This window comes from Lygodium microphyllum, chromosome 23, assembly GCF_053477565.2.
Source record: "Lygodium microphyllum isolate KBCC chromosome 23, Lygodium_microphyllum_v1.1.10, whole genome shotgun sequence".
NCBI classification, from domain to species: domain Eukaryota; kingdom Viridiplantae; phylum Streptophyta; class Polypodiopsida; order Schizaeales; family Lygodiaceae; genus Lygodium; species Lygodium microphyllum.
Genome location: NC_141157.1, coordinates 889441 through 961529, shown reverse-complemented (window position 1 = coordinate 961529; position 72089 = coordinate 889441). Strand labels below are relative to the sequence as shown.

General features: G+C 39.6%; 1 protein-coding gene and 1 pseudogene across 1 annotated transcript; both read left to right on the top strand.

Annotated features, from left to right (window-relative positions):
* Positions 1 to 21786: 21786 nt before the first annotated feature.
* On the top strand, positions 21787 to 66041 carry LOC148015795 (ABC transporter A family member 2-like). Its single transcript, XM_087664669.1, has 16 exons — positions 21787 to 22412; positions 22503 to 22734; positions 24644 to 24813; positions 24897 to 25082; positions 55767 to 55862; positions 55928 to 56128; positions 56383 to 56542; positions 56769 to 56986; positions 63233 to 63350; positions 63587 to 63663; positions 63750 to 63839; positions 63946 to 64089; positions 64196 to 64489; positions 64579 to 64659; positions 64795 to 64971; positions 65316 to 66041. The coding sequence occupies exons 1-16, from the start codon at positions 21951 to 21953 to the stop codon at positions 65589 to 65591; spliced, it is 2982 nt and encodes a 993-aa protein (XP_087520795.1). The 5' UTR covers positions 21787 to 21950; the 3' UTR covers positions 65592 to 66041.
* Positions 54621 to 55309, top strand: LOC148015796 (large ribosomal subunit protein uL24y pseudogene; annotated as a pseudogene).
* Positions 66042 to 72089: the final 6048 nt, after the last annotated feature.

The window sequence follows — 72089 nt, the reverse complement described above, 5'->3', positions numbered from 1 at the left end:
ATTTCCTATAGCTCCTCGTCGCTCATCCCTCGACTCATCGTGCTGATCTAAATATCCACAAAGGTCACCTGCACAGAATTGATATTAGCATAATCAATATAAATCATACAAAGCATGGTAATATAAATCTTTAAAAAATGATCTTACTTAAAATGCATATCTTATGTACCCTTATAATTGATTCGTCAACGAATTGAGTAGGTGGATGCTTCAAGTATGAAGTACCATATGGTCCCATGCCAATCTCCTAACACAACTTCGCATACACTAGAAGGTGGATAGACATGTCACCACAAAAGAATGAGTCCACCTTGTTCTCAAATAATTCTTGGACTTCTATATTTCCATCATTGTTACCCGATGCTGGCTCCTCTACATGCTCCAAGCTTTTAGTGGCCTCCACCCCTTGCAATATCGACCCCTTTATTTGCATACTGTCCTCATCTACGCTCGGAACATTGTTTTGATCATATACTCTCGCACTTCGAGGAGCTGAAGGTATAACATACCACAATCGAGGTTGTCGGGGATTTGGATAGAAAATTACATGTTCAAAATCACATACAAGAGAGATTTAACTTTTGTGATAGGTACCATGTCATAATACAATTAAAAAAAACATGAGTTCATGCACATGTTTACAATGGGCCGGCAACACAAACGTGTAGTGTAAATCTGTCCATTTTTTTTTCAGAATGTATTTCGTGAAATCTAGATGGACATCGTTGAACTGTTGCTCCAGCTCCTTCAAGTACCACTTTGAACCACTGCACATCAAATAGGATCATGGAGAAGCTACAGTAATCCACCGTGACAATACTTTGCAAGTTTCCAAAATACTCCATCTTATCTATAACTGTGTTTGAATCTGTTGCTCGTCGTCGGCTCTCTTCCTCGAACTTTGCCATGATACCATAATCTGTTGTGGAGCGCATTTTGTCAATACGCTCCACATGGAAATGCTGCTCGCGCGACCACGTGGCACTATATATTTTGTACTGTACATTGAAACACTCAATTAGTTATCGCATATAAAATATAGATACAACAAACCCTAAACACGTCACCACCTTTGGACTACATCTCCTTGAGAATTCCCACTCCTCGGTTGAGACCTCCACCCCTTCACGAGATGCTACGGTCAAAGCTCCATGCAACCATCGAGTTGACATAAACCACGGCATCTCCTCCATGCCCTCGGGATATTGAATCGGTCGATGGCGCGCACTACGTCGAAATTTAGATCACACTTTCTTCCGATCTTTCTTAGCTTGCTGGTACCTAGCGAGCCACGTCTCCATGGAGGCATGGTGCCACATACAAAAGCTATTCACTTTCTCCTCCATTGCAGCATCCATTCTTTTTTCTACCCCATTTTCAACCATCACATCTTCGATCAGTCTATCATCGTCCTTCAACAACCATAACATACTGTTGTCTGAATCCACCGTTGGTAGCCATTGTGAAATATGCATTAATGCCTCAGACACCAACCAACCTTCAGCCATGTCACCTTCTGGCCGAGCTTATTATCGCACAAAGCCTTTCAGGGTTTTCATGAAGCACTCCAAGAAGAACATCCATCGTGTATGGACAGGTCTAGCAATCTCAACTTCATCTACAAGTTGCACAAGAAGATGGATTTGTATCGTGAGCATGCTGGTAGGCAAGTATTTCTTAAAGAGACAGTCCGTCTCCACTACTCCTCGCCTTGCAGATTCAATAGAGGATGTCTTAATCTCCTTATATGAGATTCATTGTACTAAAGTTGACAACCTGTAAATTGCCCCGCGTATTTCTGGAGTAAGGCATCATGAGATCGCGATCGGTAGTATAAACTGCCACAAACGAGGTAGCATTATGAACAACGACTACACTCCAAATAGCATAATACACAAGACACTTACAATCCATTCGTAGTACAAACCTGAGATATGTTATGCTAATCATGGGATTTTAGCCCTGATAATTGGTTATCTTTAGAAAACGTGGACGTGAGAGAATGCATCATACCCATCGGACTGCGGATAGACTTGACTATTTGCTTCACAATGCACTCTTCTTTAGTGGACAAAACCCAAGGAGTACGATATAGCTGCAAGCAACCATCAGTACGCGATTGCAGCCAAAGCACCTCCATCTTGCCTATCTCCTTCAAATCCATTCGTGAACCTATAGTGTCTCTCTTTCCTGTGATGTGGTCCCATAGTAAGCTGCCCGTGTTCTTGAAAATATGCATGGGATCCAACAAGTGGTTGATCTATAAGTGGGTCCAATACGGCAACTCATAGAAAACTGAGAACCGTCACATTCCGTTTAGATGTGACTCTGTGTGGACCGTTTTCAGCTCATACCAGCTTTGGGCATCCATATGTGCTAGAGGTCGTCCAAGAAAACCTTCCCTAAGTTCATGACCCTTTGGCAAGAAAGCGGCGTGTCCTTGATATACCATCTTCTTCATGGTTCTTAACCTTCGAGAGTCTAACTGTGGCCCACACAATGGACATGCATGATAACCTAAGATAATCAGATATGTCCCAACACCTCTATCCAGTGAATACAAACTTGAACGAGCTATGATAGATATTACCAACGAGAACAAAAGCCTACTTACCTAAGCACTCTCCGAATCCAAGAAAGTCATGCATGGTCCACATGAGAATGGCTAGAATATTGGCGAACCGTCGACAATCGCACTTGCTCATATCTTGCACGGTAATCCCCTCCTCCCACAAAATCTTAAGCTCATCTACTAATGGACGAAGATACACGTCCATATTTTTGACTTTGTAGCGGTCGGGAATGAGCAAGCTAAGGATGAGATGTCCTTTCTTTGTAGTAAGCCATGGAGGGATATTGTAGTTGACAAGGACTATAGGCCACACACTGTAAGAAGTTGAGTGCAGACAGAATGGGTTCACGCTATCCATAGCAAGACCGAGTCGAAGATTCCTTGGCTCTCGGGCAAAGCCTAGAAAGGTAGAGTCAATGTGGCTCCATGTGCGTGAATCCGTTGATATTTGCCATCCTTTCGTTCTCTCTTTCATTCATTCGTGCAAAATGACACGCTCGGGTTTTGGCCTGCGTTTTTTCGCATGAGTACCGTCGCAAAATAGCGACGCAAATAGCAATGTCGCTAATTTACGTCGGAAACCGCCATCGCTATGTGCCTCTATCCTTGTAGTGGAGGCCATGCATAAAGGTGATAGTCACTCTTGGGAGAGGGCCATGCAGCCTAAGTTTGATTCACTATAGAAAAATCATATATGGGATTTGGTTCCATTACCCAGTGGAAAACATGCATTGCCATGCAAGTGGGTATATAAGTTGAAAAGTATCACTAGATGCCCCAAGCTAGCATATAAGGCTAGATTGGTTGTTAAGGGTTTTAAGTAGGAGCATGGTGTTGACTTTGATGAAGTCTTTTCTCCAGTGGTCAAGATGACTACCCTATGCTTAGTCTTGGCCTTCGTTGTGTAGTTAGATTTGGAACTTTATCAGATGGATGTAAAAATGGCTTTTCTGCATGGAAACTTGCATGAAGATATCTATATGTAGCAGTCTAAGGGATTGTAAGAAGTTGGATTGAAATATATGTTTTAGTGAGAGATTATTAATAATACCTTGTCATAGTGACATATGTATAAACGGTGTGAGATATGTAAATTTTGACATCTTTTGCAATAATACAATTATTGTCTCTCATCTCACCTCCTTATTCACATTTTTCAATGCTTCTGTATCTTCTTTTTTATCTTTCTAGTCTTTCTCTCTCCTCGTCACTCATTCTCTCTCATATTTTCTCTCTCTTCTACTCTCCTTTATCTCATCTCTTAGCCCTCTTCTTGACAATTATATGTGACCATGCTCCCCTATTATTTTTAATGTGTATCATACATATAATATTATGTGTATTATACTAGTATTATTTATTCTTATTATATATATTATTACTTATATATTTTTTGATATAAAATATATATGTTCTTTTAGAGCTCTCTTCCTAAATTTTTATGGCTAATAGTTTTTTATTTATGCTCAAGTAACCTATCTTTTTCAGTTATTATGTATATATATATATATATATATATATATATATATATATATATATATATATATATATATATAATAATGATATGATATTTATTTTTATTTTTATTTTGTAATATTATTATTTATATTTTTATTATAAAATATTGCAAATCTCATATTCTTTTTTTATATTTATTAATGATAATGTTTATATTGATGTTCTCTCTCTCTCTCTCTCATTCCACCATGCTCTCTCTATTATTTTTAATGTATATTATAATCTTTTCTATATATTACTAAGAGATTTATATGTTATTGGTACCCTATCCTTCAATAATATTATTTTTATTAGTATATGTAAGTTATTTTTATTAATTTGTAAGCTCTTTGTTTGTGTTTAAAATCAATCTTGAATTTTGAATTTAATTAGGTCCTCGAGCTATACTTATAATGATATTAGTACTATTTGTTATTGTTATTGTTATTATTTTGTGTTATTCTAAAACTAATATTTTATTTAAAAATAGTTTTTAATACTTATTTTTAAAGATTAGTCAATGTTATTATTTATTTTTTGAAAATGTACTTATTTTTGTTTTAAAAAATATTTTTATACTCTCCAACCTTATATTGGCAATTTTAAAAAAATGCAGTTACTACTCTTTTGCCTTTGCATCCATTTGTTAGCTCGATCTTTGTAGTGGGTACGTGCTTTTCCATCTCTCTTTTGATATAAATTATGTGTGATTTTAGAACTTATTTTTCATTTATTACTTCGTAAGTTATTCATCGGTATTTAATATCATTCTTGAATGTTGAATTCAAGAAATATAAATTGTTGAGTTAATTTTTAATATTATCGTTGGGCTATGGACTTGACTTGACTTGATTAGTTTGGTTATTGTTAATGCTAATGTTTTAGTTGATTTTTATGTTTATTATTTTTATACATTTTATTTTTTGAAGGTTGGTTTAATAGTTTACTTATATATGTTCTATTTTTCTCTCTCTTTCTCTCATGTATTTTGAATTACATTTCTAATGATCTATTTTTATTATTGTCGTTTGAATTTCTTCAATTGTAATTGTTGTCTTTCCATTGCATTAAAATTTCACTATATATACCTATATTTTCTTCAACCTTTTATTTTTTATATGTTATTATTATCTTTTATTTATGTCTTGTTGTTGTATGTTTACTTGTCATTTAATGTCTTATTGATGTGGGGATAACATATATATGTTCTTTAAGCTCTCTCTCTCTCTCTCTCTCTCTCTCTCTCTCTCTCTCCCCCCACATTGCAATATGTGATTAGCAATTATTTTCTTGATTTCTACACACACACACACACACACAAGTTAAATAAGTCACGTGTGCATATGAAATCACTATATAATTATGTATAAATTGCCATAATAATATGTAATAACCAAAAAACTATAACAATATGAAATAATATAATATATAAGATTGTGTATTATATGTTACTACTTATGATTATATATTGTGTTGATTGTATTTTTTAAGAGCGCGTGCGCACACACACACACACACGCACGCACGCACGCACGCATTCCCGTGCATGCATAGAATGACTTTTGATTAGATAGTTTTTTAGGCATTAATATTTCAACTCATTACTTTAGTCTTCTTCTTTTGCTTGCAAATACACATGCTATGTCTCTCTGTTTGCATTTAGTGAGTTGTATCACTACCATGTTTTAGTGGTTCTGCTTATCTCTTTGCTTTGTTTAGTAGAGCATTTAGTTTTTTTAGTCAACCTTCTAAAAAAATTAGATGGCTTGATTGTGTAGCATGTGCACATATATCTTTGACATATATTCTTCATCACATCGCTCTTTCTAGATTTGCTCTCAACTTATTTATTTATTAATAACTATATAAATAATTATCTCCATATACCTTGAAAGTTCTTTTGTGTTGGATAATAGTTTGCGAATAAGTGCATAGGGCATTACAAGTGAATTCTTTTGAGTAGTTAAATAGGCTCATGTTGCAAGTGCTACATGGTTGGCCTCACCTACCCCCACCCCCCAACGTATATAAAATGAATTTGATTGGCATATATTGGATAAATAGAGCATTATAAGAAAAAAAATTAAATGTACTTAAAGAGGCTTATATTACAAGGGGTGCATGGTTGGCCTCACTTATCCCGCACCCCTAACCTATACACAATGTTAATCATCGCCATATTTTGGATAAATATATTTTCAATTAGTGCTTTCATTTTTTAATCACATTCTAAAAATTATAAAAAATCTAAACATAGCTTTTCATTGTTTTTTTTCATATTGTCATGATATTAATTGAGTTTAGTTAAATTCTCTTCATAATACTAAATGGTTCAAAAGGTTGTTCCCTTTAAGCATAAAATTAACAAGTTTAAAAGGCTCTTCCTTCTATGGTTATAGGGCCTTCGTTCCAACTAGTACCTAAAGTGTGTAGACACGTGTTACACACACACACACACACACACACACACACACACACACACACACACACACACACACACACACACACACACACACACACACACACACACACACACACACACACACACACACACACACACACACACACACACACACACACACACACACACACACACACACACACACACACACACACACACACACACACACACACACACACACAAATTCAAGGTGGTTGAGCAATGATTAGAAGGACTTTTGATTGGATAGATCTTTGAAGCATTAATATTTCAAATCATTATTTTCTTTTTCTTGCAAATACACATGCTACATCTCTCTACATAAGCATTTAATATGCTATAAATCTACCACGTTTCTATGGTTGTGCTAATATATTTACTTTGTTTAGTAGAGCATTTAGTTTTTTTAAGTTGACCATAGAAATCAGTAATGTAAATCATACTATAAATCATTGTAACTTCTTTGACTAATATTGACCACATTTATTAGCACAATGGGATGTAAGCATTATTTCGACAATGCATGTGATAAATTATCTATCATTTTTTGAATTGTACAATATGGAGTGTGGTGAGTCATTCGATGTGAGAGACCACGTGTTTAACCCTGATATTGTACTCTACACTCCTAATGCTTGAATGAATGTGTGCAAAATGAAGGATATGGCAAGGAAGACATCAAGTAGTCATACCCTCAAATGTGTTAGAGGATATCACAATAATGTTGGATCCTTAAGGATCTTATGCTGCTTAGATGCCATTGAGAAAAGAGTAAAGACTTTGTCCAAAAATCAAAGTGACTAAATCTCTTTCTCCAAAAACTTTGATGATCGTTTGCGATGAGTTGAACAAACATTACAAGAGAAGGATGATGGCAAGTTAGCTGATGTAGCATGTTTACAAAGTGAGATGGAAGAAATGTTGGGATACATAGGAGAAATATGTGAGCACATTCAAAAATTGTGGCCAACAGAAACCTCTAGAGATCATGAGGAGAAGCTATTTTAGCTAGCCAGAAGCAGTAGTCATATCGAGAGTGGAGTACATGAGTTGCTTACTTGCACATATGTCAACTTGCATGGATTAGAGAGTGTTTCCCTTGATGGACAAGTTGCCTTATTTAAAGTTTATCTCAATAAATTTTAAGCCATGTTAACCCTGATGAATCGTAACATGGCTTCATCCTCAAAGCCATAGTTCAACTATCATTCTTAATTATCCTCGTCATTTTGATGAACTATCAAGTAGAAGGATTTAAAACTCTAATTGAATTTCCAACTTTACTAATATGTTCAACTTCTTTTATCTTCTGTAATATTTTCATATAGTGTGAGATTAATAATATCAAATTACAATATATGTTTTCTTCGTGTTTTCTCTTCGATTTGTTGTAATGAAAGATGCTCCTAGTATGTTACGTTTTGCTGGATGTATTTCCTTAGGCCTCCATTCATAAACACTTTGAATATTCCAATCATGTTTTTTGTTTATACTTTCTCTGGTTTTTTATTAAGGTAAAGTAATAAGTGATCACATTAATTTGATTTCATTATATTTTCTATTAGGTTTCCTTCCACGATAGTGCTCTCAATACATGCTTTACATAGGGATCGTGCCTTAAATGTGTGTATACATATTCTTAAGGTTACTAGATGTAAACAAAGGTAGAATGCAAGAGTTAGAATAGAATTGCACCAGCTACATGTAGCTGATTCTTACATAAGAATATGCATATATCTATATTTGCAAGCAATATACATAAATACAATGCCATTCTTAAGAGAATGTCATTTTGTGTCTTTATTACCTTTAATATGATCATGGCCTTGGGTGATGTGATCAAGGACATGTTGGTTGCATAAGCAATATTAGCTTGCAAGTTGTGATTGGGACTATGGATCAAACTTAGGAGTATGATACAAATTATCATAGATATTCAACTATCAATGGTGAAATGCTAGCTTTAGAAGTGTTGAGACTCAAGCTCATTTTGTTTACCTTAGTGAATAAGGTTAAGTCACACTGACTTAACCATGATTAGATTTAGGTCAGTTTATCTTTGAGTGTGGATGGTACATACAGTTGACTTGTGTGTGACTGTGAATGTATAATGGAGAATGAACTGAAGGGAGTTGTCTGCTACCCTTGGGCCTGAGTCTTTTGTCTCTATCTCTTTTTTTCCTTCTGAACTCTAATATGGTATCAGAGCCTCCATCCTCTGTGAGACCTGCTTAAATGAAGAAGAGGAGTCTGTGGATGAATGACAGTCCGGGGGCAGGATCTCGAGATGGTCTCTCAGTTCTGGTGCTGACTTCATGTGATGCTCCCTTAGGCCATGGTTAGAGTCATCCACATCGCAGCGCTTGTTCAGTTTGTCCCTGACTGAGGCAATCCTGTCCTCTCTCTCCATCGCTGCAATGCTGTCGGCATGGTTGTCTCCTTTGACAAAGCTGACAAAGGCGAGGTTTTGGGAGCCCTTGGAAGGAGCTGCGTCTGGTGATGAGCCGGCACCATAGCCGAGACCTTGCTTGAACCTGGCAGCAGCGCCCCCCTTTCTCACAATATCTTCAAGGCAATCCAGGAGTGCATCATAGAGTCCACGTATTTCAGCCCAGCACTGTAAGTCATGACGGGAGCCTAACACAGGCGAATTTCAATCAGCAGACCAGAAGTACAAAGGTAGCGAGGGTAAAGGACCTGAAAGAGCGAAACCTTTGTCTAAAGAGAAGCCCAAATTAAAGACAACTGCAACTTGTGACTATTCCAAACTCTGCACCAGGGCTGAAGCTTAGATCAAGGTTTTTAACAATACATATACCACAATAGCCTCTCGAGATCAAAGAAATCACAAAGATTGCTATTGAAGATATGGTATTTATCTGAATAGAAGACAGGTGTGTTGCCAAAATAGAGGCTGATGCTATTATTTCCCCTTTGATGTTACCATTGACTGGGATCCACATTTTTCAACTCTTCTGAAATAACAAACACAGCAAGAGGAGCAAGATTTGACAACTTAAAATAGAGGCAACTTGAGGTAGCACTCTGAATTGCAGAAGCAGCACATTGTTGCTACACAAACATATGACAAGTTCACGGGTTATTCAAAAGCACTTGTAAACAGGTGCTAGGGCACAATAGAGAAATGCAGAGCAAGAAAGAATTGCAGTTTTTCTCATGGTTCTCAGTGCACACTTGAAATATACATGTCATGTATGCTTGGCTGAACAGTGCTCAGTCTGGCACTTCAAATACGGATACTTGCAAATCTGCCACAGTGGGTAATATCTGCAGGTGCAGTGGCTACAGACCCATTGTTGATGCATGTAAGAGCCTTGTTGGAGACAAATTCTACAGCAACAGTGAATGTATCAAGTGAAATTTTAATATCTGTACTTGATGTTCTCTTATGCAAAGTTGTTGATGCATTGTAACTGTAGTTGAATGGAAACAGAAGCACATGCATTTTTACAGTAAAAACTGGTTGTACTACAAATCATGGAAGCGTATTGCCTGCTGGCATTTTTGGAAAATTGACTGGTTTTACAAAGCTTAAGGCTTTAAAATGGCAAACATAGGAGAGAAGGATACTATCACTCAGATAGTTGGTGAGAAGCTAGACTATAACAATTTCGTTCTATGGAAATTCAGGATGTCTAATTTTTTAATTGGAAGAGGCTATTGGGACCTAGTCACAGGTCTTGAAGATGAGCCCAAGCTACCGGAAGATAGACCTCCAACACAGGATCAGTTGAAGGCACACAGGACTTGGTTGGAAAAGGCCAGCAAGGTCTTGCATTGGTTGTCACTATGTGTGTCAGACACAAAGGCTATGCAAATTGCAAATTGTACTTCCCCAAAAGCTGCTTGGGACTTATTGATGAAGAATTATGGGCATGTTACTCATGCAAGGAAGACACAACTGAAGCAAAAGTTCAGCCACATATCCAGGAATGGAAGGTCTATTGAGGACTATGTCAGTGAGATCAGATCCATTGCAGAACAACTAGGATCAATTGGAGCTGAAGTTGAGGATGATGATTTGGTAGCCACTACCCTCCATGGACTTGGACAGGAATATAAGCAGTTTGATACTTCCATTTCAGTGCGTCAGGAGCAGCCTGACTTTGATGAACTTGTAGCACTTCTTTTGCATGAAGAAGTGAAACTTGGACTTAATACAAGTTCCAGTGGGTCTAAAAACAGTAGGGATAGTGTCTTCTACTCAAATCAAAGGGGTGGAGGTGGAAGAGGAAGATCAAATTTTCGAGGAAGAGGTGCTGGAAATGCATATGCAGCCCGTGGACAGCAAGCTACTGGATGGCAAAATAGGCAGCCTCAAGCAACTAGAGGTACCTCAAATGCTCGTGGAAGAGGAGATTATTCACCTAGTGGAAGAGGCACTTGGCAGAAGCCTCAAATGAGTTATGGACAGCAATCAAATACAAATAAGGATTGCCATTATTGTGGAAAATACGGGCATGTAGCTAAGGATTGCTACAAAAAGCAAAATGATCAGAGAGCAAGAGGGAAGCAACATGGTAATTATGCTTCTTCTAGTGGTATGCAGGAGGATGACAGGTTGTTTGCAATGCAACATGTGAAGAAAGGGTTGCCTGTACACGACAAAGCAGATGATGTATGGTATATAGACTCAGGGGCATCTAACCACATGACTCCTCATGGAGAGTGGTTTGACACATTGGTAGAAGGTGCTCATGGATATGTTTGCACAGGGGATGATACGCAACATGACATTATGCATACAGGTATTGTTCCCTTGATGATGCATGGTGACAGGAAAAAGAGTCTTTATGATGTATTACATGTACCCTCCATAACCAAAAACTTGCTTTCTGTGGGACAAATGGCTGAACAAAATCTACAAGTTAGATTCAATAGAGATGGATGTTACATTGAAGAATATGGTCAAGGATGCAAACTCATTGCTAAAGGCAAAAGAAATGGCAGGATGTTTACATTGGATACGAAAATTCCATCATTGAATGCTGCTATGTACTCACATGAAAATGCTGCAATAAGGGACATTGAGATATGGCATAAAAGGATTGGACATGTAAATGTTCAAAAGTTGAAGAATATGCAGCATAAACAAGTTGTACTTGGACTTCCTAAGTTCAAGCATGCGGAATTGGGACATGTATGTCAGTCTTGTCAATTTGGAAAGCAATCAAGGCTTCCATTTATGAGGCATGTAAGCACTACTACTAGACCATTACAGCTTGTACATTCTGATGTATGGGGACCCTCACAGAATGTATCTCTTGGGGGATCACGTTACTATGTGTCATTCATAGATGACTATAGTAGGTACACATGGTTGTATGTGCTAAAGCACAAGAGTGATGTCATGGATGCTTTTCAGGATTTTAAGAGACATGTGGAGAAAGAATTGGCTTGCTACATCTCATGCTTGAGATCTGATAGTGGTGGAGAATATGTTTCTAAAGACTTTGATCACTTCTTGGCAGCTCATGGAATTAAAAGGCAATTGACATGTAGGTACACACCACAACAAAATGGTGTGGCAAAAAGGAAAAACAGGGTGATCATGGAATCGGCTAGAGCCATGTTGAATGAGAAAAGCCTACCAAATGCATATTGGGCAGAGGCTGTAATGACTGCAGTGTATGTCATGAATCGTACACCAACAACAGGTATATATGAGGTGACTCCTTATGAGAGGCTTTATGGGATAAAGCCAGACATCAGCCATCTTAAGGTTTTTGGATGCTTGGCATATGTACATGTTCCAGATGAAAAGAGGAGCAAGCTCGATCCAAAGGCAGAAAAGGCCATTTTTATTGGGTATGCACAAGATAGGAAAGCGTACAAATGCTACAATCCTTCTACTCATGAGACATTGATCTCAAGAGATGTGGTATTTGATGAGCTAAAATCATGGCATGAGAAGATCACTGTGATGAATGATGAAAATGGCTATCACGAGCCTTATGTACATGCAGGTACAAATGAAAGTGTAGCAATTTCTGGGCCTTCTAAAGATGCTACTACGTCAGTTAGTCCTTGGACAGGTAGATTGAGGACTTCAGCATCTTTGTCCACTGACACGGGTATGTCAGTGAGGGGGAGAGATGTGGATAAAGGCAAAGGAAAACTTGATGATGTTACTGGGCCACTCACCTGTGGTTATGATTCACCTGGTACTGACAGCTTGGATGGTGAGTTTGGTATTCCATCAGTTGTGACTCCTGGTGTGAGACATAGATATATACCACCTCATGAGAGAGGAAAGTCTCATACTGCACCTCAGTTGAGGAGATCAGAAAGAGTCAGGAAGCCTATGGATAGGCTTACATACAGTAGACACTATGCATATATGGCAAAAATCACTAGCTTCAAGGAACCCACAAAGTTTTCCGAAGCTATTTTGGATGATCATTGGTGTAAGGCAATGGATGAGGAATATTCAGCATTGGCTGAAAATGACACTTGGGATTTGGTTGAATTACCTGAAGGAAAAATGGCTATTGGTTGCAAATGGGTATACAAAGTGAAATGCAAATCAGATGGCACATTGGAAAGGTACAAGGCAAGACTTGTGGCAAAAGGGTATGCACAACAATATGGTCTTGATTATGAGGAAACATTCAGTCCTGTTGCTAAAATGGCAACCGTGAGGACAGTGATTGCTTTGGCAGCATCTAAAGGATGGAGTATGTATCAGATGGATGTGAAGAATGCTTTTCTCAATGGTGATTTGGTTGAGGAAGTATACATGGATCAGCCCGAGGGCTATACACATCCAGATTTTCCTACATATGTGTGTAGATTGAAGAAAGCATTATATGGGCTGAAGCAAGCACCTAGAGCTTGGAATGCTAAGATAAGTGCATGCTTACAAAAACTTGGTTTTACTATGGGCAAGGCTGATCATAGCCTATTCACAAAGAAGACAAGAGCTGGTTATGTAGTATTAGTCATCTATGTGGATGACTTAATCATTACAGGTGATGATGTCACAGGAATTGGAGAGATCAAGGAAATGTTACATGCTGAATTTCAGGTCAAAGATTTGGGAGATCTAAAGTATTTCCTTGGGATTGAGGTTATCTCTACATCTCATGGTACTTGGTTGTTGCAGAAGCAGTATGCACAGGATATGTTAACCAAGTATGGTATGTTGGATTGCAAAGCATTGAGCACTCCATTGGAACAAAATGTTAAGCTACTTGCAAATGTTGGACATGAGATTGAGAATGTCACTATGTATAGACGAATGGTGGGTAGCCTGATTTACCTTACCATTACTAGACCGGATCTTAGCTATTCAGTTGGACTGATTAGTCAGTTCATGCAGAAGCCTATAAAGCCACACTTGGATGCAGTGAGGAGGATCTTGAGATATGTAAAGGCTACATCAGATTATGGTCTATTCTATGAGCATGATAAGCCTTTGGAGCTTACAGGATATACAGATGCTGACTGGGCAGGAAGTACCTATGACAGGAGATCTACTAGTGGGTATGCATTTTCCCTTGGTAGTAGTATGATTAGCTGGAGCAGTAAGAAGCAACCTACAGTTGCCCTCTCTAGTACTGAGGCAGAGTATAGAGGTGCTGCACTAGCTGCATGTGAGGCAGCATGGCTCATGAAGCTTCTTGATGATTTAGGCATGCAGGAAGTCAGGCCTGTCACACTCTATTGTGACAACATGAGTAGTGTACTCCTAGCCAGTAATCCTGTCTATCATGCTAGGACTAAGCACATTGAGGTACACTATCACTTCATCAGGGAAAAAGTGATTGCAGGTGACATTGATTTGGTCCATGTGAGGACAGAAGACCAAGTTGCAGATATCTTTACCAAGTCATTGGGTAAAGATAAGTTTGTGTATTTCAGAGAGTTACTTGGAGTCAAGTATCCTACTTGAGCTTGAGGGGGAGTGTTGAGACTCAAGCTCATTTTGTTTACCTTAGTGAATAAGGTTAAGTCACACTGACTTAACCATGATTAGATTTAGGTCAGTTTATCTTTGAGTGTGGATGGTACATACAGTTGACTTGTGTGTGACTGTGAATGTATAATGGAGAATGAACTGAAGGGAGCTGTCTGCTACCCTTGGGCATGAGTCTTTTGTCTCTATCTCTTTTTTTCCTTCTGAACTCTAATAAGAAGCACACTCGATTGCCAATGAACACAATACACTTGGCATTGGTCAAAGGGATGATATAAAGAAAAGTAATATTGATGTTGAGATAGTCGATGGGCAATGCAGGAATAACCACCCTGTGTTTCTTCTTGAAAATGGTTGATTTTATTCTATACTCCATGAAATGTCAACCTTGAAAGTTCATCCATCAACAACCATTCTTCTGTATCAAGAAGCACCTATACACAATATTGAAACACTATGCAAGGTTTGTGAGTTTTGCATGGCCAAGTTATGGCACTCTGAAATAAAGAGTATAGGCTCTATTTTGATAGGGAAACATTGTTGTAGAGATGGAAAAGTGGTTTTATTGTCGTTACAACTACCACCACAACCTCTATGTGATTTGTTGGGTGGCTCACATCTACATAGTAGAGAATTCAAAAAGAGCATATGTGCTTACAATAGTGCTCTCACATTTATTTCAATGGGTGCAAGAATAGATGAGCTTTTATCTAAGTATGGAAGTGGCTATGATTTTGAGTTCGCGGATCGATATATCATCAGATCGATTCTCTCTTACCAAATGTGAATGAAAATCAACGGCCGAAATTTGCACAGATTTATATTTATGATACTGAACATGAGCTTTCAAATCGTGTAGGGGTTATGTTTGGGTTTTATCTAATTTGTTGGAGGAGCTTTAATGTATAATGCATGATCACAATGTTTATGCAAGAGCATTTAGAGCGTTGGGTGCATGTTTGCAAGCCAATCCATATGTGAATGTAAGAATGGCTATTTTTGAGAGTCAAGCCACTTCCAAACAATATTTTGTTTTGACTATAAGTGAGGTTGCTGCGATAATAGCAAGGTGATGAGAAGACAACCGATCACCATAATATTCATATTTACACTTGCCAAGGATATTGTGTTACCATATCTAACTTACATTAGGCATATATGCCTATGTTATACATTCTTCAATGGAAAGGATGGATATATAGAGATGTAGATCCACATATAGGTTCCATCGTCATTTGAAAAAAGGATTGTGTTATGCAATTATAGTTATATGCTTTTCGACTTCAAATGTGTGATGATACTAACACATGTCTCTTGTGTGGTGGTCGTTTCCTACAATAATACATTGTTGATCCTTATTGTAGCATCGAGCAATGTAGATTAGCTTGGTGCCATCATAATTAAGTAGCTTTGCGAACATAATTATACAGAGGATAGACATATATGGTCAATGCAATGGATGCAACTAAGAATCATGTTAACGAGTTTGTTGTAGGAAAAAGAATAGTGCTACATCTTCCTTTATAGGTTGACCAAGGTTCATGCACCAATTATATCAAGATGCAATGGCCATTGTATAAAGCAAGAGAAAAGCAAACATATTTATAATAATGATATGTAATCCTCAGTGGATAGAAATCATAGATGCTTTGTTGCCTAGTTAGACTGAATATGATTGCCCATATTTTACGATTCGAGTTTTCCTTGAGAAGCATAAGGATGTGATGCGATCAATAATAAAAAAGTAACTCTTTAGCAAGGTTGTTGAATATGTTTTTGTGATAGAATTCCAAAAGAGAGGAGTACCTCATTGTTACACATTATTGATATTAGAGCCATGGTTTAAATCCACTAAATCAAAACACTATGTAGATTAGTGTGTGCCAAACTTTTAGATAAATATCAAATTTCATCTTTATATCAAACTATCACTAAATGCAATATACATGGTCCATGTCGGGTGTTTAATGGAGAAAGTCCTTGCACGAGGGATGGTTGATGAACAAAGGGATATCCATAAAAAAGTCCATTTAACTATAGTTGATAATACTGGTTATCTTGTGTATAAATAACAAGATGATGGAAATAAGCCTAATATGAAAGGTGTGATATTTAGATAATTAATGGGTTGTGCCATACAATCCTTACTTGAGTCATAAAAATATTGTGCATATAAATGTAGAGGTATGCTCCACAATTTTTATAGTAAAATATTTGTACAAGCATATTTATAAGGGCCATGATCATGGTACCATTAGATTGATGACTACATGTGGTTCCATATCAAATGAAATGGATAGGCAAGATATAGATGAAACTGAGAGTTGCTTAGATGCAAGGTACATTTCTACTTTCGAAGCATATTGGCAAATATTTGAGTACCAAGTTCATGATGAGGAGCTAGATATTCAACGCTTGCAAGTACACTTACTTGGTGAAAATAGTGTTGCTTTTCGTGACTCACATAATATTTGTGAGGTGGTACAAAATGAAAATGCTCAAGAAACAACTCACAGAGTAGTTTTCTTACAATCACATACATCTTGAGGCTAATGCACTTCTGTATTAAGAGTTTCCAACATGTTGGGTTTGGAATACACAAGAAAAATATGGACAAAGAGAAAGCAAGGAAATATATGTGGTTAGATCTATTTTGTTGCTCCTACATGTGGGAAGAGGTACTACTCGTGTCTACTCCTTATATTGTGTGCAAGGGACACACTTCATTTGAGGCCTTGTGTACATATGATAATGTAATCTATTCTACTTTTAAGGAAGCTTGCATAGCAAAGGGTATGTTGGCAAACAATGAAGAGTGGCATATGTGCTTGCAAGAAGTTGCATTGATTCAAATTGGTATATAGTTGATGATTTTATTTGTCTTCATTTTGATATTTTGTGAGCTAACACAACCTGGTCAAATTTGGAAAGACTTTTTAGTACCACTCATACAGGATATAGTACATCGATTATCTTTGCAAAATAGACCAAATGTCTATTTGCAAGATGAGGCTACTATTGAAGCATTATTGCATATGCAAGATCTTTTGTGTCGATATAGTTGCACCTAAAGTGACTATCCAGGATTACCTAAGGCGAGGATGTATCACTATACAAACCCTTTATTGCATGATGAATTAATTTATGACAAAATGGAAGAAGAGAAAACTTTCTTTGCTTTGGAAGCTATGCTTAATGATGGACAAATGAATGCTTTTCTATCTATAATAAATGTTATTGATAATGGTTCAGGTGAAATATTCTTTTTAGATGGTCCAAGGGGTTCATGAAAAACATTTCTCTATAAATGCTTACTAGCAAAGTGTGTGGTTAGGGCTGCATTGCCTTGGCCACAACATCTTTTGGTATTGCCGCATTGCTTATACCAAATGGTCATATAGCCCATTCCAAATTCAAAATACCCTTGGAATCAGATAACCATTCTACTTGCAATATACCTGTTCAGAGTAATCTTGTCGAATTGTTGAAAGAAACAAGCCTTATTTTATGGGATGAAGCTTCCATGATGCATTGATATACTTTTGAGGTGCTTGATAGGACTTTGAAGGACATAATGCACAGTGATAAGTCATTTGGCGGTAAGGTTGTTTTGCTTGGTAGAGATTTTAAACAAATGTTATCTATTTGTACCAAAGGGTAGTCTTGTGAGGACATTGTGGGTGCAACTCTTTATTGTTCTAATGTATGGTAGCACATCAAGGTTTTGAAACTAACATGGAACATGGGGTAACAATGGATGGGCATTGTTTTATCAAATGGTTGCAAGATATTTGAGATGGAAAATGTTTGTCACATAACAATGGTATGCTACAAATTCCAGCTAGAGTACTATTGAATGGGGGGTCAATGTAGGACTTGGTTAGATGTATTTATCAAGATGTGGATAGTATAAATGATCATAGGTCATTCTTCAATAAGCGTACCATTCTTGCATGCCGAAATAGTGAGGTGAAAAGGTTAAATAATCATGCATTACACTTGATGACAGGAGAGGTCAGACAATATTATTGTGTTGATTCTACCAGAACTCTTTCCTATACTCTATGAAATATCTTAATTCTCTTAACCTTGGTGGAGGTATTCCTCCTCATGTCTTGCTATTTAAGATAAATTCTCCAATAATATTGCCTAGATTTTGAATCATGCTAAAGGTCTATGAAATGACACCAAACTTAATACGCAAGGCATTTAATAGAAAGGTCATTGAGGGTAAGATAATAACAAGAACCAATGTTGGGGAAAGAGTATTCATCCCATGAATAACCTTTATCCCAACTGCATTACAACTCCCTTTCTTTATGAAGCATATGTAATTTCCTATCCATTTAGCATTTGCAATGACAATTAATGAATCTTAAGGACAAACACAATCATATTTGGGGTTATATTTGAAGACCCTATCTTTACTCATGGGCAACTTTATGTTACATTCGAGTAAAATAACCACATGGATTGAAGGTCTTGCTCAACAAGAAAGAGAATATGGTACATACCAGCATCAATATAGTATTTAAGAAAGTTCTATAAAGAGTATCATAACCTCTCATTTTCTACTTTGAAAATTTGTCAAATTTTTTATGCAAGTGTAAAGTATTTTGTTGCATGCTTTAAGACTTTAGTACTTATCTTCTTACGAACATATTCATATATAATTTCTCTTAAGTAAAATTGCTACATGGATTGAAGATCTTGCTTAGTGAGAAAGAGGATATGGTAAATACCACCATAATCAATATTTGGTTTGGTTTATGTAAAGTCTTTCATTGCTTGCTTAAAGTCTTTAGTTCTTATGACGTTAAAAACATGCTCATATATAATTTTAAATTATGCTTCATTGAAATTAGTTTTATTTTTAAAGTACTTATTTGTCTCTAAATATATTCACATGTAACTAATAACATTACCATTGTCAAACTTAGAAGATTTAAACAATTAAAAAATGATAATGTTTAACATTTTTGTTGGTTGTTTCTTTTTTTTTTGTCTAAAAGTGATTTAAATTTTAATTCTCTACAAGTGTTGTTTCAATTTCACTATCATAAAAGTTGTTATCTTACTGATTTGCTTTTATTTTATTCATTCATATTAATACTAGTTTTCTTGTAAAATGATTCAAGAAACTAAAAAATGATGATCATTACTTTTGTTAAGATCCCTTAAATCAACCTTATTTTCTTTGCTCATTTACTATTCATGTATTCTTAGATTCAAAGATATCTTATCTTTATAATTGGGATACCTGTATATTCTATAGTAGCAAATACTAATTTTAATTCTTTTTCATTATGTTTTGTTAGATGGCCTAATCAATCTTTCAATATTATTGTGTCTCAACTTATCAAATGCAGTTGCAAGAGGCATTACAACCATTAGCAATGAATGATATTATCGTGCCTCAACTTATCAAATGCATTTGCAAGAGGCATTACAACCATTAGCAATGAACGATATTATTGTGCCTCAACTTATCAAATGCAGTTGCAAGAGGCATTACAACCATTAGCGATGAATGATATTATTCATAGATCTCTTGTGAGGGTGATTGAAAGATTGCCAACAAATGGGTTTACCAATGGAAACTCTCCTTTGTATATAGGGCTTTTGTATTATGTTTATATCTAGTACTATTATATTGTGCAAACATATGATGACTACTATATATGCAGCTCACACACTAGTTGGATACCAAACGATTGGAGTAAATGGAAGTTTTAAGATCTCTCATGTTTTGTTACTTTGCATCAATTTTTTGCAAATTCTGCATATTACTCTACCAATGTTAGGGGTTAGCATATCATCACCCAAGGTAATACTTACAAAATTTTATTCTTGAACTTTTTTAAATATAAAATACATTCAACAAAAACTATTTTTCATAACTTTTTAAAAATTTTAAAGGTGTGGTTGGCAATGCTAGTATGCCATATGGGGTAACATACTCCAAGTGGAGACGTGGCACATCACCCTTGCATGTTGTGCAACCCAAATTAACTTTTGAAAATTCAAGTAGAAAGAGGAAGCTATCTTTCCAATAATTAATGTAGGGTGATTTAGAATGATGGATGTGTAAGTCAAATTTATGTGAGCAATGTTATCAATTTCTTTCTAGATGGATATTGAAGTTTTCAAAAAGTGAAATTATATTTTGAAAAATGATGTTATATTTTCTATTTGATATGGGACAATGGATCTATGATACAAAAGAAAAAAAAACATTCATATTTTTGTGTGGTTGAGATACAAAAAATTGGATTATGTACTAAATTTTTTGGGTACTTTAATATTGCTATAAGTAGGGATGTTGCTTGCATATTCGTATACAAGTAAGAATTCGAACAACATTCTTAGTTTAATTTTAGATGCAACCTAGAATCATGTTGGAAAAATATTTATATATGTTATTACATTTATAGAGAAGTGCCTTGAGCTTTAGTGCAAATAACAAAGAGAACATTAGCACAAAGTGCCGGTGGAATACTAGCACGAAGCATGAGAAGGATCTAGGTGTAGAGCGCGTAGTCCCATCTATGGAAAAGTTTTTTAGTATGAGAGCATATGCATAGGTAATGGTATGCCTTGCTTGTTCAAGCTTTTAAAATATTATTCCAATAACGCCAGTACTTCTTCAAGATTTCCCAAGTTAATTGGAGTGATTTCATACAATGGAGGCCCAACTCCAAGACACATGTAGGTCACTTCAACTTGGATGGGTTGTGTGAGTGAAATTTTTAAGTGTGTGATAGATCTGCTTGACTTGATGGGTGTGAAAAAGAGACTATCGGAAAATCAACTTAGTGCCCTAATAACAGAGGATAGATACTACATTTGTGTGGTCACTGGTGGTCGAGTTGGCGTGTTCTCTCTCCTCCGTTAACGGACTTGCGGTTCTTTGACGACCGGGATGGGATGCGAGGTATATCCGTTTGCTTGTGTGTGGCCACTATGCTTTGTTTGGAGCTAATATCCCACAAACCGACGCCTGCATTTCTATTGACCCTTACAAAATGGGCAGGAACCGAGGTTCGGGTACCGAAGCAGAGGCTTGGAAGTTGGTGGAATCATCAATGGCGTGGTCCGCAAACTTCGGGTCAACTGTACGGAAATTTCCGCGTCCGGCCCCTAACACAAACAGTATTCGTAATTTCGTTGAGTGCTTCCTCAGCGACCCTCAGGCTTCAGCTCTCTCTCTCTCTCTCTCTCTCTCTCTCTCTCTCTGTGTTCGTTGACTGCGTTCTCGGCGAACCTGAGCGCCCCCCGCCCGACTTTCTCCGCCCCCCCCCCCCCCCCCCCCCCCGCTACCATTGTATTTATTACGTTGAGTCCTCAGCCCCCCACCCCCTTCAAAGTACCATTCGATTCCGTTGTGCCCTCAGCTCGCTCTCTCTCTCTCTCTCTCTCTCAATAATTGCCACTATTGCGTTTTCCTTCACGCACAGCCCCTCACAATCGCTCCTTCCTCCGCCATCGCCAGCGCCGCAACCATGGGTCAGCCTTCACCCGAGGTCCTCTTTGCTGCCAATCTTCAGCCGGTCGTCGATCACCAAAGCAGGCCTCGCGAGAAGTCGAGCCACCTTTATAGTACTGTCCGCGGCTTCCGCCTCTTCTTCCAGCAACTCTCTGCATTGCTCAAGAAGAACTTCCTCCTGTCCCTGCGGAGCAAGCGCGCCACCGCACTCCAACTTGTCTCCTCCCTCTTCTTCGTCTTTCTCATCTTTGCGGTCGATCAGGCCATCACCGCTCGTAACAGGAGGACCACAGGCTTCCAGAACCTGTTCGAGCCCGAGCCTTCCTTTGTCCATCCCATCCCTGCTTGCGAGACCGGCTACTACATTAAAACTCCTTGTTATGACTTCCTATGGAGTGGCAAATCTATTCCCAGGGCGCAGATTATCGTCAATAACATCATGAAAAACAATCCGAACCGGCCCATAGATGAAAGCAAGGTACATACATTACTCAAGATAGCTGTATCTTTGTCCTTCTCCACCAATGGCCATTCTCAGAAATTCTAATACTCTCTCCGTGCGGCCAAGGTTTTAGCATTTGAAACACCAAGCGATGTGAATGCCTGGCTCTTGAACAACCCCATGCGAGCCACAGGAGCTCTACATTTCCAAGAGAGAAGCTCAACGGTGATTGCTTACGGAATCCAGACCAATTCAACTGCAAAGCAGCAGCGTGGAATTTACGAGGATCCTACTTTCACCTTTCAAATACCTCTTCAATTAGCTGCAGAAAGGGAAATTACTCGGTTGCTCACTGGAGGTAACGTTAAGATATCCAGTAGCTAGATTGTAACCTAGTTTCAAAGTATTCATTGCTGCAAAAGTAAAACGTGGAGCTGATATTTGAAGTTGTTCTGCGGAGATTGATTCATTTAACATCAATGGCTGTGTGCTTGTTGCTAGGCAAGACATGATTTTTACGAAGAGTAGTTGTTTATGCTGCACAACATTTAACTAACTCGATGAATAACCCACAAAAGACAGCGATACTCTCTCGCTCAACCAAAGAAGCTATAGAAGAGAGCATAAGCAAATTTATAACTGTTCTTAAGGTCCAAACCTTTGGCCATTTGTGTATCTGGGTCCTAATTGGCACTTTTCTTGCAATCTTATGGTCCCATCTTTTTTGTGTGAAGCTTTTTGACCAGCTGGTTTTAGTTCCTGGACAATTTACTCACTCAAGTCCTGTTGACAAAGGTAGATCTGGCCAGTAATCTACCAATTATGGAAGCTGTTGTAAAGAATGCTGATTATTCTATTGCCACTTTCTGGGCCAACTTAATAAAAGACTCCTAAGCTGCTGATGGTTTAACGCAGCAGCCAACTTCATCGTGCTGAACTCCCATGATTGCATCATGTAAAGCTGGCTCAGAAATTGTTTCCTTTTTGTTGACACTACTAGAACTGAGGTAAAAGAATTGCAAGTGTTGCTCATCATATGGAGGAACATACAATTGACGCTGAGCTGGCGAGGTTTTGTGAGAGTGAATAACGGAAAAGAACAAGAACACGGAGTGAGAAGAGAAGATGAGAAACACAGCAGAATTGAAGGAACAAAACCAAGTGATCACAAAGGTACAAGGCTGCAATCTGTCAGCCCCTAAATGCAGCACAGAGTGTTAGTGAGGGCACCAAACACAAGGCAGGAGGATAATCAAAATGATGGGGAGGGCTGGCTGAATAGACTGACTAAAGATGGTGGAGAGGGAGGCTGAATAAATAGGCTGAGCCCCAAGCATTTAATGCAGGTCGGCCTCCTAGCTCTGCCCGCCCAGGAGAGAACTAGCTGCCCTGCCACACGGTTCTGCTGCCTGTCCGGACTAGGGTGATACAGGCTGCCCAGTGTTGCTGGTCATCAATGCCATGCACACGGGCTGAGAAAATGCCATACACAAGGAGGACATGTCTGTCGCAAGTTAGACATTAGTTCAAATTTTCCTCCTCTTGCTTTCATAGTAAAAGATTAGTTCTAGTTAATTTGTCGTAAACTACACTGTTGTGAGCGTATGTGTATTTATACATCTTCATATGATCAGCAAGAGTAAGTACTTTTCCTCTCTCTCAAGTTGATTGTGAATAAGCTCAACCCTAAGGGAGTTGGTTTGAGCTGAAATACATTCCTGCAGGGGTGTCATTTTCAAACTCTTTCACATCTCTATAGTTGTATCCCTCAGTACTTTGTTTTGCAATTTCCTTGGAATATTTAGTCACAAAGATACTCAAATTCTTAATTGGTAATAAGCATATTATATTTATTTTCCAAAATAGAGAAAATTATATTCGTAAAACACCTCATTCAAAAAGAAATCAAGGCAAAATAAGCATACTGTGTTTCTTTTCCAAGGCAGAGAAAATCATATTAGTAAACTCCTTATTTAAAGGAATCGAGGCAAAATACAGTGCACTATAGAAGAAAGTACAAAATAGTCTTTGAATCAGTTGCTCACAAGCATGGTGCTCGCAAAAGAGACATTGTCATTTCTATTGCTAGATGTTTTCTTTAGGACGTTATTTTTAAAGAGTTTTGCACGTGTGCATTGCTCTTTCACCATCATTCTTAGAAATTGAAACGTCTTGTAAAAATTACACCAAGTTGATGATTTAAAGAGTGCCTTAGGTAATTATTTTCCAAGTTTGTTGGCCTAATTCTATTCACCATTATGTTTCAGACTGGAGCATTGGATGGTCAGTTGCATTTAAAGAGTTTGCACATCCAAATCTTGAAACCTTTTCCGTGGTTGGTATAGTGGGCCCTCTTTTCCTTCTTGCGGCAACAATGTTTGGATTTGTCATTCAAATGAGCAACCTTGTTGCTGAGAGAGAACTCAAGCTTCGGCAGGTGATATATTGTTGGGATTATGTGAATTTATTCCTCGAAACATTTCGCTACAGTTTTTCACAGTTCATAAACTGATTGGTTAGGCAATGTCGCTGATGGGGCTCTTGGACTCAGCGTATTGGTTATCTTGGATTTTGTGGGAAGTCATCTTGGTGTCGATTTCCTCACTCCTTATTGTGATCTTTGGGATGATGTTCCAATTCGATTTTTTCCTCAATAACAACTTTGGTGTTCTTTACTTCATATTCTTCCTATTTCAGCTCAACATGGTACTCCTCAGTTCCACATATTTCAAAAGACTATCCTTAGTTTTTTATTTAGAAAATATTTTGTTCAATTTAGTGTTTTTAAGCAGTAGTAACATTTCTTCCTGTTTCCTTTTCTAAAGTAGCATTAGCATTTCTTCTAATTTCCTATTCCTAAATAGAGCATTAGCATTTCTTCTTGTTTTCTCTTCATTTCAAAGTAAGGGACCAAGATAACAAACTTCAAGAGATTAAAGTAAGTCAATATTTATTATTCTCTAGTGAAGAGATTCTAAGAAAAGGTTGCTCAAACTACATCAATGTAAACAACCAAAGGCAAGATAGAAGAATTGCTCAAAAAGTTGAGTTCAAGCCAATAGGGTATTAATCCGATATCTGAATGAAAATTTTACATGGTTGATATTGTGGATTGGCAAGGAAGGCAGCCAAGTTGTGGAAAAAGTTTTTTGTCCTTCTGTCCTCTATGCTTACTAAGGCGACTACCTACTACCTATGCAAAAATTAGGGTTTACAAAGGTTGGATCTGCTCTTGCAAAGGTTGCATATTGAGCTTCCAATTTTTGGCACGCTTCTCGAGGTTGTTGCTAAACCCTAATTTTTGTTGCAGATTAGGGTTTACAAGGAAAAAGTTCTTTGTCCTTATGTCCTTCTAGTCATCCACATATACTCCACTCTACTCTCATTCTTGTATTATTGTATCGTCTTTTATGCATGGAGAGAGGGAGACTAGAAGACTGCTACTAGTCATCATTGTGCAAGTACCTTGGTGGTACTGTGCTGTACATCTCTTGCTTCATTTCAGTTGCATGTACATTCTGAGTTCTTGTGTTCTCATGTTCATTTCTTTTTGTTAGTGTTCATGCTTTCTATCTCTCTTGCTTTTGATCTTCGGTGCATTCTCACATGGTATTAGATGGCCAGTATTGCTGGATTTTTGCTATTGTGTGCTGTGACTGAGTGTAAGTGTGCATTTTCTGCCACTGGATCTTTTGTGCCTTCTATTTCAGCTTCCTATCTTCTCCACTTTTTGTGACGATCCATTCTACTGTTGGACAACTTTGTTTCTAATTCTTTGTGACCTGTTTTTCCTACATTTGAAGCTGTGTATCCTACATCTAGGGCTGTTGCATGGTTGTGGAGGCTGGATCTACTCTTGCAAAGGCTGCGTCTTGGAGCTTCCAATTTTTGGCACGCTTCCTGAGGCTGGCTACTAAACCCTATTTTTTGTTGCAGATTAGGGTTTACAACAGAGAAATCTGAAATTTCTTAGCCTTTGGTGATCTCAATGCTGTAATCTTTGGAGCAAGCTTGTAGAAAGGCTAGGAGATGAGAGAGAATGCTGAGGAGAGAGAAAATTCAGACTTTCTTTGTGAAAAATTGAAGAAATTCTGTCATTTACTGCTTTTGCCCTATCTCAATAGCTTGTAGATGCAAATAACTGAAGAAAATTAATCATTTACTCTACTGGTGCCCTGTCTCAACAGTCTATAGATGCTGTAACTTGCTGTTGATTGGTCTAATCTTGCCCCTGGCTCCCTTAGAAGGTCCTCCAATGGCTGCAAATCAAACCAGTAGCATCTTCTTCCTGTCTCTTGTATGCTGAATACACTAAAATGCCTCTCTCCAGCCTCTAAAGGCGTTTTCTAGTCTTGTATGGGCATTTTTGACACGTGGCAACCTTTCCAAATGGTTTTTCCAACATTATCCATAACTAAATATTAATTTTCAGTCTTTAAGTACTGAAAATTAATCTAATAATTATTTTGGTGCCCTGAAAAATAATTTGACCAGCCAATAATTAAATTGGCTAGGCAACTTCTATGACCATCAGATTGGCATTAAGTACCATTAAACGCCGCTTCTCTAGTGTCACCAACTGACACTTATGGCCAAATGAATGATCTAGGCCAAAAAGTGGTACCAGATACTACGAAGTACCTCTGCGGCATAACTTACATCAACTTTTGCCTCTTTGACGTCTCGTGATTTCCTCGGGTCCCGGGCTTGTAAATTTACTCTGATCCCAGTTACACCTCATATGTGTAACATTCACTTAACCATGTGATTAAAAATTAATCCACATGTTAAGTGAGGTTTCAAAAATATATATCCTCATGACAGCCCTCCCTCTTGAAATCCTTGCAATCATCCTCGATTGCATTGCCAGATGCATCAAAAGCAAAATAGTGGACTAGAATTTCCACAAGGCATCATAATTAACACAATATTGTGCACTATTGCTCAACCACTCTATATGCCCAATACATGCTGAAAATTACCAGTCAATCATAACATAACATAAGACTAACAAAGAATCTCAAAACTCATTGGCAGATTATCATGTGACATGTCTATTTCTCATGAGCTCAACTCATCTGGCAAAAACAAATCATAGCATAGCACAACCAAGCATAAACCATGGCCAAAATATCAATGGCAACATAACATATGCTGTTTTCCATGGAACTAGATATAAAACATTGAAAACTAAGCATAATTTGATCTCTTGCTGATCTGAGAACTGATCACAAATTGCTGCAAATGTGACTCTAAACTGATCATAAGCTCATCGCAAAAACTGAGTAGCAATCAATGCAAAAACTGACGCGAAACTGATTCCAAAAGTGACTATAAATGGTTCTCAAGCTGATAAAAAATTGAGCTGAAATTGATCAGAAATTTTGTCTCAAAATTAAGGTAAAATTCATGCCAAATTGATCATAAGCTGATGCAAAAGTATAGTTCTAGTGTCCGAGTGAAACTCATACTCAGTGACTAGTACACTAAGTAGTGACCTCATGGCAAACATACTGTTAGCGCAGTACCTTGGATGCATGCTAAATACATCCGAGATCCATTACTTACGAGAGTTATCCATAATTGGAGGAGTGGAAGTGCTAGCTTCCCCTTGAGCATCAGGCAATACTTCGGACACTTGCTTTGTTGAGCCTGATGAAGCCTAAACTAAAGTTGGCTCTAACTGAAAGGCATCTAGGTAAAGCTATAATAATTGAGGATGGTGTGCCAAGTCATTCTCTTCCATCCATTTGGCATCCATTGGTGAATAATTTTGAAATTTCACCAAGTATCTTTTGGAAACTTTACCTTTGACCTTTCTTTCCTTACGTGTCAAAATTTGCTTGGGTACTAAAATCTCATCGAGCTCCTCAACCTCAAGCTGAATTTCAGGAGACATATCCTCTAGCACATCACCAGGAAAAGGCCTCAACAAACTGATATGAAACGCATTGTGTATCCTCCAATGTGGAGGTAGTTTCAGCTGATATGCGACATCGCTGATCTTAGTATCTCATACTCAACTTCGGATACAATCTTTTTCTTCCTTTCATCTTTTTCAACCTTGCCTTTTCAAAATGCAGCAATACATAATCACCCTCTGCAAACTGCAAAGCATGTCTCTGGCGATCAACTGACCTCTTTTGCTTTTCTTGCGATCTCTGAAGTGCATATTTTATCTTTGCATAGGCTACATCCAAGTTTTCCACATAACGATTAGCCTCAAAGATCTTTTCCTTAGTTTGCAGAATAGGTGATACCTCCTTGCCACCCTTAACCACCTCAAATGGAGCTTTGCCCATAGAACTATGCACTGTGTTGTTGTAAGCAAACTCAACCAAGGGCAAATATTGCTCCCAGTGTGTCTTGTGGTCTAAAACATAGCACCTCAAAAGATCTAACACTGTGGAATTTGCTTCCTTAGACTAACCATTTGTCTACAGATGGAAGGATGATGAGAATTTCAGCATGGTATCCATATTCTTAAACAACCCCTTCCAAAATAAACTAGTAATCCGGGGGTCTCAATCACTAACAATCAACTCTGGCATACCATGATACTTAAAGACGTGCTGTAAAAATAATCATGCCATATGATCAACCTTTATTTTCTTCCTCACCGGAATGAAATGGGCTTGTTTACTAAACCTACAAATGATAGTCCATATCCCATCATTCCTTATAGGTGTCTTAGGAAGCTAAGAAATAAAGTCCATTGCAATGCTCTGCCAAGGCCTATCTGAAATAGGCAAGGGCTGCAATAGACCTGACATCTTTTGCCTATCATGCTTTACCTTCTGGCATATGATGCATGTCCTAACAAATTGTTCTACATCATGCCTCAGAGCTGGCCAATAAAAAAAATTCTCCACTACCTTGGTCGCGGCATCAATACCTTTCCTTTGTGTCTTGCATACGGAGAAGCATGACTTTCAGTGATAACTCTAGGCCTTAACTGCTTTGTAACACACAGTTGTCCATGCATCATTAGAAATCCATCTCTTAGCACAAAGTGTTCATGACTTTGGCCATTGCAAAGCCGATTCTAAACATTAGCAAAGTCCGAATCAACAACATATTGCTCTTTCATGGCATCCAACTCAGTGTGATAAACCATGCTGATGGCTGAAATTTGTGGCTTACATGATAGTGCATCAGCCACAACATTCTTTTTACCATCAATATGTACAATCTAAAAATGAAACATAGAGAGAAAATTTGTCCATCTTATATGCTTCTCTGATAACTTTGTGTTGTGCATACGGAGGAGCATGACTTTGAGTGATAACTCTAGGCCTTAACTGCTTTGTGACATACAGTCGTCCATGCATCATTAGAAATCCATCTCTTAGCACAAAGTGTTCATGCCTTTGGCCATTGCAAAGCTGATCATAAACATTAGCAAAGTCCGAATCAGCAACATATTGCTCTTTCATGGCATCCATATTTATAATCTGAAAATGAAACATAGAGAGAAAATTTGCCTATCTCATATGCTTCTCTAATAACTTTGTTTGCATCAGAAAGTACCTCAAAGTTTGATAGTCAGTCTGCATTGTAAAATCAGTCCCCAACAAATAATGTTTCCACGTAGACAGTGCATGAATTACAGCCAAGAGCTCTTTCTCATAGACCTGCAAATTCTTTTCTGCACCGTGGATAATTCGGCTCTCATAAGCCACAACTCGGCCATCTTGCATAAGAACAGCTGCAATGCTGTTACCAGATGCATCACGTTGAACTATGAATAACTTTCTTAGATTGGGCAACTCAAGCACAGGATCTGAAGTCATCTTTTCCTTCAATATTCATGCATGACCAACATTCATTCCTTGAGCCCTATAAGCATTCGGGGGTGCAGATGCCTTAGATCGGACAACTCAAGCACATGATCTGAAGTCATCTTTTCCTTCAGCATTCACGCATGACCAGTATTCATTCCTTGAACCCCATAAGCATTCGAGGGTGCAGATGCAATACCAAACATGCTACTTTGTGCCCTAGGCATCAAGCCAATGTTGCCATACATAGGGTTTTGCATATTTCCAGCTATATCCGAATACATTGGGCCTTGTACACTATGCATTGGTTGCTACATGCCATAGGGATTTGTGCCATACATGCCCGTTTGTGGTCCTTGTCCAACCATAGCATGAAAAATCGTGCTTCTACTAAAATATCCTGGCTACCCCATCATAGCATGCATGCTCGACTGTCCAAAATCCATTGGATTGACACTTCCGTGATGACCTTGTATTTGCATTTCTTGCCCCGTAGGTACCAACTGTTTTATTTTATTAGCATCTTTGGAAGCTTCAAATAAAGGGTTTGACATTATCTTCGATGCATCTTGCCATCTTGAAGGTGTAGAAGATGTCTTTTTCTTGCCTTTGTTGTCCTTCTTTGGAGCATTAAAAAATCGGGTAAATCGAGGATCCTTTGCCAATTCAGCAAAGAGATTTGCTGTTGTCCTCATCCGATTCTCGAACTGGTCATCAAATTCCTCTTCACTTTGCTGGTCATCAGCTTCCTTATGCCCTGAAGGCCGTGCATCTTGCCCAACAACAACATTTTCAGTTTGATGTTCATGGTTTGAGTTGCGTCCAATGTTAGGCATTGCATTTCCTTCATTCCCATGTGAATGTTCATAATGAGAGGCATCATTATTGCTTGAGTCCATCTCATTGTATAAAGATATATTGCTGTAATTTCTCAGCTGAGAGTAAAAATCAGCACTAGCACAAAGCTTTGGCTTGCAATTAGGTGCCTTGGGCCCACCAAATCAAGGGATTGAGTGGTATCCTGACAATGCAACCAGCCTTCCTCCTTGGATAGGATGGTAAATAACCTGATTAAGAACTATTTACAGTAATTAACAAATTCACAAAACTGAAATGCACACTTTACTATATAATCTTGGACATTGGACACCTTGTTGGCCCCAAACCTGGCGTCCCTTTTGATATTTATTTAACTTAATTGAAGAAGAAGTTGATGTACAATGGGATTTTCCCAACCTCTCTCGGTTTCCAACTTCCCTTGGTGTCCAAAATGACAAGCAAGTCTTCAATTTGATTTACCCCTTGATTCTGGCAGTCAATTGGCCTTCACTCGCTTTGATGGAGATATAAAATGCCCCAAATTCATTGAATTTTTTAGCCCCTCCACCTGAATTTGACTGAAAACAGCTTCAGTCCAGTTGAATGAGCTTCTAATTTTCGGCACGTTTCCCAAGGCTATTGCTAAATCCTAATTTCGGCTGCTGCAGATTAGGGTTTATAGCAGAGAAATCTGAAATTTCTCAGTCTCTGGTGATTTTAATGTTATAATCTTTGAAGCAAGGTTGTAGAAAGGCTAGGAAATGAGAGAGAATGCTGAGGAGAGAGAAAATTCAGACTTTCTTCGCAAAGAACTGAAGAAAATTTGTCATTTACTGCTGCTGCCCTGTCTTAACAACTTGTAGATGCAAAGAACTGAAGAAAATCAGTCATTTATTGCTGTTGCTCTATCTCAACAGCTTGTAGATGCTGTCACTTGTTGTTATTTGGTCTTCTCTTGCCTTTGGCTGCCTCAGAAAGTCCTCCAATGGTTGCAAGTCAGGCTAGCAGCATCTCCTCTCTCTCTCTTGGTGTAGGCTGAATACACTAAAATGCCTCTCTCTAGCCTCTAAAGACGTTTTTCAGCCTTGCATGGACATTTTTGACAAATGACAGCCTTCCCAAATGGTTTTTCTAGCATTATCCATAATTAAATACTAATTTTCAGTCTTTAAATACTGAAAATTAATCTAATAATTATTTCGGTGCTCTAAAAAATAATTTGACTGGCCAATAATTAAATTGGCCAAGCAATTTCTATTCTTGAGTGTTTTTGCACCATCTTTGATCATTAGATTGCTGTTAAGTACCATTAAACGCCACTTCTCTAGTGTTACCAATTGACACTTATGGCCAAATGAATCACCTAGGCCAACAAGTGGCACCAGACCACTAAGTACCTGTGTGGCATAACTCACAACAACTTTTTTCTTTGACATCCTGTGATTTCCTTGGGTTATGGGCTCGTAAATTTACTCTAACCCTAGTTACACCTCATATGTGCAACATTCACTTAACCATGTGATTAAAAATTAATCCATATGTTAAGTGAGGTTTCAAAAATACATGTCCTCATGACATGACACATGAGAATCAAGTCGTACTGAGCTCATGAAATCTCAAAGGATTTGCAAACTCCATGATATTTAGATGTCTCTCTTAAACTAAAAATTCATCCATATTGACTAGCTCTTTAGAGCGGCCCCAAGACATGCATACTTTCAAAAATGTCATTAAACGGGGAGTGGTTCTAGAGAGTTTTTGTATCCCACATGCAAAACCCTAATTTTATAGGATCCTTCCATGTCTCTAAATAGATAAGTCGCCCACCATTCAGCTTGATCCTTGTCTTGCAGGCTTTAGCCATCAATCCTCTTTCACTAGCTGTCCAGCCCCCAATGACTGCTACTACATGGTCTACGTTGTTGCTTAGTCTCCCACTATTGCCAGTGATTAGCTGCCATTATCTTCATCATGTCATTTTTGTGTTTTCAACTCTTTTCTTTATCAATCTTTGTTCCGATTGGTGGTTATTGCACTTAGGATTCGTCTCCGGTGGATGATACACATCGATACCTCTCACAGCTTGCTCCCATGAGAGCTACTGGCTATTGGACAGCTTTTCCCTTGAGTAACTTGCACATTCTCTCCTTCATTTACAACATTCATTTATTCACTTCAAAGTTCTCTCTCTTCTTTGTTTGTGTCTGTGCATTTGCATTTTGAGTTTTGCATTTAGGGTTTGAGTTTTGTATGTCACTATTTGAGTCTTTGTGTTTCAATTGTGGTCGTACTTTCTATGTTTCCTCAATGCAAACCCTAGCATATCTTCACAATCTCTCCACTAGTGTCAGGATCTCTCTGGGTAAGCTGTGATGCCCACTCCTACTCACTTCTCGGCATAACATGTATTGGAGACTGAAGTGGTGTGGAAGCGTTTGAAGTGACAAGTCATTTTTCCTTTGATAGTTCTTGTTTTTGATGATGAGCTTTCCGATTAAGGGCCTAGCTTTCTTCGGAGAGTACCTAGCTCTGGTACCATGTAAAGAAATACTCATCTATTGACAACAAGCACAATCGTATAATAAAGCACAAACCGATAAATAACATAGTTAGGGTTAGGGTAACACAGAGACAAGAAACACTGAAGGTGAATGAATGAATGCTGAATATATATGATGCTCAATGCAGCAAACACATTATGCAAAGTAAATATTGACCCTAAAGGTCTTGTGTCTTAGGACTAGGGTAGAGAGTATGAGTTGGAGAGTGTGTTGTACTTTGATGGATCTTGAAACGCAGTGGACAGCCTCTCAAAGTACACTGGCAGTAGCAAATGCAGATTTGGGAGTGTTTGGATCAGTGCTGGATGAAGCAAGCACGAATAGTGAGCAGCAAATATGAAACAATCTAGAATAGGCAAGCGACAGCTGCAGCAGCAAAATGCTGCTACCATGATGATATGGCAGGCTGTATGGCAGGGACGGACAGAAAACACAATTTGTTGCTACAAAGGAGAGAGGGGCTGGAAAATGGGCGCTAGCTATGGACAGCAATAAGCTATGGACAATAGTGGATGGTAGTAGACAAAAGCTCAAACTAAGATATCCTCCGTGAATGGGACGTGGACAGTAAGACATGAGGCAACAATTTGCAAAACAAGAATAGACCTAGTGGTGGGTATCTTGTCTATTTATTGAAGTGTGGATCCTCCCAAATTAGGGCTTGGCTTATGGAACATAGACACTCTCTATCTATTTATCAAAGTGTGGATCCTCCCAAATTAGGGTTTGGCTTATGGGACACAGACACTCTTTAGGAATGTGCATTGTGTAATGAAACTTTGGTAATAATGCAGTTCTAGGGCTGTAATAAAGGTTTAATCAGTTTATAATGAAAATTTTAGCTTAACAACTTCTCCATGGATGGAGATCATCCACTCCACCTTGGTTGTACCCATTGTGTGACTCCCTTCTCGTAACCCACTATGCTTTTTTCTACTTGTCTTTGAGTCCACTTGGTTGGCCCGAAAGCCATTTGTAAATATTTTATTCTTTAATTCTAAATTCTTCACAAAGAGAGAGAGAGAGAGAGAGAGAGAGAGAGAGAGAGAGAGAGTAGTGAAGAGAGAAAGCCATGGCGAGACACTCTCTATCTATTTATCAAAGTGCAGATCCTCCCAAATTAGGGTTTGGCTTTTGGGACACACACTCTCTAGGAATGCGCATTGTGTAATGAAACTTTGGTAATAATGCAGTTTTGGGGCTGTAATAAAGGTCTAATCAGTTTATAATGAAAATTTTAGCTCAACAACTGTTCCATGGATGGAGATCATCCACTCCACCTTGGTTGTACCCATTGTGTGACACCCTTCTTTTATTATTGTAACTCCCTTCTTGTAACCCACTGTTTTTTTTCTACTTGTCTTTGAGTCCACTTGGTTGGCCCGAAAGCCCTTTGTAAATATTTTATTCTTTAATTCTAAATTCTTCACAAAGAGAGAGAGAGAGAGAGAGAGAGAGAGAGAGAGAGAGAGAGTGTGTGTGTGTGTGTGAAGAGAGAGAGCCATGGCGATTCCTGCCCTGAGCAGTTGCACCCTGCCTATCTGCCATCAGTTTATTGTCCTAGTCCTAGGGAACTTTTCTTGCAGCTCCACACTATTTTCAAGGCCTGCAATCCTACACGCTGTCTGCCCTGTGCCATATCTGCTCTGTGCACTGCCTGTCTTGCCCTGTGTGCTGCCTGTCCTTCACAGGTGCTGCCTGTAGACGGGTGACAGCAATGGTTTGCAAGAGAGAGAGATAGACACAGAGACAGAGACTGGACAGTTCTGAACACTTAGCCCCACAATATGTCAGAGTTGAACACTGCCTTCATCCATCAGGTGGTGGAGGCCTTGGGGCTTGATTCAGATGCTGAGGGGGATGAAATGGTTCCCTGTACTGATCTGACAACCCCCTGTTCCGAGGTTCAGCCGAGTTCGGATGTGCGGCCACTGATTAAACGCAAAAAACATGTTCTTGATGCTTTGATGGACCCTTGCAGCATGATCATCAGGTGCCCTTTTTTAAAGCATGGTGCAGTGAATAGAATCTGAGCAAGGAGTAGAGAATATACAATAAATATGAGAAGAACAGAAACTTCTTTGATTCCAAACGAATTGCTATAAAGACGGCTTTGTCCACTTGTGGGCTTTCACTGTGAAGCTTAGATGGTGATCTAGATAGATGATAGGTGAAAAGCTTAACAACAGTGATAGCCCCAAACAGGTCTAATGCCCTTATTCTGGGCACTTTTCAATGGACGCCCATGCAATGGTGTGCCACCCTCGATAGTTGAGGCCTATATATAGGCCATCTCTCCCCTCATTTATTACACACCCCTTCAGTTATTTTCCACCACTCTTCTTCGTCATTGTGGCACTCTTCTCTCTCCTCACCACTGTTGCTCATACCCCTATCAAAGGATATTGTAGTTCGTGGTTACCTTTCACCATCTCCACCTAGTATCATCTTCTCCACATCTGGCAATAGGGTTCAGGCTTACATTTACACTTTAGGAGGATCTCCACCAGGAGTAGGTGTTAGCTCCCACATACTTGGCGTTACCTTGGCATGTGTGTTTAGTAGGCTCGAACGTTTCTCAATGGTCTGGTGCCATCTTTCCTTCTTGGTGATAGCATCGTCCATCTTGGTGTCAGTCTCCATACATTAGATGCCCTCCCCATTGACCCGAGCATTTGTGTTTTGCAGCCTAGGGACACTTCACATATCTGGCATTATCATCTTCATCTAGGCGCTAGCATCTAGGGTGCTCTCTTGTTTGGCAGCTCCCACGCTCTCAGGTATTTGTGTTTTGTAGCCTGGCCCACTTCTTGGCATCTAAGGACTGCGCTTCACTCCCTCCACAGCTGGTGATGATCTTCTTCATCCCTAATGGCATCAGAGCACTATGCTTTGGTTCAAGTAGGTTGGGGGTTTGGCATTATCTACTGATTTTTGCTTGCATCACTGGGAGATAGAGATACCTTTCTCTTCCTTCCCACCATCCCTTTTACAGGTTGACACTTTGGTGCTCTGGCTTCTTCACGGGCAGATGGGCAGCCCACTAGGTGGTGCTCCTATTTTGGTATCATTGGACCCCCCACTGATGCTTGCCAACATTGACCTTTGCTTTCTATACCTTCTCAGAGCACATGCATCTACCCCCAGGCACTCATTGTGCCACCTTTTCCTCTTGGGCCAGAGAGTTTATTTTGCATCGGCTTTTAGATTTTTATGCTAAAGGAAATAAGATGCATCCGATGTGCACCAAGCCTTTCGAGCCAAAGGAAGATTACTTGGTACCTTGACCTCTTTGAGACCAACGCAATGCACTAGGAGGTTTCTTCTACTTCTTCTAGGGTTCAATGGTTGCCCCAACGACAACCCGTGGTTCTGCAGTCTGCTTCACCGAGAGACAGTGATTGTTGGGTATCGTCTCCTTTGTTAGTCCACTCCTTTGCGAGATAGTGGTTGTTCAACACCTTCCATTTGGCTCTATAGTCCACTCCACTGAGAGACAACGACTATTGCCAATCCTTGGCTTTGCATGAGCCTCACCTTTCCCCACCCTTGACTACTCCCCGAGAGGCCACCTTTGGGGGTTCTTCGACCTCGTTGGAATCCCATATATCTTCTTCAACACAATCGGTAGTACTTCCTTTGTCATCAGATTTGTCACATCTTAGCACTATTGGATCTTCATCTTGCACTCCCATATTCATAGAAATCCTCTTAACCATACTACTCACATGCAGCAAAACAAGGTGTCTGCTTTGGTAGAAGACAATGCTATGGTTGGTAGCTTCTTACCGATCCAAGAGAAGATTCCTAAATTGAAAGAGAAGTAATATCTTGAAACTGACTTTTTGGAATTATTGCCACTTGCCTAGTTTGAGTCACAATTCCCCACAAGAGAACTTTCGGAACTGTATGTGATACCATAGTCAAGAGTTCCATTTAAGTATTTGAGCACCCATATCCTAGATTTCCAATAACTTTCTTGTAGTTTGTTTGAGAACTTGCTCAAAACACCACCATCAAATTTGATATCTGCTTGATGCTGCATAAATAGATTGAATTGCTGACCAACCTCTTGTACCTTCCAATGTCTGCTAATGCTGATGCATCCTCAATGGATAACTTCACATTGACCTCCATAGGTGTAGCTATCTCTTGACACTCGATCATGCCAAATGTTTTCAAGATCTCCTATGCATATTTTTTTCAAGAGATGAAGATTTTGCCAGGCTTTTGCTAGACTTCAATCCCCAAACAATAATGTAGCAAGCCTAAGTCTATCATTTCAAACTTGCTGCTCAAGGCCTTTCGAGTTTAATGGATCATATCTTCATAGTCACTTGTAATAAGAAGGTCGTCCACATATAGGACAATCACTACGGACTTTTCATCATTTTTCTAAAGATATAAGTTAGCATTTGAGGCACATCTATTGAAGTTTGAGCCTAAAAGGAATTTATCTATCCAGTGGTATCACCATATCATGCTCTTGGGACTTGTTTCAACCTATACAATGCCTTCTTTGGCTTACAAACTTTGTTCTCAGAATGGGGGGCCTCAAATCCCAATGATTAATCCACCTATATCTCCTCCTTGAGATCATCATTCAAGAATATTGATTTAACATTCATTTGGTAAATAGGCTATGTCTTGTGAGCGGCCACTGTAAGTAATGTGCAAATAGTGGTCATTTCGGCAATTAGAGTGAATGATTCTTGAAAATCAAATCGTTCAACCTATGAAAATCCCTGTTACTAATCTGGCTTTGTACTTTTCTAAGCTGCCATTAGCCTTGTACTTTATACTTGGTGCCAATTTTCTTCCTCTTTTCTGGTATATCACTAGCTCCCAAGTATCATTCTTTATTATGTTGTCATACTTAGCTTGTATAGTTACTTTCCATATTGGATTGGCAAGTGCTTCTTCCAAGTTTGCTAGCTCCTTTACTTCTCTCATAATCTTAGTCACCATCAAGGCCATATTGACTAGAGCCTTCATAACTCCGATTGAGAATGTAGACTGCAGTATTAACAACTTTCGCCTAAAACTAGTTAGGCAACCCTTTCCCTTAAGTATGCACCTTGCCATTTCCACAATGGCACAATTTTAGCGTTCAGTAATGCCATTTTGCTGAGCTATATAAGGCGTTGCCAATTGATGTTTAATCCCTTTGCTCTTGTAAAAGTCTTCAAACTCCTTGAGTTAAACTTACCACTGCCATCTGTTCTAAACTTCTTCACACTTTGTCTTGTTTCATTCTCAATAAGTTTTTGCCATTCTTTAAACTTACCTAAATCTTGAGTCTTATCATGAAAGTACACCCACATCTTTCTATTGTATTTATCGACGATTAATATAAAATAAGAAGATCCACCCAAGGCTTGTGTAGGCATTTTACCGCACAAAGTCAACATGCACAAACTCTAGAGGAGCCTTTGCTCTATTCTTGCTTTCTTGTGGAAATGCCTTTCTCTATTGCTTGCGTATCGTACAAGCTTCACATGGTTCCTTCAATTATCGCAGGTAGATGAGCAACTATACTTTGCTTATGCATCTCCTTTAACACTGCAAATCCAATGTGACCAAACCTTTAATGTCAAAGTTTACTTGTGTCCACACTAGCGGTGGTTGTAAGAGCACTTAGCTCATACAGGTTGTTTGTTCTTTCTTCTCTGCCAACAACTTTGCTAGTACTGTCAAGAATTCATGCACGTGTCTTGGTGAACCTTACTTCATGACGAAGATCAGTTATGGAAGTAATTGATAATAATTTTTACTTAATCTCTAGATTATATAACACATTTGAAAGCTTTTTGAGTTCACCATTTGCAACAAGAAAGGAAATAGTATTTGCGTTCTCAGCAAAGCATTTTGCATAGTTCCCAATTGTTACAATGATGGACTTTTGCAGAGGTTGCATACAACTATATAGGCCTTTCTTGTTGGTCATGTGACAGGAGGCGCTACTATTCAATATCCATGAGCTAGTGATAGATACTTCTTGCATCGAGGAACACATTGCATCAATGGTTACCATGAAAAACTTCAAACTGCTTCAGCCGTATTGGTTGTCTCATTTTCTTTAGTTTTCAAGGTGCCATTATTTTCATCTCCCTTCTTGACACAACAAGTTGTAATTGCATGTCTTTTTTTCTTACAAGAGAAGCATTTTTCTTGAAACTTTTTCTTACCATCCTTCTTTTTGTCACCATTGGTAAAGGAACCACCTTTGCCTCTCGTATTAGTACAGATTGTAGCACCTTCACTCTTGTTACATTCTTGGCCTTTAAGCCACAACTCTATTTATAGTGAAAAAAATTCTTGAAATGTCAAAGCTTGGGGTCTCACTTGAGTGCTTAAGGGAGTTACCAATCCATCAAACTTTAGTGGATAAATCTAAAGACACTTCCTAGCTAGCTCCTCACTAGTCTTTTGTATCTTAGCGCCATCCATTTGGTTGAGCAAATTTTTGATCCGAGTGATGACTGCTTTAGCTTTCTCTCCTTCGGTAAACTTCTATGTTGCTAGTTGGTTCTCTAGGTTGTAAATCCTTGTTTGGTTTTGCATTTCGTACTAACTCCTCAGTATATTCCAAGCCTCTGATGCCTTGGTTGCATGCTGAATCAAGGTTAACGTTGTTAGAACAACTTGTAACTAAGGCATACCATGTATCTGCATTCCTTCGTTTCCAAGCTCATAAAGGTTTTGCATTTTGGGTCAGATTCCAGTACCGTCTCCAAAAGCTCATAAGAATCAAGGATAGTTGTAATTTTAAGCTTTCACAAAGTGTAGTTTGTATCATCTAACTTGTCTACGCTAAAGGTTGGTGGATGAATCCTTAGTATTTGAATTGCCAGTATAGTAGTATTACTACTTGATGTTCTAAACATGATTGCGTCTCTTTGCTATTGAAGCACTTTACACGTCGCAACGAATATAATTTAAGCAAGAAGTAGAGAATACACATCAAATATGAGAAGAATAGAAATTTTTTAAATTCCAAATAAACTAATATATAAATGACTTTGTCCGCCTTGTTAGCAGTCATGTGTGTCTTGTGTAGTTATCTCCTACTTGTGAGGTTCAGTCTGAGTTAAACGAGGACATAAGGAGCTCTGACATTGTATTTGTCTATCATTTTATGTATTTTAGACATTGTAGATGAAGGACTCATTAGTGAATTTCTTTTTGGACACTTTTGACCCTATTTAGTATGAAAGAGGGTACATCAATATCTACTCACTTAAGTGAGTTTAACTCCATTTTCAGCCAGCTGGTTGCCTTGAAGTTTATGATTGATGAGGAATTTAAGGCTACTTTCTTGCTTTGCACTCTATCAGAAAGTTGGGATACATTCGAGATTGCTATGAGCAATTCTAATGTAATCCTTTTGTATGCTGATGTAGAGAGTGGTCTACTTATGGAAGAGATGAATCGGCAGAACAATGCATCCAGTAAGTCTTTCAGTGCTTTGCATACTAGGGGCAGATCACAACAAAAGGGCAAATATGATAGCAAGGGACGCAGTAAATCATGTGGCAAAGATGTTGAATGCCATCATTGTGGCAAGAAGAGCCACTTTAAACGTGACTGCTACAAATGGAAGAAAGAGAAACGAAAAGGCAAGAAGACAGATGATAGCAAGGAAGAGAAGAAGGAGAGTCAGCCTAAGAAGAGCAATGTATTGAAGAGGTGAATGTAGTCACTCATGACAGTGACAGTGGGAGTGATGTACTCTTTATCTCTTCACATTTAGGTGCACATGCTTTACTTGCATATATAGATGATGACATGCATACATGGATTCTCGATTCAGGTGCTTCCTTTCATGCTACCCCTCATCGTGAGTGGTTCTCCGCCTATATAGGGGGTTGACATGGTGTTGTCCATCTTAGGGATAACTATGCGTGTGAGATTGCAGGTATTGGCAGTGTGCTGTTACAGTTTCAGCATGGCTCTATCTTTACGCTTCAGCATGTACGGCATGTATCTCAGCTCAAGAAAAGCTTAATTAGCACAGGGCAGCTAGATGATGATGGTTTTCATACCACCTTTGGTGATGGAAAATCAAAGATCTATAAGGGATCAAGAGTAATTGCCAGAGGTTGCAAGCGTGATACTTTGTATCCACTTTATGTATCTAGTGTGCGTGACCATGTTGTTGCCGTGATCGAGCAGCCAAGCGTTTCTTTGTGGCATGGCCAGTTGGGACACACGAGTTAAATATGAATGAAAGTGCTTTCTCGTTTGGGTTACTTGCCTTGTCTTTGTTATGCTGATTTTGAGCATTGTGATCATTGCATTTATGGCAAACATGCACAGAGTCTCACAAAAAGTATATTTCTTTGAAATCTTCTCCTTTCGAGTTAGTATATTCGAATGTATGTCAAATGCCAGGATTATCTTTAGGGGGAAAGAAATATTTTGTCACCTTTGTTGATGATACTACACGGAAAGTATGGGTTTATCCTATTCGTAACAAGGATGAAGTGCTTGATAAGTTTAAAAAATTCTTGGCATTGACTGAAAATCAGATAGATAAGACACTTAAGTGTCTTCGCTATGACAATGGTGGGGAATATGTGTCCAAGGCCTTTCATGCATTTTGTGACAGCAAAGGAATAAAGAGGGAGCTTACTGCCCCTCATAATCTGCTCCAAAATGGAGTTGCAGAGCGTATGAATCGGACCATATAGGATAAGGTCCGTACGATGTTGTTTCATGCTGCATTACCCCATGGTTTTTGGGCAGAGGCGTGGTCGGGCAAGTCACCTTCATATGCTCGTTTGAAAGTGTTTGGCTGTGAGGCTTTTGTGCACATTCGTAAAGAAAAACACAGCAAACTTGAGCAAAAGTCTTGTAAATACATTTTCCTAGGATATGGTGACGAGGGTGAAATGGGATATAGATTGTTGGATCTTGAGAAAAGGAAAGTAGTACGCAGCGATGACGTTATCTTCTAGGAAGATCACATGCACAAATAGCCCGAAAAGACTGAGGAGATCCGTAGGGTTGTATTCCGGGAAGAAATACCTTTTGGACAACAAAATGTGCCCGCTGTACAGCAGCAAATATCTGCTGTAAATGAACCTGTAAATGTAGGAAATGATCAGCCAGCTATTGCCCATGAAATTGAGCCATTACATGTGCAGGAACAACCAAAACAGCAAGTTGTTAATGCTGATTTGCAGACTGAAATGCTAGGACAGCATGCTGAAAATGGAAATTTGTAGGAACAGCCAGCAAACAATGACCATTGGGTTAGAAGATCGTCTAGGGCTACTAGACAACCTAACAGGTTTATTCTTGGCGCAAATAATGTGGCTGATTATGTCATGTTGACAGACTGTGGTGAATCGTCTTGCTTCAAGAAAGCAATGGATAGACAAGATAACAAGAAATGGTATAAAGCCATGCTGTCAGAGATGGAATATCTTGAAAAAAATGGCAATTGGTTCCTCACCAAAGTACAAGCAAGATTGGTTGCAAAGGGGTACAAGCAGGAGCATGGAATTGACTTTGATTAGATTTTCTCTCCTGTAGTTAAGATGACTACATTGAGAACCATTTTGGGCTTGGTTGTAGTTGAGGATATGAATCTCATACAGATGGATGTAAAGACTACATTTTTACATGGTGATCTGCATGAAGACATATATATGCAGTAGCCTGAAGGGTTTGTTGAACAAGGGAAGGAAAAAATGGTATGTAAACTCAAAAGGAGTTTGTATGGGCTGAAACAAGCACCAAGAGAATGGTATTATAAGTTTGATACATTCATGCAGTCCCAAGGCTTTCATAGAAGTCAAGTGGATCACTGCTTGTATACCAAAAAGGCAGCAGATGGCAGCCTGATTATCTTGGTTTTGTATGTCGATGACATGCTGATTGCTGGCAGGGATACTCATGCCTTGGCTTCATTGAAGCAAAGTCTTCATGGCAGCTTCGATACGAAGGCTCTTGGTGATGCAAATCACATTCTTGGCATGCGAATACTCAGAGATAGATCGAAAGGCTTACTCTATCGATCTCAATAGGAGTATATCTCCTATTGAGATCGAAAGGTTTACTCTATCGATCTCAATAGGAGTATATCTCCAAAGTTTTGCAGCATTTCAATATGGAGGGGGGGGATAACTATTGGGGTTCCATTGCCTACATATGTGAAACTTAGTGCAGAGGATAGCCCTACATTTGATGAAGAGAAGGCTGAAATGGCCAAGGTACCATATGCTTCAGCTGTTGGCAGTTTGATGTATGCTATGGTTGCTACATGTCCTGACATCGCCTTTGCAGTGGGAGTGGTTAGCAGATACATGGCAACACCTGGCAAGAGGCATTGGGATGTAGTGAAAGGTATTATGAGATCTCAGATACCTCAAAGGTACAAAGGAGTTGTGCATCTGCTTTGGAAAGCAGAAGGCATCTATTGTTGGCTTTACGGATGCAGACTATGCTGTCATGCGGATTGCAGGAAGTCCACTTCTGGGTATGTGTTTACTTTCATAGGCGGAGCAGTCTCTTGGATCTCCAAGCTACAAAAGTATGTTGCATTGTCTACTACAGAGGCAGAGTATGTGGTTGCCACTGAGGCATGCAAGGAGGCTTTATGGCTTTCACGTCTGGTGGGAGAGCTTGGCATCATAGAGTTACCTGTTCTCCATTGTGATAGTCAGAGTGCTATCATGCTAGCACGGAATCCTGTCTTTCATGCAAAGACAAAGCACATACAGGTGAAGTACCACTTCATTAGAGATGTACTTGACAGCAAAAGCATTGAGCTTATCAAAGTGCATACAGATGATAACCCTGCAGACTTTCTCACGAAGGGTTTTTTAGCAGAGCAGTTTGCTCATTGCCGACAGATGATGGGGGTTGGATAGATATATGTATTTCAGCTTTGTACATACCTAGACTTAGCTGATTCTTTTCTCCTCTTAAGGCACATTTCCTTTAGGTGGGAGGTTGTTGGGAATAAAGGCCTCGTGCCTTTTAAATGTGCTCGGGTGTGAACATACCCTTAGCACTTATACTTAGATATATATATCTATCTAAAAACCTAAAGGTACACTCTCATCATTGTACCTGAAAACGTGCTCGCTCTCTACTCTACTCTCACGCACTCTCTCTGTTTCTCCTTGCGTGTAGCGACAGTCTGTCTCGATCTTCGTGCCTAATCGGCCCCTACATGTTTGGGAGCGAAGGGTGGATCAGAGCCTTTTTTGCCTCTACTTTATCACCAGCTATTACCACCGAGTGCGTTTCTCTACACATTTATTAGGTGGAGGAGCCTTCTTTGACTGTCTCGTCTTCTAAGTAGCCTTGGTCCATCGACAGTGGTGCATCGAGTCCTATGACTCCCCGAGGTGATTTGTTGTAGGATCTCCGTTCGTCAGAGGGTATCATAATTGCTGGTGATATCTCTTTGGTGCCTATTAGTGGTATTGACATCTTGCCTCTATTGTCTAACTATCCATCGAGCTTTGTTTTGGAGATCCTATCTGTTTTGGACTTGGACTTCTCTCTTCTCTTAGTTCATGGCTTTCCTAGACTTGGGACCCGCGTTGTCTTCATCGTGCTGGTTGTCTTTGTTGAGGATTCTTCTATAAGAGTTGCTTTTATGATAGGTTGGCCGGAGAGGGGGCTATCCATTCTCCATTAAGACAGTGGTGCATTGAGTCCTATGACTCCCCAAGGTGATTTGTTGCAGGATCTCCGTCTGTCAGAGGGTATCATCATTGCTGGTGATATCTCTTTGGTGTCTATTAGTGGTTTGACACCTTGTCTCTATTGTCTGACCATCCATTGAGCTTTGTTTTTGAGATCCTACTTGTTATGGACTTGGACTTCTCTCTTCTCTTAGTTCATGGCCTTTCTAGACTCGAGATCCGCGTTGTCTTCATCATCCTGGCCGCCTTTGTTGAGGATTCTTCTACAAGAGCCGCTTTTATGATAGGTTGGCCGGAGAGGGGACTATCCATTCTCCATTCCCTTTAGTGGACTTCATTGGCATTTGCACTCTTCTTGCCCTCGGATCCACATCTCCTTTGGCCTTCCGCTACATCAAGGATCTGAGAGGGGGTGTTAGGCTTTAGCAGTCATGTGTGTCTTGTGTGATCATCTTTTGCTTGTGAGCCTCAATCTGAGTTAGATGGGGACAATGAATATTCATTTTATTGTTTGGTTGAGGGCCTGCTGCCCCCTAGACCTTTGTTAGGGGGGTCGTTGGCCCCCTCGAGATCCCCTAGCTAGGGCCACTTTCATAGCCTCAAGACCTCAAAATAGGGGTCCCTGATAACTCCCACACCCCACAACTCGATGTTGTGTGTCTCAAGATGCTACAACTTAACAACTTTATCTAACCCAAAGTTTAGACCCACAAAGGTCACCTTTTTGCCATCTGATCACATAGACCTCATTTAACACACAAGTCAAGACCCAGACCCAACCAATATCCGGACTCACATATGGCTTCTCCTCATAACGGGGGCCTTAGAACTTGAGTACCATGGGGCATTAGTGGTACCTTACGAATGTGTGGCATTGATCATATCTAACAAGGAGCACTTGTCAGAGTTTACCAATATGTTGTTGGGAGACTATGTCTAGCACAAACGCGAACAATTTTGTGATCAAGGCCAAGATGATGTTTTGGATGCTACTATGGATACAAAGACAATGTTGCATTCGTTTTCAGTTTTTTTTGAAAAAGGAGTTATCCTCTTTTTTACAAGCAGGATCCCAATGCTTTCTTGGAGCTGCCAATGGTTTTATTTAATGTTGTTGGGTGATCATGTGGAGGGGATTTTTGTGGGAACATGGGGCTTTCATTAAGTGATGTTGAAATCAACGGTGCTCCGTGTGACAATCTTTTGGCAAAGGTTCGTTGGTTATTTGATCAGTGCCTGGTTCATGTTGTACTTTGGAGACTGATGGCCGATTTCTAGTGCTTGCTTCAATAGAAATGCCCAGTGTAGGTGGAAGTGGAAGCTTGCCCTGTTGTTTATTGGCCTTTGTTAAAGGAAGCTATGGCAACTCTTGGTGCCCCCCAGTTTTGAGGGCCACAGATTGCAACCTCATGTGTATATTGTGGTATACCTCTTGCAAGAGGCCTAATTGATTGCAGCTACATTATCCTAGAATGCCATCTTTGCATTTTAACTTGAAGTGGGGTACTTTTGTTGGTCATTGTTTCTCTTGTGAAAAGTAAGGGCATTTTGAGTTTGAATACCTAGAAAAACATGCAATGCCAAAGGCTGGAATAGCCCTGGTTGTTAATGAGGATCTCATGGTTGCAAGCATTTAGATGATGAGACTCTTGCATTGATAAATGCAAATAAAGAAAAAAAGCCTGTGCAATCATTGGACCTACCGGGAAATGGATGGATGGATGTTCGTTCTAAAAGAAGCAAAAAGGTTAATGTTGACATCTTAGTTCTATGCCTAGCCCTCTGTAGTAGGACTCCATATGTACTTATGCGTGATGGAAAGATAAGTAGCCTATGGTGTGTTCAACTAATGACATGGTTTCTTCTACCCCTTGGAAACCCTATGTGGACCACTCTAAAGATCCACTAGCTAGACTTACCTTTGAGACATGAGGTAAGGTGGTTACTTCATACGATTGTCATTATCCATGGTCCTTTCCAAAGAAAGGGGGTGATCCCTCGACCTCAAAATCAGAAAGTCTTGAGTTTGAACTTATTTGCAGTGTTGGCTGATTTTCTTAATGAGGGAATTCTTAAGATGTTAGTAGAAGAAGTAAAATTGAGGCAAAACCAGTCTTGGCCCTAATTTTCTTTCTTTGGATGCATATGAAAATTGTCACTTGGAATGTGCATGGAATTTAGTCTCCTAGTAAGCCATATGACATGTGGCATATCTTGCACGACAACAAATGGGATGTCTTATGCACTCTCGAGCATAAAAGTCATGGTGAAGTAGGGAAGATTGTGGACCGCCATGGGTTTCACTTGTTTTGTGCGGGGGTTTCGCACAACATTACTCCTGTGTGCTCATGGTAGTCTATGAGAGATTTCAACCGGTTCTCCTAAAGAATGATGTGCATGGTCACTTTTTGGTGGTTGAAATCTTGTTTGAAGGGGAGGTTGTTAGTAGGATTGTTAGCTCATGTGTGAGTTTGTGCATGCCTATCAAGGCTGGGCACATTGTCATTATTTTAGGCATTATTTTTGTGATTTATTAGTGGCATTTTATGCTAGTTGGCCAACATTTATGCTGGCAGATCAGCTGTTGTTTATGGCCTATTTTATGCCTATTTATAATGGGCTCCTCCTTCTCCTCCTCTGTCATCATCATCATGTAGCAGGTGGACTTCATGTTGGAGAGAGGAGCTAGTGCCAGTGCCCACGCAGTCAGTGACTCATTGTTGTATGCAGTTGTCTCGTGTTTGGTATATGGATTCCATTTCCCGAACACATCTCTAGGTTCTCTTCTTTTGTAGTGTTCCTTAGTGTTCTCTCTGTCTTTCTCTTCTGTCTTGTGTTCAACAGTTTATTTCAGCACTTGTCTATGCTTCCATTGCTACACCACTTTTGACACGGTATTAGATTGTAGGATCTAGGTTCATGCTGCTGGTTTCTCTGTTGATCTCAGGTCTTTCCTCCATCTGCTGATCAGGTGCCAGTCTGTTGTTGCTCAACGATTTGTTTGCTGCCTGCACTGCTGTGTTTGCTGCATTTAATGCAGTGTCACCTAACGTCAGTGCCAACTAGACCTTCGTTTTCAGGCTGGACCCTGCTGCTCCATCCGGTGGTTTCTGTATTGTTGTTGCCTGCTGTTTTTAACCTAGATTTTCTGCGTTTTTAGGATCCGACACTTCTCTATTGCTGGGCGACATCTTCTGACTATTTTTCTTGCAGATTTTGATACTGGCAACATTGTGATTTTGTGATCAGCTTGTGAATATTGCGTGTGTACTCTCTTATTGTGCAGTATTTACTGTTTGGTTGGTTGTCTTCTCTATCTGTCTACCTTCTATCTTCTCTTCTTATTCTCTCCATATGGCTTCTCCATGTACTTCTACAGATGATAAGTTACATGGCCCCGACTATCTGACATGGAGTGATGTCATGAAAGGCTGGTTTGTGTAGAAGCAGTTATGGTACATCATTTGTGGAGCTATTCTCCGTCCTCAACGTCCTTTTCCACTTTTTTGAAGATTTTGATATGGACAACAATGAGAAAAATGTGCTTACATGGGATATAGATGATGCACGTGCCTATTATGTTATTCTTTGATGCTTTTTGAAAGAAGTTCTATTGGTGGTTACCTTTGCTGGACATCTCTAGAAGTATGATCAAAGCTTCAGATGCTGTACAAGGCACCTTCTACCTTGCGTGCAATGACCCTTTATTGATAGCTTTAGCAGATGAAGTTTGATTCTAAGGGCACTATTCAATCATTCTTGCTTTGTGTTACATAGGTATAGGACCAACTTCGACACATGCAGTCTTCCCTTTCAAAGGCACATCTCGTGGGAATGGTACTCTACAAGCTCCCTCTGGAGTTTGATGGAGTGGTGAATGCTTTGCGGGTGCAGATATCATCTACACTTGTGAGCTTCATATATATGTTCTCGATGCTACTTGAGCATGGGATATCTTTGCGTTTACAGGGGAGGCTTCTGTCTCATTATGGAGATTCCAGTGAGGCCTTTCAGCTTTAGAGAGGGGCAATAAGAACATGAAGTTGAGGGCCCAGTGTTATCATTGTGGTAAGAAGGGCCATTTGCAGAAGGATTATAAAGAGTTAGCAGCCTCATGGAAGAAGAAGAAGAAGTAGGATGCGGTCTCCTTTGACGAGTCCACCTCTTCCTTGGACATAGATTCTGATTTTCCGACCAAGGAGAAGTCCAAGGCGTGGAAGGAATCCACTTCTTTAGATTGAGGGAAGGGCTTGGTTGCCCCTTCCTCTATTGCTTTCTAGTCCAAGTGATATGGTTATTCCTCACGACTCTCCAGTGTTAGAGAGGGAGTGTGAGAGGGTGGTGAGATAGGGCAGTTGAGCCTAATCTATATAGGTATATAAGTGCGCACAGGTTCCAGAGAGGGACATCCTTCACGCATCGATCGAAGTTTGATAGATTCAAACCATGGAGTTGGGATTGACACCCAAGTTCATGATGGGTTATTATTTGATAGAGAATGGGCTTGGCTCCTAGTATTGAGCTCACATGAGAGGACACTTTGGCAGTTTGGCCAAAGGTGGAGAATCCATGGTTACATATGTTCAGAGGCATTTTTGACAGGATAGTCTTGTATGCTATTGTGAGACATTGATGAGGGACACAAAGACATGCTATGGTTCTCTATTTTCAAGGGCTACTACAATCAACGTCGACATCAGGTTCTCTTCAAGGCACCTTGGTGGTGGCTTGATCACCAAGTGCTTGGGTATCCATGGTTCTCCTCTGGTGGTTCTATGTTGTATGGGAATTGTGATGAGTCATTATCATTGTATCATTGTATTGTATCAATCACCCATGATCTGAGAGAGGGTGTTAGTAGGATTGTCAGCTTATGTGTGAGTCTATGCATGCTTGTTAGTGCTGGGCACATTGTCATTATTACATACGGCCATATGGTCTAGATTGAATCATATGTATGTCATGTATGATGATGCCTTTCTGCTAGATATTTTGGATATATGAGTTTTGCAACAACACACCTTGTTGGATAATTTTTCACTACAATTTGAGATGCTTGCACAACCTGTTGCTCCCTATGCACAATTTTTTGGCAAAGTTCTCTTGCGCTTCAATTCATCTTACTTGAAGATCTTGTTTTTAATGGTTATGGGCAATTGATCGATCGATTCTTGGAGGATTTTCCTTCTAGAGGCACTCAAGCAATTGATTAGCAATGTGCAAAAGGTTGCTAGGCAATATGGCATTCACCATGTCTCCCTTTGCCGATAGCATGGGCAGGTGGCAAAGGAATTACTGGCTTTGGTTCACTCATTGCTTCTTGAAGCCTCGGATGATGCATTCTTGTTTCCATTGGCTATAAGATTGTTGACCTTATTCAATAGTTTCAATTGAGATCTTAGTAGCAGGCCAAACCAAAATCTCTGAATGAAAATTTGCAAGATGTCTCATATTAGTCACATCAATCCTTTTGGAGTTTTCACCCTACCCCTGCTTAAGAGAATATGGTTAGACTCTGAATGAAAATTTGCAAGATGTCTCATGTTAGTCACATCAATCCTTTTGGAGTTTTCACCCTTCCCCTGCTTAAGAGAACATGGTTAGACTCTAGCATTAGGAGGAACGCATGGTTATGGATTTGTAGACCATTGTTCATATGTGTAGAAACTACTTTGTGGATCTTCTTGGCTTGGCTATAACTCCCTCTGAGTGGGCTTCTAATGCTCGTTTGGCTTTTCATGCTTTGGTCAGAGACGAGGTTTCGCTCAACACCCGTGTTGCCTTGAAAAGCATTCGTGAGGATGAGGTTATGGATGTCTTATTGCATTTATCTTTGGATAAAAGTCCTAGTTGGGATGGTCTCAATAATGAATTCTTTGAGACCTATGCCACCAGTCTAGGGGCACTCACTCCTTTGAGTAATTGATTAGCAATAGGCAAAGGGTTGCTAGGCAATATGGCATTCACCATGCCTCCCTTTGCAGATAGCGTCGACAGGCAGTAGAGGAATTAGTGGCTTTGGTTCGCTCATTGCTTCTTGAATCCTCAAATGCATTCTTATTTCCATTGGCTACAAGATTGGTTGACCTTATTCAATAGTTTTAGTTGAGGTCTTATTAGTAGGATGAATCAAAATCTTTGACCAAAAATTTGCAAGATGCTTCCTATCAGTCACATAAATTCTTTTGGAGATTTCACCCTTCCCCTACTTGAGAGAACATGGTTAGAATCCAGCATTAGGAGGACCATATGATTACAGACTTGTAGACCATTGTTCATATGTGTAAAAACTACTTTGTAGATCTTCTTGGCTCGGCTCTCTGACCCCCTCTGAGCGGACTTCTAATGTCCGTTTGGCTTTTTATGCTTTGGTCAAAGATGAGGTTTCACTCGACACTTGGGTTGCCTTGGAAAGCATTGGTGAGGATGAGGTTATGGATGTCTTATTGCATGTACCTTTGGATAAAAGTCCTAGTTGGGATGGCCTCACTAATGAATTCTTTGAGACCTATGCCACTAGTTTGGTGAAACCCTTGATTGCCGTGTGCCAATAGGTTTGGGAAACAGGGGTTATGTCTGTATCATGGAAGGAGGGAGTTATTAAATTGATCCTCAAAGTGCTTTCTCCATCAATGCTGAAACATTGGAGATCCATCTCCTTAATGGGGTCAATGTATAAAATTTTCTTGAAAGTGCTGGCTAACTATCTCCACAAGCAACTCTTTGACATCGTGCACCCCAATCAATATGGATCCATCAAAGGTAGAAATATCTTGCATAATGAACTGAATGTGCAAAAGGGAATTGATTATGCTAAGCATTCCAATCAAGAGGTGATATTAGTGTAGTTGGACTTGGAAAAATTTGAATGGTAGTGTTACTGACCACTTTTCCCTTGCTCACTTAGTTAGATAGGGCTGCCCTTTGAGCCCTTTGTTTTTTTCTTTGGCAACCCATCTAGTACTCACCATGTTATCCCACATGGTGGTCTCTGGGCAGTTGATTGGTTTATCCCATCCCTTTGGTCAACATTTTGTTGCACAGTCGTTAGCATAGTTGCCAAGGGTTTATGAAACAGGAGGTACGAGAGGTTTCATATGAGTTTCGTATTAGAAACGGGTTTATTTGAGATATAAAACAATATGAAAGTAATACATACATAAACTGTATGACTCATGTGACGTAGAAAACATAGATTGACATTATTCATGGCCCACTATCCATGCCCAACATCAACTTTAGTTGTAAAAGGTGCCATCAATATATGCGATCATCATTGATAAAAACTCAAAGCAAAAATGTGGCAATTAATGCCAATACCATGTCAACGTGTTAAGTAAATCCATGATAAACGACGATTACAAAAGTCAAAAGACATTTAGAGTGTGGCATTTGTGAATGTTTAAAATAAGTGTTTCATATGTTTATGAAATGCCTAGGTATGAAATCAGTTTCCTAACCTTACGAAATGGGTTTCTTGGCAACTATGGTCGTTAGTGGATGACACTTTTATGATCTTGCATGCAAAAAGGGATTATCTTTGCAAAGCTTTGGATGTTTGGAATCTTTTTGGGTGTGCTTCTAGCCTTCACATTAATGTTGTGAAATCCTCCCTTATAGAGTGTGGCATTTGTGAATGTTTAAAATAAGTGTTTCATATGTTTATGAAATGCCTAGGTATGAAATCAGTTTCCTAACCTACGAAATGGGTTTCTTGGCAACTATGGTCGTTAGTGGATGACACTTTTATGATCTTGCATGCAAAAAGGGATTATCTTTGCAAAGCTTTGGATGTTTGGAATCTTTTTGGGTGTGCTTCTAGCCTTCACATTAATGCTGTGAAATCCTCCCTTATTGACTGCACTGAATCTGTTTTTTCAGTCTTTGGGATGGTAGGGGGTGATAGTACCCCATGGCAATGTTGCTAGACATTTGGGGTATCCCTTGGGTGTTGATGTTCAGCCAAAACAATTGATGGAATCGATCTTCCAAAAGTTGGAGGCTAAATTTGTTTATAGGAAACTCCACACTTGGCACTTCCATGTGCATCTCAAAGTTGCACAAACCATCATGCTACCCATGCTTGCTTACTTTTTGCCACTCCTGCCTGGGAACACCACTTCCTTGAATGCTCTTACTAGGTGCATTTGCTTCATGTTGTGGAAAAAGGACTTCTTGCATGTAGGTATTTCTTGGATTTCTTGGAGTCATCTTTGCACCTCGAAAAGCATGGGCGGTGGTGCTATTCTAGATGTGGAGACCCATGTGGTGGCTCTTCGTTGGTTGTTTTTCAGAGCCACGTGCACTGATAATCATTCCTAGGTCTTCATTGTCCATTTCTTCTTGGAAGACCGAGGTTTCGTACATGGTAATACTAGCATACGTGCCTCGTGGTGGCATATTCTTAATAGTGATACCCACTTATCGACATCCTTCTCGTTTTTGGTACATCATTTGGTTTGTACTTGGCGACTCGTTCTTCAGAGGTTTATTGGCATTTAGTAGAGGATCAGTTGGAAGCTAATTCCTTCCGGCTGGAACTGTTGGTTGTGTCATTATTGCTTTCTTGGGATAGGAAACAGGAGGACCGACCAAAATTTAATCATATGGGACGTCTTGCTTTGTCTTGCGTTGGTGATGCCACTTTGATTAACTGTGGGTTGTGACCGCCAAAATTTAATCGTATGGGACGACTTGCTTTGTCTTGTGTTGCTGATGCCACTTTGATTAACCGTGGGGTGCTGATGTCTTTTTGCACAACCAGGAGTCTTTTCTGGATTTCTCGTGGATACCATGATTTGTGGGGCTAGATTGAGAGGGTATTGTGGCCATACAACCTTTTCCTGCACTTGACTCTACCCGTCCCTAATAGGGTTGGGATCTTACTAGCCGTCTTAATCTAAAAAGGCTTTGGCTGAACAGTTGTATCATCTCATGATTAAGGATCATCATTGGCTGGTCGCCAAAGGGAACTCGGTTTTGTGCATGCATAAATCAAAGACTTGGTGGAAAATGACGGTGATAGAAGGTTGGCTGAAAAATACCCCCTCCAAATGCAAGGTCTTTCTCTGGAGAGTGCTTGTTGGTGGACTCCCCCCTTTGCCTCGGCTCTTTCTAAGCGCTGAATATCGAATGGGAATTTTATCTCCTGCCCTTTAGCTAGGAAATCTAGACCCTCTTGTTGCATATTTGGAGAGCTACCCAGCTCACTGCGGGCATCTAGGGACATATTGCTAGGATCAAGGGTCCTCTACATTGGCAATTAGATCTTGTTCAGCTTGCTGTTCTTCTCCATAGGGAGGATTTACTTCCTTGCCCTGAATTTTGTATCTTTTTTGTGATTTGACTTTTGTATCCTTTTGTGATTTGATATGATATAATACAAACACTCATTAGGGGGGGGAGAGAGAGAGAGAGAGACTCTCTTTTGCTAGCATTGACTCTGGGAGCCCAGACGCGCAGGTGATCGCCATGAAGTTCAATCCAAGAGTCAGCAGCTCTAGGCGCAAGTCTAGGAAGGCTCATTTTACTGCACCTTCAAGCGTGCGGCACATTTTGATGAGTGCACCGCTTTCCTCTACACTGCGTAACAAGCATAATGTTCGTTCAGTGCCTGTGCGAAAGGATGATGAAGTTAAGGTTGTAAGAGGAACCTTTAAAGGTAGAGAGGGAAAAGTGGTCCAAGTGTATAGACGCAAGTGGGTTATTCATGTGGAGCGTATCACTAGGGAGAAAGTAAATGGGGCAACTGTCAATGTTGGTATTGACCCATCTAAAGTAGTCATTATGAAATTGAAATTGGACAAGGACAGGAAAGCTCTTCTTGACAGAAAAGGAAAAGGGAGAACTGCAGAGAAAGGCAAGGGGAAATTTACAGCCGAGGATGTTGCTACTCCCCTTCAAGAAGTTGATTGAAGTGTAAACAGAGAGATGCCTGAAGTTAGTGACCGTGTCTGAGCTCAGATATCACAGTTATCCGATGCTACATGAAGACCTTATGAGTCCCACTGTTGTTTATATGGGTTTTGGCAACCTGGGGTTGTGGTATTGTCTTCATGAGCTGTACTACCTCTTTTTGCAAATTACATTCAGATGATAGTTGGAAAGGGAGCTGTATAACTCTTCTAGTCGAACTTCTAACTTAAGATGTGTCATGAGGGAGCTATACTAACTTAAGCTGGGCTAGGTGACTTCTCTATGAATTTAGTTTGATAGTCACAGGGTGGCAAGAAATAAAAAAATAAAATAAAAATAAGAGAGAGAGAGAGAGAGAGAGAGAGAGAGAGAGAGAGAGAGAGAGAGAGATTAACATCTTTTGAGGCCAAAATCAGCCTATAAGACAAAACCATGTACAATGCTGATCGTCACTAGACATCCAAGTGTTATGTGCTAAAAGATGGTCAGTGCTATACTGTGAAAAGAAGCTAAGGTGATGTACAGGACAAAACGATGCCCATGTAGGGATACAATAGGAGAGAGAGAGAGAGAGAGAGAGAGAGAGAGAGAGAGAGAGGACTTATTTCTTAAGTTTTGGTGATTATGATCCTATTGTGGTGGAAACAGACTGGGTTTGCTTTTATGTTGTCAACTTTTCTAAGCAAGGCAGCATCGGCTAGGACCCTGGGGTTTGCTGTCTTCATTGTTGGTTTCCTTACTCAGGTATGTACTGATTGACATTGTAAAATCATGCAAGTGTTTTGGACTAAGGGGCTATTTGGATGCAGTTGGTCACAGCCTCCGGCTTTCCATATGATAAACAATTTGCTCAAACTTATCGAGCTATCTGGTCAATATTCCCCCCAAATCTTTTTGCAATTGCTATGAGCTCCTTGGCAGATGCTACAGCAACAAAACAGGATAAGGGCTTCAGTTGGTCAGGACGTACAAGTTGCTCTGCTGTGTCACCTGATTGTGTTATAACATTGGTAATCCACAATTCATGCTGCTCAATCCGTGCTTACACTGTTTGGAACTGTCCTTTGTTGTTTTACATAAGTAAAACAGATGCCTTTGACTAGTTGTGCAAAACACTATGATTTCAACATGCTTATAACTCACTACATTGAGTTAATGGAGTTTCCTGAAGCTGCAGTATTAAGCAGTCACTGCATATCTAACAATGTAATTCGCAGAATGATCTTCACATCTTAATATCGACTCTTGATATGCGTCTTTCCAGGATCAAATCTACAAATGGCTCACAACTACTTTTGTCATATGGGTTTTCATTGCGTTGTATCTTGATAACATTCTTAAAGATGCAAATGGTGTGAGGAAATCTTGGTATTACTGCTTAATGCCATCATACTGGACAGGAAGGTCACCTAGCCGGGCAGAAGGTTTGAAAAAATTTGCTTTTAATTTTATTCGCAGAAAATAACCAATATGGTTCATGGCTATGATTTGCAAATACTTGTTTCTGTTTTCTCTCTTACCTCTATAGCTTTTTCTGGTAGTACAAAATCTTTCTTTTCTGATAAAGATTGTTAATTACATGTATGATAACATTTTCTCATTCCTTCTTCCTTCTTACTTCCACGTCCTTTCTTTTTTTATTGCCTTTAGATGGCAGTATTTGCAATTGTGCTTCGTCGCACCCAGCACCATCTGAAAGCACCACTACTGATGAGGATGTTGTAGCAGAAGAACAACTTGTAAAACAGCAAAGCGAGACAGTTTTTGATTCAACTGTTGCAGTTCAAGTAAGAGGGCTGGTGAAGATATTTCCAGGAAGCAGAGGTTGCTGTGGGTGCAAAAGCACACCATCCTACCATGCAGTGAAGGTTTGGACTGTTCAGTGAATAAACTTTCTTATAGGAGCTTTTGGATGCAAACTGACAATGTCATAATGTAAATGAACGTTGAAGGAGGGAGCTTCATGGACTTACCTTTTTCAATGGAAGTAGAGTAGCTAAACCTACTTCTTTCTCTTACTAAATTTGAGCTTCATGGTCTTCCTTATCCCTTTCAATGAAAGTAGAAAAGCTGAACCTAATTCTCTCTTCCTTACCGTTTCCAATGTAAGTGGAGTAGCTAAACCTAATTCTCCCTCTTTCTAAGTTTGAACTTTCACTTTCTATCTTTGTCGTGTGATCCAATAATAGACTCTAAAGGATGAAAGGTGGTTTTTCAAAGCTTGCCCAGGTTTTGTGTCTTCCAAGAGGAAGAGGTCCTTTGTCACAATCTGGATTTTGTTACAAGTAGGGTTTCTAGGGCATATTTGCTTGTGAGCTGATCTAGGATCTGGGTGGTCCATAGACTCCTCTGGGCATATGGACCTTTCAGTGGCTTAGTCTTACTCATCTTTTGTGAACTTGCTGAAGTATCTCACATCAAATCCTATGAAGCAATCGAAAAGTGTAGGATGCAAATAGGCCAAGGATAGTTTGCAAGCTATGAAATAGAGAATGGGCTGTTTGTGCTCAATGTTGATGATAGATGGGCCATTAATATTTGTCGTCCCCTAAGAGAAGCCTCCACTAGCTGGGTTGTCTCTCCGAGAATTGCAGCCAATCTTGTTACTTGTAACACAAATCTTAACGGGGTATGCCCAACAATGCAGCCAAAACCTCTTCTCTCCTTGTTTCCTTGTAGTCATTGATATTCTTGCATGCAACATCTTGATTAACTCCAAGATGTCCTTAGATAGGCCTGTGCTACTTGGGTGGAAGTGGTGGACTTCCCTTAACATCTTTGGTGCCTTCTTCCTCTAGTCTTACTCTCGTCGGGATAGGTTTTGATGGAGCCTACCTTGGCATCCTGAAATAGAAACAGAGCCTGCCTACTGAGAAATGCAATCAAACCTAGTCACATGAAATTACCTTTCAAGGCTGGCTTTGGTTTATGAATTGAAGTGGGAAACATTTGTTGGCATTGCTTTAGATGTTGTTAGTGGAGTTGCTTCATCTTAGAATGAACCCATGATTTTAAAGCATTGCAACCTCTGATCGATTTTGAGGCAGATTTGTGTATGCAAGCGAATGGGCCCCCAAGTTTGCCTCAACAGTAGTACATGTCTCTTCTTGGGTAGAATGGACGAACTGAATCGCACAACCCTAGACATGAAGGTGAGCCTATCTTATCTCTCAAGAATAGGACTGTCATGAGGACATGTATTTTTGAAACCTCACTTAACATGTGGATTAATTTTTAATCACATGATTAAGTAAATGTTGCACATGTGAGGTGCAACTGGGGTTAAAGTAAATTTACGAGCCCGGGACCCAAGAAAATCACGGGATGTCCAAGGCAAAAGTTGTTGTAAGTTATGCTGCACAGGTACTTGGTGGTATCTGGTGTCAATTGTTGGCCTAGGTCATTCATTTGGCCATAAGTGTCAGTTGGTGACACTAGAGACGTGGCGTTTAATGGTATCTAACGCTGATCTAATGGTCAAAGATGGCACAGAGAGACTCACAAGTGGAAGATGCCTATCCAATTTAATTATTGGCCAATCAGATTATTTATCTGGGCACAAAAATAATTATTAGATTAATTTTTAGTAATTAAAGACTGAAAATTAATATTTAATGATGGATAATGTTGGAAAAACCATTTGGAAAGGCTGCCACTTGGCAAACTTGCCCTTATAGGCTGGTAAAAGGTTGAAGAAGTGGAAAAACGAGATTATTCTTGCTGTAGCAAATGCGGGAGAGCTGTGAACAGCCATGGCCAGCCTATTTTCAGCCATGGTAGCCAGCCACGAGTGATTTTTGAGGAGACGATTGCAGATTCGGACTTTCCATAGCTGGGCTATTGCATCTAGGTACAAGATGACAGCTGTTTTAGATATCTCAGCTGTAGGCGACATCATTTAATGCTGTTGTGACAGGGCAATAGTTGCATTTGACTGATTTTCAATCAATTTTCGCGACAAAACTCTGAATTTTCTCTCTCTACAGCTTTCTCTCTCATCTCCAAGCTATTTAATAGCCTTGCTTCAAAGATCTCAGTATTTGGACCCTTGGACGTTGAGAAATTGCAGCCTTGCTCTGAAGATTTCAGCATTTGGACCCTTGGAGACTGAGAAATTACAGATTTCTGTGCTATAAACCCTAATTTACAGCAGCATAAATTAGGGTTTAACAGTAGCCTCAGGAAGTGTGCAAGAAATTGGAAGCTCCAAGACTTGGATTTTTCAGGGCTGAAGGTGAATTTCAGCTAAATCCAAGTGGAGCTCTAGCCAACCATTGAATTTGGGGCATTTCCATCATCTATGAAGTGGGCGAAGGCCAATTCGGTGCCCGAATCAAGGGGCCAAACAAATTGAAGACTTGCTGGTCATTTTGGACAGCAAGGGGAGTTTGGATTGCAAAGGGGATGGAGAGAATCCCATTGTAAATCAACTTCTTCTTCAATAAATCTAAAGAAATACTGAAAGGGGCGCCAATTTTGGGGCCAATCGGGTGTGCATTGTCCAAGATCAGTAGGTAAATTTGTATTTTCAGATTTACACTTATTGTTTGCTACTGCAATTATGTTTTAATCAGGAATTTACCACCCATCCACGGAAGGAAGGCTAGTTTCATGGTTCCATTGCCGGGATACGATCAAATCCTTTGAATTGGTGAGCCCTTGGCACTTGATTGCAACTTGGAACTATTGCATTATTGCTGAAATTGTCCTCAGCAGTGAATTACAGCAAGCATGTCTTCATATGGTGATACAGGATCAAGTGGAGAGGGTGCATCACTGCTTGGTCAATCACGTGGTAAAGGGGAAAACTCCTTCTGGGGATGGGTGGTAAAACCTTGATTACAACTTAATTACAGTAACAAACAATAAATGCACATTTGAAAATACAAATTTACCTACTGATCTTGTACAATGCACACCCGATTGTCTCCAAAATTGGCGCCTCTTTTGGTATTTCTTTAGCTTTATTGAAGAAAAAGTTGATTTACAATGGGATTCTCCTGATTCCCTTCGCAATCCAAACTCCCCTTGCTATCCAAAGTGACCAGTAAGTCTTCAATCTGTTTTGCCTCTTGATTCGGACACTGAATTGGCATTCACCCACTTCGTAGACGATGGAAATGCCCCAAATTCAATGGCTGGCTAGTCCTCCACCTGAATTTAGCTGAAATTCACCTTTAGCCCTGAAAAATCCAAGTCTTGGAGCTTTCAATTTTTGACACGCTTTCTGAGGTTGCTGCTAAACCCTAATTTTTGCTGTAAATTAGGGTTTATAGTAGAGAAATTTGCAATTTCTCAGCCTCCAAGGGTTCAAATGCTAAGATATTCAGAGCAAGGCTATGAAACGGCTTGGAGATGAGAGAGAAAGCTGTAGAGAGAGAAAATTCAGAGTTTTGTCACGAAGAATGACTGAAAATCAGTCAAATGCAGCTGTTGCCCTACCACAACAGCATTAAATGCTGTCGTCTACAGCTGAGATATCCAAATCAGCTGTCACCTTGTACCTGGATGCAATCACCCAGCTATGGAGGGTTCAAATCTGCAATCGCCTTCTCTAAACTCACTCATGGCTGGCTGCAATGGCTGAAAATAGGTTGGCCATGGCTACTCACAACTCTCCCGGATTTGCGATAGCAAGAATGATCTCGTTTTTCCTCTTCTTCATCCTTTTACTAGCCTTTATGAGCAAGTTTGGCAAGTGGCAGCCTTTCCAAATGGTTTTTCCAACATTATCCATAATTAAATATTAATTTTCAGTCTTTAATTACTGAAAATTAATCTAATAATTATTTCGGTGCCCAAAAAAATAATATGACTAGCCAATAATTAAATTGGCTACTTCCACTCCCGAGTCTCTCTGTGCCATATTTGACCATTAGATTGGTGTTAGGTACCATTAAATGCCACATCTCTAGTGTCACCAACTAATACTTATGGCCAAATGAATGACCTAGGCCAACAATTGACACCAGATACCATCAAGTATCTGTGGAACATCTTATAGCAACCTTTGTCTTTGACATCCCGTGATTTTCTCGGGTCCCGGGCTCGTAAATTTACTTTAACCCTAGTTGCATCTCACATGTGCAACATTTACTTAATCATGTAATTAAAAATTAATCCACATGTTAAGCGACGTTTCAAAAATACATGTCCTCATAACAGCCCTCCTCCTTGAAATCCTTGCAATTGTCCTCGATTGCACTGCCAAATGCATTAAAAGCAAAGTACTACACTAGAATTTCCATAGAGCATCATAGTCAACACAACATTGCTTATTGTTGTTCAACCATTCCATATGCTCAAAATATGCTGAAAATTACCAGCCAACATAACATAACATAAGACTCACAAAGAATCTCAAAAACATTGCCTGATTATCATGTGACATGTCTATTTCTCATGAGCTCAACTCATTTGGCAAAACCAAACCATAGTATAGCGAAAACCAACCATAAGCCATGGTTGAAACATCAATGGCATCATAAGATATGTTGCTGTCCACAAAACCAGCTGAATACCACTGAATATTAATGATCATACGTTGACACTGAAAACCAACATTCAATAATCAGCCCGTGATGATCATTAACTGATGCTACACCAAGCATAACCAATGCCATACCAAGCATAACTGATTACACACCGAGCATAACGGATGGAAATGTTTGGTATGCAGATTGGTATGGTTTTCACTGCAGCTCTGAAACTGTACCCAAAGGAAACTCCTTGGGTGTCTATGGCAAATTGCCATGTGTGTCAAGAATGCTGTTCTACTCCATTGCATCCACCCTTACCCGCTACTTAGAATTTTCAACAAGGAAGTGAAGGCTTTCATTCTAAGGCCTCAATCATCTTGGATGCAAAGTTGGGTGGAACAAAGGAATGGGCTGCATGATTTGGGCATGAGCTTTTGAGCCATGAAAGAGGACCTCAAAGAACCCTTAAGGCCTGTGATAGATTTCCTCAACAAGAAGAGCCTGCATTTCTCCCTTAGCAACATCATTACACAAATCATTATGTGAAAGCAATTCCTCTAACCATGGCCAGATATAGGCAATGAGGGGAGTTTGGTCTGTGAAATAGAAAACGTAGCCCTCTCATGGAAGGCTGCAATTGGCTACAGCATGTGTGTGTCCCCAAAATTGCCACTGTATGTCCTCCTTTTGGCAAACCAGATGCTTTTCCTTAATTTGCATGAACATAATCACTCATCAGTCCATTAGCCTGAGAAAGCATACATTGAAAGTTGAAATTGCTCATTCCTCTCCTTGAGGACGACAAGAGACCCACATAGAATGCACTAGTAAGTATCAAACAAAGTGATAAAGAGATGGCAGCACACAGGGAGCAAAATCATCCTTGATAAGAAGACCCGCATACGCAATGGTGCTCAACTGCCACCAAGGAGAAATCTCAAACAACCTATATGGTTGTGCACTCCAAAATGGGAATAGAAAATGAAAGCATTCTAGATGGTCCAATTATGCCAACAGCCCCAAAAGTGCAAACAGTGAAGACCACTCATGTATGTGGCTGTGCAAACTGTGCAAATTCAGGGTTTTCAAAAGCCCAATCCTTTGGATGCATGGAGCCTCTGGCAACCGAACACCAAACTTGAGACAGGGAGAGACCTCGAGAAAACCAAAGGCATATTGGTAATCCACATGCTTAGGCTAGTATCCCATGTGATCAGCTTGCAAACCCTAGCACACACCAAATTAGCTCAAGCTTCTACAAGTTGAGAGGCACTTTGAACAACATGAAAAGCTCCTTGTGGAGATCGAACCACTTCCATACTTCTGCAAGGATCTCCTGTTTGCATTTTTCCTGGCCAGCTTTGCAAGCAGCTTGTTTGGCATTGGTGATGGTGTGCATTGAGGGGTCGTCCAGTAGTTGATTCCAAAGCTAATCATACTTTTGTGTGTGTATGTTGCCCACATATGTAGAGTTACTTAACGTAATTTCTTCTTATCAGGTTATCTTTACAAAATGTGTCTATGATCTATTAAAAATGCACTACCAGATTAAGTCTTTTTAGTGTGTAATCAAAGTGTTTCATATTTCATAAAATAAATTAGAGTCTGATCATTTGAATTCCATTTCATTGCTAGGACTTATGGGTTCATATTGAAAAAGACAAACTTTTCTGTTTACTTGGTCCCAATGGTGCTGGAAAGACCACAACCATAAACTGTCTAACTGGAATCCTTCCTGTGACAGCTGGTGATGGTATGGTTTCCATTCTCTACTTCTTAAGCAAACGTATTTCATATTCCTAAACTTGCGTATCTCTGTTCTAATTGAATCCCAAAAAAGAGCTGTTTGAATTTGCAGCACATTTTTTTTCAAGTATTAGAAGCTAGATCCTTATTTCAATTAAGAGCACACCTGAACTGATTGCACAGCGAGCTTTAACTCCATAATTGAGTGTTGCTGTTCATCCTCATGCGCCTTGTTGACAACAGCATTGGTATATGGAGATTCAATCAGAAGCACAAATGGAATGGCTAGCGTACGCAGTTACATGGGCGTTTGCCCCCAGGTGTGCTTTTGTGAAGTTTAGATTCTTGAATCCATGTAGAGCATTGGTTGTCAGAAACCTAGAAGTCCTAACTAGTCATGTTTCAGTTTGATGTGTTGTGGGATGCATTGACGGGGCTTGAACATCTTCAATTATTTGCCAGAATTAAAGGTCTACCACCATCTTTGGAGAAGCAGGTTGGGTAACCTCACTGATTGCCAGATCAGTTCAGTACTCTGAAATTCTAAATAAATAAATGAAGTTCAAATGACATATACATATATAACATGTTTCTGCTCACAGATGTCCAAGGAGCTTCTGTCTCAAGTACAACTTACAGATGCTATTAATATGCGGGCAGGAAGTTACAGTGGCGGAATGAAACGACGATTAAGTGTTGCCATTTCTTTGATTGGAGACCCCAAAATAGTCTACCTTGATGAGCCAGTAATGTCTTCTTGCTTGTTCCACCTTATGTTTGAGTTATTGATTTTCCTCACACTCAGCTTGCCAATGCATAGGTGGTATTCTTAACTCGTATGTGGATATTCAGACAACAGGTATGGATCCAATAACAAGGAGGCACGTATGGGACATCATTGAGAAAGCAAAGAAAGGGAGAGCCATCATTCTGACAACTCATTCTATGGAAGAAGCAGATATACTAAGTGACAGAATAGCAATTATGGCCAAGGGGAAGCTTCGTTGCATTGGCACATCACTCTATTTGAAGTCTCGTTTTGGAGCTGGGTACATAGTTAGTGTTAGCCTGAATAGAAGAGTTGGGGACAAACAACATGAGGAAGGTGACCTACAGTCAGATGATGTAAAAATTTTCTTTGAGGAGGTTAGCCCACTTCTCTATCTGTTCATGTACAGCCATTATTACAATATTGTAAAATCTGAAGCAGTAAACAAGTGATGGCTTCACTACAGCACCTGGGAGTGCAACCTAAAGAGGAGAACAAATCCTTCATCACGTTTGTGGTACCACGTGAAAAGGAAAGCCAGATGACGGTATCGTTTTACCTTCTCAAGTTAATGTCTGTTTCTGCTTAAAGGCCTTAGAAGAAGCTTTCTAAAGTAGCAAATCGACAATGAGACGTGTGTATGGGCTTCTATTAAAGCAATCACCTATCTGACTGAATACAGGAGTTTTTCAGAAAGCTACAAGACAAACAAGCAGAGTTCGGAATCGCTGACATCCAGGTCAGTTTGACAACTCTTGAGGAGGTCTTCCTAAACATAGCAAGACAGGCAGAGCTTGAAAGTGCTGCAGCAGAAGGGCGATATGAGACTGTGGTACTTCCAAATGCCAGTGCGTTGCAGGTAAGAACATTATCAGTTCATGGGAGTAGAACATGTATGGGAAAAAACCATGGGGACTGGGTCTTGGGTTCCTAGCGACAATTTTTTCTTCTTTCTTTGTTTCAAAGAAGAATTTGTGTTACTAAAATCTTAGGAAAAATATTCCGTGAGGTAAAATGCAAAATTTACGCAAAATAAGTCGAGGACTAGAAATACAAGGGGTTTTTTTTCTTCGGGAAAAAGTGTGGCTGATTATAGGCTAGTAGGCCAACCACACGTGCGCTTGCAATGTGGTTTGCGTATGAAATGGAAGAGGGGTTGCGACGACAGGATTGCAAGGCAATAATTACGAATTGGGTGTGCAGGTCCCGATTGGAGCCACCTTTGTTGCAGTTCCGGGCAGCGTGTCCGAGGAGCATCCACATGGGATGATGATACGGCTAGAGTGGCAGCAAGACGAGAGTGGGAGGCTGTGTCTGGCCAGCCAATCGGAAATGGTTCCAGCCCCACCCCCTCAACGCCGCGACTCCATATCCAGCAGCAGCACCATCTCCCTACCCAGCAGCAGTCGCAGATTCGGAAGTAGCAAACAAATCGCAATAGCCCAGGCGTTTGAGCTCCAAGGACCTCAGCACCGATAGTTAGTTTTGTTAGTTATGCAACCCCCCCCAAAAAAAAAAAACCCAAAAAACTATCCCTTTTGTTTTATTTGTGAATGAGAAATAGGCTAGAACTAGAAATCAGACCATCGGATTTGGGTCTTAATCCATGTATAAAAATATCCCTATCTTTTTTGTTAAACCTCGTCACCAAACACGTCCCTATCTTTTCCCAAACATTTTTTGATGGATTTTGTAACTATCATGAATGGTCCCACTATATGAGGTGGAAAGACTCTCTTTCATTACCTTATAGAAAAAGTTCAAGCCTAATTAATTGCATAATTGATTCCTATTTCTTTGCCATGACCTTTGTAATTACATCACCTTGTTTTCAATCCATCCTCTTGTCATGGGTATCTCCACATAAATTTGACCCAATAAGTTGTAATTTTTTTCTTATAAACCTTGACAAAACATTCCCTCTTGTACACATCATGTTTCTCTCTGTCTTGTCTTGTTATGGATATCCTCTTCAATGTTGGCAAGTGTAATAAAGCGTACTACGTCAAGAACAATCATATGTGTAGGTAATATTCTTGCAAACTAGAATGAATTGTACTATCAAATACAATTTTCAATTTTTGTACTTTTCACCTAATTGAAAAGTTAGCACAAAGGTTTTAATTTTGTATGTAAAATTTTGTACCACTTGCCCTTTTGAATTGGCATTACTAGCTGACTTTATTAATATATTCACCTCAATGAGGTGAGGATGATGTCTTGGACAAAATGCTACATTCTTCATGTTGTGAATGATGTCTTGGACCAAAGGAAAGTGGGGAGGTAATAAGTCCATGGATATGTTGTAAGTAGGTCTTTTTTGGCATGGCACTTGTCAAGGTTTGATTATGTCTTGACAATTTGCAAAGAATTGGATTGTCCATAACTTGATGGGGGCCTACTTTGACAATTTACAAATAATTGGATTAACCATAACTTGCCAAGGACCTACATTGGAATGACAAACATGTCCATCATTGTGCCAAAAAATTGGCATTTACCACTTTCATGAAGAGCTAAAACCTTTATGCATCACTTTTAAATGGTGTAAGCTCATTAAATTGCTGTGTTATTTGTGCTTGTGATCACACGTGAGGTGATAGTATATTTTATCATTATATTCATTTATAGTATTTACTAGTTGACTACTATATTGATGATGCAGAGAATATTTCATGCATGTTGGCATGCAATAGAAAATTGAAGTGGAGCTACATATTAGAGGGAGTTCCATTTATGCAAGAAGAATAGAAAATTGAAGTGGAGCTACATATTGGAGGGCTTAGGAAAGAGCACATCAACCATAGGACACCATTGCAAGCAACGAAAGAGTTGAAGATGCGAAATAAAGACAAGCCAATAGAAATAAGTTTCCCTTGGTCTTTATATGCCATGTCTCTTTGAAAGCAATTTTCTCCTCTTTCTCTAGATACATAGTTCTACCTATCATTATCCTTCTTTCTTCCTCTTCCTGAATCTTTCTTCTCCTTGTAAGTCTACATTAGTCTTTCTCTTTCCTCATACATGTAAACATAGATATACATGTGTTAATGCACTAAAAATGTGCATGGAATGTGATGTTTGTGCAAGAAAGTAGAAGCACAAGTGAAGCATTATCTATTACAAATATGTTTTACCTCACAAAAGAGAATTGGCATAGATTATGGACTTGACATAGAAGATAAGGACTCAAAAGTTGTCAAGGGGTTCAAGCATCCTTGAACAAGGGATATTAAGTCTTCACATGAGAAAATAAGAAATGGAATTAGCTACAATAGTGTTTGACCTCAAGCTTCAAGTAAATAATGAATTCCATAAAAAGGTACACCAAAAGCACCCTACAAATGAATGAGAAAGTAACTCTTGTAGATAGTGTATCAAAATCAAAGCACAAGCAAGGTTGAGTTCTTTTTCTTGGAAAACTCTACCAAGAGGACCACCCTCTATGTGCATCCATGAAGTGGAGTGGCTTAGTGGGGGATGAAGTGATTCTTAGATTATATTCAAGATCAAGATGCATTTATTTGTTTTGTGTAGTGCATGCTTATAGATATTACATATTTGAATTTCTTGATATGGTGGGTTAATATGGAACCATCCTATTTTAGTCAAGGAGTTGGAACATAATATGCTTTTCTTTTAGAGACACTCTATACCATTAAATTAGCCGAATATGTTTGCCTTTGTCTGTTTGCACCTTCTATGGTCTTAAGGAATGTAAGAACCCTAACTCTATCATGAATGTATGTTGCTTATGGAATGGCTTATAATCTCAATGAAGCCTTGTTGTCAATTGTTGAGAGAGAGAGAGAGAGAGAGAGAGAGAGAGAGAGAGAGAGAGAGAGAGAGAGAGAGAGAGAGAGAGAGAGAGAGAGAGAGAGAGAGAGAGAGAGAGGGAGGTATCAACATCCTTTTTAGACACCTCAAAGGCATGCAAGACAGAGACACACATCAAGATTTTGGTTCCAACCCACTTTGAGTTGCCATTGGCACAAGAAAACCACCTTGGGTTGCCATCTTGATAAATTGCCCATTTTCCTTCCTTTTTAGTTGCCTCCATCTTAACAATTTCACTTGGCCTTGCTCCAACTTGTGTTTTTGTAAGTTCATTCATGATCCATAATTTAGTTCCCTTGAAATTTTTTGATTGCTTTAATACTTTGTATTTATCTTGCATGCTTCCAAACCTCAAGTTGCTTGATACTTTCCTTACTTCATGGTTTTCCATGGTATCATCTGCTTGAAACCATTTTCTTCCTAAATTAATCTTGGTTTGGTCTCTGGCTTGTATGCCTCCAAACATCCTTGATAGTCTTTGGCATAAAGTTCCTCTTGTGTTTCTTTATGCCATTTTTCTTTGAGGTCTCCTAAATGTGCATGTAATGCAATCTTCTTTTGCAAAGTTGCTTCATAACTATTGATATTTGTCATACCTTGCTTGTATATATCCTTCCTTGTTTTTATGTCCTATTCTTCCCTTGCACTTTGGTTGTTATTTTCTTGGCTTCATATTCAATCTTCTTCTTAATTATAGCCACCTCTATTGTCATCTTTTCCTCTAGCTCCATGAAGTGCATAAGTATTTTAGTAAGTGAGTCTTTCTAAACCACATTATCAGCTTTCAAGCTATAAGCACACTAATGCAAGCATTCGTCCCATGGGAGTTCAATGGTTCCATATGGAGGCCTATGGCGGAGTTTTAGGAGGTACTTAGGCAGGCATGTCCAATTTGGGTCGAGGTGGTTGATTTCCCTGCACATCTTTGGCGACTTCTTCCCTTGGTTTTGAGATCTCTTGGTGAGGTGTTGGTGGAGCCTTGGTTGGCCTCTTGCAATAGGAATAAGGCGTGCATGCTTTGGGATATGGGGAAACCTCACTCGCCGCGACCAAAGTTTGTTTTGAGGTTCTGAGGTTGCAAACTTTGGTTTATGAGCTGAAATGGGGCACATTTGCTAAACACTATTTCACATGTGGACAATTGGGACATTTTATTTTTGAATGTGATAGAAACCAGGAGGTATTGCAACGGTCTATGGATCCTGACATGGATATGCAAGATCATCATTTCCAGTAGATGGTTCATCAGCTTGAAGTTGATCATGAGCTGATTGTCCATCAGGGACAAGTTGATGGAAAAAAGGTTGCTTCTCAAGTTGGTATTGAGTGTGTGTCACTTTTGGTGGGTTAGAACTTGCCTCTCAGGATAATTCTTGGGTTACGATCGTTCACCGTAATGCTAGATAGGAGCCTCGGTCAACTCCCGTTCACCTAGCTTTGTAGACTATCACTCAGACTTTTCAATGCAGAGGTAGGGGATTCTATATGAAACCTCAACTTGCAATTGGTGCGAATGAAAGAAGGGTTTTTGATACTACTCTACACTTTGGCTTGCATGGGAGGCTAGTGCCTCCTTAGGATGCTGTCCGTTCCCAGCAACAACAGTTTCCTTCTCGTACTTCGATTGTTAGTTTGCAAAGGGCAGATCTGGTAGATGTGATTCGAAGCGAGATGGAAAAATTTCAGGCAGCCGAAGTAGTTGATGTAAAAGGGAAAGGGAAAGTGGGGGTTCAGTAGTTTCCTTTTCTGTGATCCATCATGAGAATTACTTTATGGAATGTTAAAGGTATTTCTTTGGGCAGTAAGCAGTATCGATTGTGGAAAGTTGTGTTAGTTGGCAATTGGGATGTTTTTTGTGCTGTGGAGCATAAACAACATGCTTTGGCAGGATTAGCTTATGTATGTAAGGATTATTCAATATTTTTTAGTGGTTGTGTTCCACATAAATCTGGAGTTATGTTGACCGTCAGATCTTCATTGCAACCATATTTGATTTCTCAGGACCACTGCGACATATTTATGATTTTAGAAATCCTATACGAGGGAGATGTTTTATGGTTAGTGGGTGTGCATGCTCCTTCTACTGCTTGTGAACATTGTTAGCTTTGGGATGACTTGCATTGCCTTGCCATGGCTCATCAAGGCTTTGTTATGGGTGATTTTAATGCGTGTACATATCTGGATTAGACAACTTCACAGCACTTGGTTATGGATTGTCCCGAGCAACATGCTTGGGACGCTCCAGTAGCTGTGTCTTTGAAATAGGACATGTGGTCTTGGATGCATCCCTCTCAGTTAGGATATACTTATCGTTCTCTTTAGCATCCAAACACATGGGCCAGACTAGATAGGATCTATATTTGTCAGAGTGATTCCTTTTTCCTTGCAGTCATTGATATGTGGATAGAGCGACAACATGTCTTGTCTGATCACTATCCTTTGATCTTGGAAATGACACACCAACCTCTTCATGCCTATAAGGCTCATTTACCTCTTCATTTCAATCAATCCTTTTTGCTCCAAAATCAGTTCCTAGAATGTATTCAACAATTAATTGATTCCTTTCGTTCCAAGGTCCTATCAGAAGGGATGGAAGCATGGGCTGTTTTTAAGGATAATGCATGTTCGTTATCCTGATAGTATGGTATCAAGGGGGTATCTTCATGAAGTCTCTAGGGGACAATTGAGTGGTAGGTATAATTGACTAGCATGCTATTTTGCCAAAGCAAAGAGCAGGAGAGGTTTTCCTTTGTAGGCACAAGCAAATTTGGTAGCTCATAGCTTCTACCTTGAGCTAACATCCTCCATAATTACTAGCTTTTACCATTCCATTCAAGTCCAACTAGTCTGACAACAATAGAAGGTCCCCAATTTTGAGAACCCCATCTTACCACCACTTTCTACTTGATGATTGACACCCAAAGAAACATCAACATCCACAAACAAACCTTAAACGACAACCACTACTCTTCTCACAACAACCATCCACCATTATCCCCAACATTCCTTTTCTCTGGTGCAAGTTGAAGCATACTACCTCCGATGAATAGTACCATGGGATTAGCACTTAGCTAGGAGAGGAGTAATGTTAACTACAAAATAGATGCACAAAATGGATGTAATAACAAAATGGAACGGATAATTGATAACAAGTGACAAATAACGGCAAATGTGAATAAAGAAAAACATGCAAATCTAGCTAAGGCACAAGGTGTCACAAATATTCTGAAAATTAATTGTTTTGATTACATGTATGCAACATTTTCTGGTTAATAATATAGTCATATAATTATTTATGATATTATTTTGAGATTTGGGTGTAGCACCTATACAAGTTGTAATATTTTCTACCAAGAAGAAAGACCCACCACTCGACAAGAGCAAAGGCACTAACTTTCATTCACTTTCGTGATAGCCAACGTAATCTAAATTTGTATGTATAAACCACGAAAGCCCTATTGAGAGATAAATAGAAGAGATGGGCACCCAACTTGAGTGGAAGCCCAAACTCAAAGCCTTACATATAAAAGATGAAAAGGGAATGAATAAGCTCATTCTTATGGTTTGCAAACTTGAGAGCATTCTTCTCCTTCTTGCTTCTACTCTAACTTCTTATGATTCATCTTGAGAGAGTGTGAGTGAATGAGAGTTTGAAAGTGACAAACTTGGACATTGAAGCTTCTTCCTTTCGTCACACTTTTCTCTTTTTCTCCTTCTTGGGCGAGAGGAGGATATAAACAGAAGTAGGGTTGCTTCTCTTATTCTTTACATTTCTTCTTGTGGATCATGCATATGTAGATTGGATTGAGGGCCACTACATAAATTATAGAGCCGGCTTTGAGCCTTTGCATTGTAGCATCAAGGAGAATGTAAGGTAATGAGTTCACTACACCCTTATCGATTAATTTGTTCTTGCTTTTATGTGGTTTGAAATAAGGATGGATAGATTGGTGAATGCAAGAGATTATTAGCAATATAAGAGGTAGCGATTGTGCCAAATTGAGTGAAGCACTTGAAAAAATAGGCATTTCATCAAGTTTAGCGATTGAATTTGTGAAAGCTCAACATGGTAGGCCAAGTCACATAAGAGAAGACAAGCCACAAGGGTCCAAAGTGGCCAGATGAATGACTTTGCTTTGC

Coding starts and splice junctions, on each gene's coding strand:
- LOC148015795 (XM_087664669.1), top strand. CDS start 21,951: ATGGGTCAGCCTTCACCCGAGGTCCTCTTTGCTGCCAATCTTCAGCCG. Junction 22,413..22,502: donor GGCCCATAGATGAAAGCAAG/GTACATACATTA, acceptor CGTGCGGCCAAG/GTTTTAGCATTTGAAACACC. Junction 63,840..63,945: donor CACCATCTTTGGAGAAGCAG/GTTGGGTAACCT, acceptor TTCTGCTCACAG/ATGTCCAAGGAGCTTCTGTC.